Here is a 61,310-nt window from a genome sequence, read left to right as displayed (position 1 = left end):
TGGGAATTCCTTGTAATCATACGGGCACGCCATTGTAACCAGAAATTATTGAAATGAAAAGTGTTATACATTTTTGAACTGTCTTTCTGGCATTGTCGTTCTACTGGTAATACATCCGCAGGTTAGCAGAATTCCAGCTCCTTGGAATTTCTCGACCATCTAGGGCCTCCAACTGGTAGGAGCCAGGTCGGTTTACCCAGCGAACCCTATACGGGCCTTACCAATTTGGCGCTAGCTTCCCACCTTCCGCAGGTTGAGATGCTTTAGCTCGCCTTAGCACCAGATCTCCGATTCTGAAAAGCTTCGGTCGGACCTTGGAGTTGTAATATCGGGCCACCCTCCGCTGGTACATCGCCATCCGAACCTGCGCCATTTTCCTCGCTTCTTCCAAGAGATCCAGGTTCCCTCGGAGTTGCTCCGAATTGGCCTCGGGTCGGTGCGCGGCCACCCGAGGTGAGGGGAGTCCGAGCTCCACGGGGACAACGGCTTCCATGCCATAGGTTAGGCTGAAAGGCGTCTCCCCGGTAGGGGTCCGATGCGTGGTCCGATACGCCCAAAGGACATTCTCGAGTTCTTCGACCCAAGCTTGCCCCGTCCGACCGATTCGCGCTTTGATTCCTTGGAGGATTGTCCGATTTGTGACCTCGGCCTCGCCGTTGGTTTGGGGATGCGACACAGATGTGAACCGATGCTCGATCCCGAACTCCTCGCAGAAGTCACGGAAATGCTTGTTGTCGAACTGTCGACCATTATCCGAGATGAGGACCCGAGGTACCCCAAATCGGACAATGACGTTCTTCTTCACGAACTTCCGGACTTGCGCCTCCGTGATAGTGGCCAGCGGCTCTGCCTCCACCCACTTGGTGAAGTAGTCGATTGCAACAATCAAAAATTTCCGCTGAGCTGAAGCGACGGAGAATGGTCCGAGGATATCCATTCCCCACTGGGCGAAGGGCCAGGATGCAGTGATTGGTGCCAAGGGGACAGAAGGGACTCTCTGGACGTTGGCGTGGCGCTGGCAGGCGTCGCATTTCCGTACATGATCCTTTGAGTCCTCCAACAAGGTAGGCCAATAATAGCCTTGCCTCATGATCTTGTGCGCCAAGGACCTAGCCCCCAAGTGTGATCCGCAAACGCCTTCGTGGACTTCGCCGAGGACGTAGGCCGCTTCCGAGGGGCGGAGGCACTTTAAGAGGGGGGCGGTGAACGAGGTCCGATACAGCCTCCCTTCATAGAGTACGTAGTGGGCGGACTTCATAACAAGTCGCCGAGCTTGATCTTCGTCTTCAGGGAGGATCCCTTCGGCGAGGTAGGCGACAAGCGGGTCCATCCAAGACGGCTCCGGATCAATCGCCATCACCGTTCCAGCCTCGCCGATGCTCGGGGCATCCAGGGTCTCCAGGTAGATCGCCCTCGACAAGTTGTGCGCGTCTGCGCCCACTAAGCGGGACAACCTGTTGGCCCTGGCATTTTCACTTCTCGGAACCTGCTGGATGTCGACACTGCCGAGGTCGGGAATGAGTGCTTGCACCTTCCGGACGTAATTCTGCATGGTCGAGTTCCGGGCCTCGAACTCCCCACGGACCTGCCCGACCACCAGCTGGGAGTCGGTGAAGACCTTCAGGCGCCGGATGCCGAGCTCCTTGGTGAGTTTGAGTCCCGTGACTAGGGCCTCGTACTCCGCCTCGTTGTTGGTCACTGGAAATCCGAACCTCAAGGCATACTCGGCTATCACTCCATCAGGACTGGTAAGGACCAGCCCGGCCCCTCCGCCTTCGGGGTTCGACGACCCATCGATGTGAAGCGTCCAAATCGGGAGGTCGAGGCTGGGTGTTTCCGGCGACCTAGGTTCCGCCTCCTGCACCGTGCACTCAGCGAGGAAATCCGCGAGCACCTGGGCCTTGATGGCGGGTCGGGGCTGGTAGCGGATGTCGAACTCACCAAGTTCTACTGCCCACTTCACCAGCCGTCCCGCATTCTCAGGATTGCTGAGGATCTGCCGCAGCGGTTGATCGGTCAAGAGGGTGACAGAATGGGCCTGGAAATAGGGGCGAAGCCTCCTGGTCGCGGTCAGCAGCGCGAAGGCGATCTTTTCAGCCTTCGTATACCGCGTCTCGGCATCCCGTAGGACCCGGCTGATGTAGTACACAGGCTTCTGGAGCTTTGCCTCTTCCCGAACCAATACCGCACTGATTGCGGTTGGGGAGACCGCCAGATAGAGGTAGAGCATCTCCCCTTCTTGCGGCTTGGACAGCAGGGGAGGAGACGCCAAGTATTCCTTGAGCTGGTCGAATGCTGCTTGACATTCGGCCGTCCAGAGGAAGTCTTTCGGGCGTTTCAACACCTTGAAGAAAGGTTGGCAGCGTTTGGCCGATTTTGCCACAAATCGTCCGAGCGCGGCGACCCTCCCAGCGAGCTCCTGAACCTCCTTCACTTTGGTCGGAGGGGACATATCTTGGATGGCCTTGATTTTGTCCGGGTTGGCTTCGATCCCCCGCTGGTTGACAATGAAACCGAGGAATCTCCCGGCCGAAGCGCCAAAGGCGCACTTCGCTGGGTTCAGCTTCATGCAAAACTTCCGCAAGGTGGCGAAAGTCTCCTCCAGATCCGCGATGTGCTGGTCTGCATGGCGGCTCTTCACCAGCATATCGTCCACGTACACCTCCATGTTCCGGCCGATTTGCTCTTTGAAGATTTTGTTGACGAGGCGCTGGTAAGTGGCGCCAGCATTCTTCAGACCGAAGGGCATTACCTTGTAACAGTACAGCCCCCGGTCTGTTATAAAGGCAGTTTTCTCCTCGTCCTGCGGAGCCATCATTATCTGGTTGTAGCCGGAGAAGGCCTCCATGAAAGACAGCAGCTGATATCCGGAAGTCGCGTCGACCAGTTGGTCTATCCGCGGAAGCGGAAAGCTATCCTTGGGACACGCCTTGTTCAGGTCGGTGTAGTCGACGCACATCCTCCACTTCCCGCTCGCCTTCCGGACAAGTACGATATTTGCCAGCCACTCGGGGTAGCTCACTTCCCTTATGAATCCTGCCTCCAAGAGTTTGTCTACCTCCTGGTCGACCACCCGGATCCGATCCGGGGCACAGTGTCTCTTCTTCTGCTTTAATGGTCGGTGGGTTGGGTCGACGTTGAGGGCGTGAGAAATGACCCTCCGGGTCGATCCCAGGTACATCGGCCGCCGACCAGGCAAATACATCGGCGTTGGCTCGGAGGAATTCCACCAACCGAGCCCGAGCTCCCGGGTCGAGATTGGTGCCGACCCGGACCGTCCGGTCCGGGCGACCTTCCTCGAGGGGAACTTCGATCACACCTTCGGCCGGCTCCCCGTGCCGCAAGGCCACCTCGTCTCTGGCGTCGAGGGACTCGACGCTTAAGGCTTCTACGGGCTTCTTCCCTTTGAGAGTTGCTAGGAAACATTGCCTTGCGGTCGGTTGGTCACCTCGGACCTCTCCAATCCCGGCTGCCGTGGGGAACCGCATGAGCAAGTGGTACGTAGAGACCACCGCGCGAAGGGCGTTCAGTCCGGGTCGTCCGAGGATAGCGTTGTAGGCCGAGGGAACACGGACGACCAAGAACCCGAGCCGCACCGTGGCTTCTGCGGGTGCAACGCCCGCAGTCACAGGCAGCTCAACGATACCTTCGGCCGAGATAGCGTCACCAGTGAATCCTATGAGGGGGGTGGATGTTTTGTGCAACAATTGTCTGGACAAGCTCATCTTTTGGAAGGCCTCGTAAAACAAAATATCAGCTGAGCTTCCACTATCCACAAGAACACGCCTTACATCATAGTTTGCCATAGTGAGGGAGATCACCATGGCGTCATCGTGGGGGGTCTGAACCCCCTTTACATCTTCATCACAAAAAGTGATTACATTACCGACCCTCTGCCTCTTTGCGACGGCTGCCCCTGACGCTTCAGTCGAGCCCCCTGCGTTCCTCTCGGGCCGGGGGCAGCCCCCAGTGATAGTATGGATCACGCCCGCGACGGGTCGATTCTACTCCCGAGGCTTCGGAGGGGCCGGGTCGGCCGGACGCGAGTCTGCGGGGGGACGTCGGTCGTTCACATATCGACCGAGACGCCCTCGGCGGATGAGAGCCTCGATCTCGTCCCGAAGCTGGAAGCAGTCTTCGGTGTCGTGGCCGTGGTCCCGGTGGTACTCACAGTACGCCCGAGAGGGCCTCCTCCCAGGGATCTTCTTCATCTGTCTCGGGACCGGGAGGTCCTCCCGCCCCTTGATTTCCATGAGGATCTGGGCCCGGGGAGTCAGGAGAGGAGTGTACCGGTTGAAACGTCGGGGCGGAGAACGAGGGCGTAGGGCGCCGTGGTTCCTCGCCGGCGACAGGCTTCTGCGCCGACGTTGAGGCGTCGGGCTCCTCCTCTGGCGTGCCTCTTTTCGCCTTTTCTTCCCGAGCTTTGGAGGGATCTCGGCGGCCTCCTTGCTCCGGTGGGCGGCCGCCTCCTCGGCGTCCGCATACTGGTTCGCCCGGGACAACAGCTCCGGGAAGCTCCGCGGCAGGCATTTGTCCAGGGAGAAGGTGAGTCTGCCCTTTCGGAAGCCACGCTTCAGGGCTGAAAGAGCCACCTCCTGGCTCAGGTTCCGGACTTCCAGCGTAGCCTTGTTGAAGCGGGTAAGATAATCCCGCAAGCTTTCTCCCTCGTTTTGCCGGATATCGAAGAGGGAGTCGGAGACCAGTCGCCGCCGGCTACTGACGGCGAAATGGTTGATGAAGAGGCGAGTAAACTGGTCGAAGGACTGGATTGAGTTAGCCTCCAAGCCGGCGAACCACGCCCTTGCCGGGCCACGGAGGGTCGCCGGGAAGGCCTTGCAGAGGAGAGGATCTGATGCTCCGTGGAGGAGCATAAGGGTCCTGAAACTCTCGACGTGATCCCGCGGGTCCGCCGCCCCGTCATAGGGCTCGATCGCCGGCATTTTAAACCCCGGCGGATTCGGGGTCCGCAGGATCCTCGAGGCAAGCGCCGGCTGGGAGGAGATCTCCAAGTCGGCGAAGGGATCTTTGGAGTGGCCCTTCAGGACCTGGAGTTGTCGGTGGAGATCGTCCACCCGCCGGTCCAGGGAGCGCGACCGATGGGTGGGAGACAAGGAGCACCGAGAGGGGGACCGACTGGAGCGCGGGTTCCTTGAGGACTGGGGGGTCTGGGAACGCGCCCGGGCCCGCCTCTCGTACCCCGCGCAGCTCCGATGGGAAGGTCCCGGCAGAATGGACCGTGCTCGAGAATCTTCCTCGCGCCAGCGCTCCTCCCCATGGGAGAGGAAGGAGCGCAGGTTGAGGAGGACAGGTGAGCGCTCAGGGAGCAGCGGCTCCTGGGCCCGCTGCGGCGCCCGAGACATCACACCCTGCAGGTTCTGCACTGCCTCCGCGAGGGTGCGAACCTGCTGGGCTAACTGGTCGAACTGAGCGGCTTCGACCATCTGAATGGGAGGTGGAGCGGTGGAGTGTTGCTGAGAATGTGTTGGAGACGCAGCGGCCTCCCGGCCGGAGGCGCGAGAGGCCCCGCGACCGGAGGCATTGGAAGCTCCACGACCACCTCGCCGTGCCATTACGATCGCTCTGAGATTCGTCCCTTCCTCTAGCGCCAACTGTTGCTGGTGGTCCAAAACCGAGAACGATTGGCACAGCGGTGTGAACGGGATTCCGTCTGAGTTGCCTTGGTTGGTGTTGATTGCGCTCCACCTTCCACCGGGAAACCTGCAAGCAAGCCTCGCACCACCACTGGGGTAGTGGGGGCCCTCCGACGATCAAGTCAGAGGAGATTGGAGGAGAAGGAGAGATAATAGTAGCAAGTAGGAGAATGCTCTGGAAGTTCTTGCTTACCTCCCCCCTTCTCCCCCCAGCCGCATATATACCAGGCTGGGGGGTCCTTCTGGGGGGTTGGTCATCGTGTCGCACGATGGAGTTGCCACTGACATGGCCGTTACAGGGCGTCGTGGGGCAGCGCTGGGTACGGCCATGACAGGGCGTAGTGGAGCTCCGCTTTGTACGGCTGTTACAGGAGATCGTGGAGCAGCGCCGGATACGACCGTTGCAGGGAGTAGTGGAGCAGAGGGTCGCGGCGTGCTCCAGGGGAACAGCCTGTCGTTGTCGAGAGATTGCCGACTCGGGGTCGGATTGCTGGATCAAGGGGCAGCCGACTCGGGGTCGGGCTGCGAAGCCGAAGATATCCGACTCGGGGTCGGACTGCTGGATCAAGGGGCAGCTGACTCGGGGTCGGGCTGCGAGGCCGAAGATATCCGACTCGGGGTCGGGTTACTGGATCAAGGGGCAGCTGTAGTCTTCTAGGGCGCGCGTGCCGGTCACGTGGGGCATGGTGGCTGAGTTCCCCCGTAACACAATCTATAATTGCAAGTGCAGGTATCCAAGCAGTTGTTTTAGATGCTTGCAATTCAATTATAATATTTACCGCCACAATCTATTCAACTCGAAACAAATAGCTTCTAAAATCTATTAGATCTTACATTTGCACCGCATGCGATTAATTAAAAGCAAATACGAAGGTTGCGAGTCCATTATTCATTATTGTTGAAAACAAGTATGGCAAACAAGCATTTTATTTTAACTTTTTTAAATTTTTTTCAGAGAGTAGACATTGGGGTATATTTATTAGTAGAAAAGCCTATTTATTTCGGGAAAATAGAGATGTGGCAAGGAAAAGGCATTCAAGCTATCCATTTCTGTCACTTTAAGGTGGTAACATAGGTGTTAATTTTGTGCTTTCTAGTGTATTCTTAGCAACACAAGCCCAACCCACCCACTCACCCGGCAAAAATTTTAGAAATCCCCCCAGGCTCCAGCCCACTTTTACCAAGTTCATGAGGCTGTTATAAGCATTTGGTTATTTCAGCAGGTTTTATATGTATTAATTTTGTGTTATAACAATGTCTGGGCGCGCATAATAATTTGATCTAAAATATAAATATTTTTGTATTACTACATTTGATTATTTCAGCAGGTTTTATGTGAAATTATTTGGATGGTTACAAGAAACAATGAGCATTTTAGGTTGCGAAACTTTCGATTTAGGAGCCTCTAGTGAGGAATGTTCACATCAAAATAGAGGACAACAGTTAAATTAATGAGATAGTATTTCAAACAAATTTTCTATATATTCCATCATTCAACATTTTAGATGAAAATATATTTCAGTTGTAATTGGAATATACTTAAACTAAATCATTTCTAATTTCACACCTTTAACTAAGGAAAAAATGAAATTAAATTTTACACATCCAAGAAATTAGAGCAGTCTCAAAAGCAAAATAAAGGAGATGATAGGGCTATATTTAGGAGAAAATTGGAATGCGTCTAGTTGACCTGGTGAAGTCACTAGACTTGGATATTAGTGGTGAAGTATCTACCACCACAACATTGCAAGGACCGAGCTAAAACAGAATTAATTAAGAGTCTTTACATGCATTCACTAATTTCACTAATCCTAGACAATGAGGCTTGTCCAGATGAAGAAAGTTGCTGAAAACATGGACCCTTCACAAATCCGTGCAACTGAGCACAAGTTCATTCATATTATGAATTAAAAGTAACCATCATTTTTATAGCATCAAAGTGCACATCCAACCACATGCAAGTATGCAACCAACATCGACGGTAGGCAAGGAACTAATTAAGACTGCATAAAGTTAATGTTGACCTAGCATAAACCATCTATTTGGCTACCTATATCCATTTTATGGCTCATGTGGAATCATAACCTACTAAAGGTGCCATTTAGGTTGGGCTCAACATGAACTTGCCTATCAAATCCACTTATTAGATAGGGTACCAATTTCAATTGGGCTTGGGCTAAAAAAGCTCAATACAACCTTTATTTGGGCTACCCTTACTCAAGTTGGACCCAACCTAACCCAACTCAATATATAAATGAATAAATAATTTACATACATACATATACATATACATATACGTGTGCGCTATGATATGATATGGATAAATAGTTTATATACATCTACTAAAGTGAAAGTCAGAGTCAGTGACAATCTTACAAAAAGATAGGAAACCCCGGCAATATAAAACTTACAGACAACAGAAGCAGAGGATAGCTAAATTCTTCCAAGATCTTCAAATGCAGCTGGAAACCTGACATGCATCTAATGGGCAATACAGAGACAAATATTCCAACCAAGAACAGCAGTGTCAAAACAGAACAAGGTGCAGCCGGCTGAAGATGATATTGATCTTAATTTGCAGTTGCCCTTCTCAGAATCGGCCATGAGGATGAGCCCAAGCGAAGGAGGAACTGCATCTCCTGTGTCAAAAATAATATACGGCCAATAAGGCAATGTTAGCTAAGAAATCAGCTGCTCGGTTAATTCTCTGTAAACATGGGATGCTATGAAGAAGTGATAAGAAGCTTTCTAAGCCATAGGACTTTTGTGATGCCTGCAATGGGCTGGAGATGAAATCCTTTGGATAACCACCGCTGAATCTCCTTCCAAGCATAGCTGCTCAACTCCTAGACAGTAGCTTGCGTGATACAAACTCATAAGCTCACGCATCCTTTAAAGCAAGACTCCACTTGCACTAAAGCATTCATTTAATAGCTTTTTTATAAGGTTTTCTCCTAGGAGTGAACCTGCAAATGGAAAAGGGCTCTTAACCTTTCCAATTGCAGCAGGGTTATACATGACACCCTTCCACTCTAACGATGATGATTCCGCGGCAGCCGGCACTCAAAGCACCTCCATTTAATACCTCATTCCAAGGTCACTTCCAGCGGTAGTCCGGCAACCACAAGGTCCAAGTTTCCATGCAAGGAAATTAATTAATCAATCAATCAAAGAAAAGATAGATGGTGTAAGTAAGTATATAGAGGTGTTGGTGATGAAAGAAAATATGAACATAGGATTAACTTTTGCAGCCTCATTAAAATGTGCAAATCTGTACCTAACCTTCATTGGATTGAACACCGATAGATAAATCGGGTATTGGAATCAGAAAAAAAAAAATGCAACTTTACACTTTGATGTTTAAGTAAGTAGAAGTTTAATCCAATCCGAGCCACTGTTAGAGTAGGAATTTTATTTTTCCATGCTCAACTTCTTTGGAAAGAAAACCTAATAGTTTATCTAGTATATAGTGTAGTTCTTATCCTATTTTTAGCGAATGCTCGAAAAGGAATAAGTGGAAATTGAGGATTCCGAAAAGTGGCATTGGCTCCGGAATTAAACTCTGGTCTTGATCTATGCTTGATTTAACTTATAATTAAGCTAATATTTACTCGAGCTTCTAGCTAACACAATTTTTACATATAAGATGTGAAGGTTAAAACATATATGAGTCTAATTCTAACTAATATAATAGCATCACTAATAAACTTCTCATGGATGATATATACTTTGTCATGCAAAAAAAGAAAAATATTTGCAAATGTTCGCCCTTTTTAGCTCTTCCCGTTTAAGTATGTATAAAGTATTAAATACAAAACGGTTAAGATTTATCTGTATGATGATCCATGCATAATTTAAGCTAATTAAAATCGTGTCGGAATAGCAGCGCGCATGTCAGGAAAAGGTGGAGTGAGTTTATCGGGTCGCTTGCCAAAAATCTCTGTCGCATAAAAATAGCATCTGGTTACCGTTTACCTTCCGTTTCCCTTCCTATTTTTTTATGTAAGAAGCCCGCAAGATTCCTCCTTTCCAGTAAAATTCCAAGACCCAAACCCTAGAATCTCCCAGCATTCTCTTCCCCAAATCCGATCTCCTCCCTGTCTCCATCGGTCGGATCCTCCTCATTCCCGCCCCGATTCGAGCCCTAATCGCCCGTTCCGGCGGAATTCTAGGGTTTCTTGGGCGCCTGGGGCTGGGGATCGGGGGCCGGCGGGGAAAGATGGACTCGGAGGACGACATGCATGATGCGAATGATTTGGAGTCCCTGGACGACGATTTCTACAGCGGGGAGACCGCGATGGGCAGCGACGATGGCGACGCCGACTACGATTTTGTCGATAATGAGTCGGACGGCTCCGAGGACATCACCTCCCATCGCCAGCAGGTGAAGGGATAGGAAACAGTTGGCTTTTTTCTTCTGATCGCGCGTGCTTGCTTGCTTCGCTTCAGTGTCGTTTAGGTTTGGTGGTATCGATGTTAGAGCTGGATCTGAGATACTTATTGATGGATGAGCTAGCAGTAGGTGATATCTTGAATAAAAGAGAAGTTTGTGCTAATTTGTGTTGGAACTACGGCGTGATTGTTTCTGTCTCAATGTCTTGCTTCGTAAATTGTCTTAGACTGATAAATTTAAGATTTTGATGGTTTGGCACCTCACATTGCATTGTCATGTTAATAAAAGCAGGCAATCCTTTTTCCACATATTTCTTTTTCATCAATAAGTTGGTTTCTTGCCCCTCTTCATGGGTAATGTTTTCATGTTGTGGACCCGGTGGATAAAATTTACAGTCAGGGCATGCTCTTCAAGCCTTTCGAATGGTATCCTGCTTTTCAAAATCACATCTGCTTTCATATTTGCTTGTTTCTGAGTGGTAGCTGCTAATGCTCTGATATGGAAGACGAGCATAATAAATGTCACATGGATTTTGTTTCCTTCCTGTTATATTTCTAGCTTATTTATATTTTCTGTATCTTTTCTCTCACCTTGCTGATGCCATGCATAGTATGTCGAATGGTGAATGGGATTTTAGTCACCTGAGCAGCTTTAAATGTTTGCTTTAGCTTTGTGCATAGGATTTCATAAATTGTTGCTTAGCATCTTACTTTGCAAGTGCATCGACTGATGACCTTTGGTTTGTCTGAAGAAGGATTCGAGCATATCAGCATAGTGCATGTTTTGGTTCAATGGCTCTAGCATTTGACTCTATCTAGCCTTGCTATCTTAGACTGGACTTTCTTAATATCTTATGATAGTTACATCAGTAGCAGATATTACATTTGTGGTATAACAGCACAAAGTTAGAGTGGTTACAGTCATGTGAACAAAGAAGGGCTGGTTCTAGAGGATGATAGGAATTGAAGTATGTTACTAGCTTTTAAGGTAAAATATCACAGTGTGTTTTAGTTGCTACTAACATGTAAATTGATAATCGTGTTTTTAAATAATTTGATTCAGACATTCAGCATGCAAAAATTAATGAAGTGTTGAATGGCTAGTCCAAATGCTATATAGACAAGGCCAAAGATGGTCTGAAATAGGAATCTTGGCAAGCAATCTGGTCCTTTTTTTGAGTATATCTAGAGCAAGAAATCCTTTTTCCCCCCTTTTTTCTAGACCTTTTATTCAACTTATTAATTCATTGCTCAAGTTGTATTTTTTTTTTGTTCATTGGTTTAAACCCAAAAAGTATATAGTTCTCTATGGGATAATTTTTTTATCATGTACAAAGACATTTTTGTTCTACATCATATTGTATTCTTCTAAGATGATAGACACTAGCTAAAAACCTGCCTACACCATAGGCGCACCAGGAACCTAAACAATTGCAACCATATACATATGAAATGATAGCAATGGAGTATCAATCCTTGGTTTTGATTTGTAAAGTCTCTATTCCTCGGCAATCGAAGCCCAAAGATCTATGAACTAGCTCATGCTTGACTAACCAATCAGATAAACGATCTTGCGACATCTTCTTGATCTCTCCACCATTTATATTTGTATTGAGTATTTCACGTTCACTACATTTACAATGAAAATTTCAAAGATTAACCCACTGTTTCTTATTCTGCACAAATGAACCATGCTTGATGCACTAATTTGTGGGAACATGTCAAACTTTGGGTTTTGAAAAATGTTTTAGAAGGCATGATTTCTTAGGGTTGCTGAGGTCATAGTTCCACATTGACTAATAAATGGGGCGCTACACAGGTTTACTAGCCCGAGTCAGTCCTTCTCCCAACAACTTAAGCTTTTGGGCTGTGAGCCCATGACAGGTGGTATCAAAGCCAGGTCCATTGCGCGTCATAATCTTTATTAGTTATATGGGCTTCTCATTGGGGGATACCAAGGTTGAGGAGGACTCGGGCCATAGGTGGGCTCCCCCTCTCTCGAGTAGGAGCCAACCGTGATGAGGGCGTTATGAGGTTGAGTGGGGTGATTGTCGTAGTCCCACATTGACTAATAAAAATTGTACCATATTGGTTTATTAGCTTGGGCCGGTCCTCGTCCGACAACTTAAGCTTTTGGGCTGTGAGTCCGTGATATGAGGCTGTCAAGAAAGAACTTAGCAACAAAGATTTGTATGTTCACATTTGGTTACTAATTGCTCATTCAAAATCATATCTTATTATATTTATTTGGATCCATAAATTTGACTCCAAATACTTTGGACAAGGTTGGATGGTCATGGTTATGACACAGGTCCTTGGAAATAGTAATTATGGCATGGTCCTTAGAAATTCTTGAAGCATATATGAATAGGAGATAAATCTAGAATGATTCTCAGGTCTGCTAAGGCAGTGAAGATAGAACTGAGCGACAAAGATTTGTTATTGTTGCATTTGGTTACCTATTTCTTATTCAAAATCACATCTAATTATATTTATTTGAGTGTATTTCTTCATTTTGCACATGTACAAATAAAAGTATGCAAGTAATTATAACTTTTCTTGAAAGGTGTTTACTTAAGCAAATAAAAGTTTTTTGAGCATGATAAATTTACTGAGAATATGCTGTAATTTATGCTATATGTTCCATGTATGGTTCTTTTACATGTGCTATCATTATCTAGTTTGTTTAATTATCACCTTGCTGATTTATAATTTCAGCAAAATTATACTATTTTGAGCGAAGCTGGTATACGACAGCATCAAGAGGAAGACATAAATAGGGTGTCTACTGTACTTTCAATATCAAGATCTGCAGCATTCATTCTTTTGCGCTATTATAACTGGTAAGAGAGTTCAGTTTGTAGAAGTGGAATATCTTTTTGTATATTTTTACTGAGGTTTCTGATATAAACTCTTTCAGTTATGCAAGATTCTCTTAGGTGCTTGTGGTGGACACTTTCTTTGTATGCTCATATAGGATAGCAATAAAACATGGTTAATATTGTGAAAATATTCATTTTCTTTGTTTGGTTGTCCAACTTTTATGGGGGGACATTTCAGTCTAAATTTTGGATTCAAGTGGACTATTTTTAGGTTGAAACACTTTCATATCTTGTCAAATGTGCGAAAAGAGGAAATTGTAAAATTGTAAAATTGTTATAAAATAAGAACATATAAGAATCAAGTTGAAAAAAATTGACCTCATTTTACTATTATCTCTTTAAATTTATAATATATTTTCATTAAAAATCTATGAAGTTGTAATCGAGCCAATGCATTCCATTCACCTCTTTAAATCTAATTAGTTAATTTTTTTAAAGGAAAAAGGAAATAAAAGAGTGCCAATAGTGTCTTTTCATACTGCCTAACTTGACCTAAATGATTTGAGCCTTCCAATTCAAATATAGTCTTTTAGATGCAGAACAATGGCGTGCCTCAACCACCAATTTCAATCACGATCAAGAGAGCAGGAGAGCTCTGAGTTCAAGACCTAATTTCATTGAGAGACTACACATAACTGTCTTCTTTTATCTAGTAAGAATGTAAAATAAATTGTGTTCAACACTGTGACACTCACCTTCAGATCTTGCTGGTCTATAGTCTACTTGATGAATGGTCGTGGTATGTAGGATTTTGGAGAGTGGCAATTGGAGGCGCAGTTGCTTCCTCTTGGATAGTTAGTTTGCTGTGAGTGGTTGCTGTCTCTTACACTATGGGGCAGCTCTCCCTTCTCCCTTCTTCCTTCACCCTTCGCTTTTGGTCAAAGATCCAGACTATATATTTTTTTTCTCTCATAGTGGCAGACTAGAGTAGCATTAGTATCATCTCCTACTTGGCAGGGAGCAACAAGGTGAGCATAGGAAGGGATTCTTGGATGGGAGGGTGATCACATGCCACAATTGCATCATGGTCGTGGAACTGAACTGGCATGTTGGTGGGGGCAAATATGGACTCACGATCCTCGTGGGACCCAAGGCTTACACTATAGTTCACCGAGTGGGAACATGTGTTAGTAGCACTTGCCAATGCTGAATTTATCCGACACTGCTGGTCCCAAAATTCTAAATGTCCATTCTTTTGGTATCATCTTCTTCTCTTGGAAAAAGTGGAGACTTTGTGAGTCTACTCTCTCTTGATCCCTTTGAAAGAAAGAATAGCTTTTCTCTCTTCCCTTTTCCTTTCTGCCTTATGCTTCCCTTGAATCTTGTCAACTACCTTGCTGGGATGCTCGCATCCGCCACCCTCCTCCTTACCAGCTTTTTCAAATTTCCCTCCTCCTCCCCACTTCCACCTCTTCTGCTGCCTCCTCTGACCTCGTCACTGTCTCCACCACCGATTCCCTTGGCTTCCACCCCAAAGACCATTTCACCAATCTTGCTGTTGCGTTCACTCAGTGGGACTCCAGGATGAGGTATACATGATTCGAGGAAAGGCATGAAGGATAGATGACCACTGCATCATTATACAGGAGGCCATTTGTGGGGATTGTGTCACATTGAGGATGGATCATGTCAACATCTTGGCGGAGGAGTGGACTTGGATTGTGGACAATATATATAATCTGTACTGGTATTGATGCAAAATGACTTGTCTATGAACCAAGTCCCTTAAAAATATTGTTATAAAAATATTATAATCTGGCAATCATATAATTGACTTGAGGGTGATGTTTGTTGACTTGTTTCTCAGTTGACCAGGTGATGTGGGTTCTATTGCCTCAGTGTAGAGCACTTGACGATTTCTAGCACAAGTGGGATAGTCATAAGGGAACACAAGGATAAAAAGCGGACGAGCCCAAGTGGAAGTGCAATATATATGTATGTTTGTATGCATGTATATATGTATATTGGAACAAATGACACAGGGATAAGCCTCCATTGTGCATGGAATGCTTTGAAGGGAAGCAATTTGAAAGATGAACTGCACAGCAGGTCAGGCCTCCACAAAGGGGTTGCTTCATATGCATAATGACGATGTGTGCAAAAGAGGTTGACCTTCGCTCCCCTGGGATATGGTAGAGTAATTCAAATGTTGTAGTCTGAAGGGTGGTTCTAACCTCCACTCTGTATGGTTCGGCCGAATCTATTGACGTGCCTGCTTGTGCCATAATCCTTGCACAGAATTCCCTCCAATAGGAATGGAAAGGCATGCTCAGTTAACTAAAGTTCTTCAATGGAAGTCCTTCCATTGCCTGTGAAGTGAATACTTGTGTTGCTTCACTATGTGATCGGTTGCCACATCACCTTTTTTTTGGATATTTAGGAGTTGGAATGTCTGAAGTCTATGTTCTGATGGTCTTTAGCTTTATTTGTTTCAGATACCACTATATTCATTTAACATGCATGATAACCCCTGTCCCCTATATATAAAAAAAAAAACAAAGTCGCCTAAAACAAAAAAAAATCCCTCTTTGCATGTGCTGTAGCACATTAGATGCTGTCTGGCTCAGCCCGCATTCTGTGCCATGTGTTGTAGCAAGCACTGTGGCTAAATTTTGGGGTACACATAGTTGAAGTAGGATAGAGATGGAACAGCCTGTCTGGTTATCCATGCAATGGTATATTCAAGATCATGATCAACATATCATTTATCCAAGTGGGAGGGTGTGAAACCTTTAGGAAGAAATTGAGATGCCTTCTGTATCATGTATAAGCTTTTTTAGGATGAGGAGATAATAGTTTGATGTCAAAACTCTATAGGAGATAATAATGATGAGATTGTGAGAGACATGCAAATAGTTTTTCAGCTGTAGGTTGGATAAGCTATCTCCAGTTTAATTTAATTTAATCTATATGATTATAAATATGCATATATGTATGTCTGCATATGCATCACTAGAGTCCACTTATTTCTTTTTTCCTTTTTAACATATTGTGTGTTACCAAACTGAAGATAGTTGTTGCACCTTCTTTTTTTATCAGATGTGCTTTCTCAACTAGTATGTCTAATGATATACTTTTTGTAATAGTGTATTTCCAAACAGAAGACAGTTGTTGCACCTCTTTTTATTGGATGTGCTTTCTCAATTAGTGTGGCTAATGATGTAATTTTTGGAATGTCTTATGCTGCTTTAGATCACTATATTATGTATATGACTAGAATTTGTCTTCTTTTTTAATGAATATAAAAAATCATCCAAGATTTTCTATAATAACAATAAAAAACTTCTATACTGGTTTTGGTGAAAGGAATGCTGACAAAATAGGCTTAGTAAAAATGCTGTTACAATAGTGAGATTGTGCATCCCATAAACAAGTTAAAGTAACCTATATTACATGAACTCAGGTAAGCATTCAGTCCAGGGTGTATTTTAACTGCTGAATCCTTCCAATATGTAAGGTTTTCTTCTTACAGAGCTGCATTGAAGCATCAAACCATAGCCATATCTAAATGTTGGGTGCGGTTAATTACACGAAAACAAAGGGGTCCATGTATCATGGGAAATAATACAAAGTTGTGAATGCAAAATGCTATACATTTGTTTGTAACTTTTCTGTTTGATAATTGGAGGTTTATGTAATCTTATAAGACACATCATCTATTGTTATGATGTCTACTATCTTTCATCTTTGCATGAGAATGCATTTATTTTTAATATTCAACTTTAATTCTTTAGTCTGAAATACTTGTTTCTTGAGTATACAGGAGTGTCAGTAAGGTGCATGATGAATGGTTTGCAGATGAAGAAAATGTTCGGAAGGCCATTGGCTTGTTGGAGAATCCGGTGGAAATGCTGAATGCTAGGGAAGTAAGTCAGATTCATTGATTATCTAAGCTTTTACCTATGAGACAATTCAATTTATATATCTGAGACAGGATATTTTTAGTGTTGCATAAACTCTGTTTATTATTTAATTCATTTTTGTTGCTTCTTATGGACTGTTTACTTTTGTGGCAGCTGACTTGTGGCATTTGTTTTGAAAACTATCCCCGTAATAACATGAGTGCTGCTGCTTGTGGCCATCATTTTTGTGGCGCATGCTGGAGAGGTTTGTTTATCCAGAATCTGTTGGATGTTATTTGGTTGTATAGAGTTTTTGAAACGTATTGTTGGCTTCAGTTTTTGATATCACACGTACCCTGCCTTTTATCTTATCATGAATCAGCATGTAACAATGCATGTGGTGTTTGATAGGAGGGGGTTTGGTTCCATTGTGCAATGAGAAAACAATGGTGCGGTATGCATGTTCTTTCAGATTTGTGTTAATATTTTCATACAAATTCATCACTCATCTTAAAATCCACGTATTCATAACTAACGCCAATTGGCTGCTGCATAGAGTGCATGACCTGTATTCCATGTGAGAGTATGTGACTGCTCTGATATTCGAGTTGTGTTATCTATTAATTGTGATAGTCGAGCGGCTAGTACTAAATTCTTTGGTGTGCTGTACCCTATTTTGACTATTATTGCATGCTGATATATTAGTATGCTAACCTTGTTCTTAATCAGATCTTACAGATCATTATTTTGTATATTAGTGCTGAAGTGGTCATCTGCAGCTTCTACATTGTTAAGGCTATTTTTGTTGTCAACCTTAGTAAAGGAGGAGTTCCTAGAAGTCTCATGTAGTTTCAAAATTGTGATTTTTTTCTGCCCTATGCAGCATAAATGATTAGTCTGGACAAGATACGCGGTACCGACCATACCGACGTACCGGTGGGCATCGGTACCGAACCGAGCCGAATCGGTACCGAACCGATGGGGCTGGTTCGGCCGAGTTTCGACCCTGTCGTCGTTTTTTTTTTTGAAGAGTTCTCTCATTTTTGGATCTTTTTTTGATGTTTCTATGTTTATGTTTAAGGTTTAAACTAGATGATGTATCTTATTACTTCCAAATGATTCAAATAATGAGATGAAGAACATAAAATATCTTCAAATTAAGATACAATCAATTACATACATTTAAAGTACTCTCGAATATTTAAAATCGGGTCGAGTGGCGATGCGTCTCGTCGATATCTGGATCATCAGCATAATAAGGAGGCAGATCAACCCATCCCTCTACCAAGCGGCATTGTAGTCTTGTATGCTCAATCCTTGAGGAATGCGCGTCGGGTCATAAGAACTCTCGAATCTTTCATTAAAGTTCTGGCTCTGAGAGGTGTACTGTTGTTGATAATGGCTGTGGAGGGGCCCATCCGATATGCCGGCACCAAATCCGACCCATAAGACCCTCCGGGCTGCGCAGGGTAGTAGCTATCGGAAGATGACTTCGATGCACCATATCCATAAGCTGGCTAAGGCTGCGGATAATAGGAAGATTCAGAACTTGATATATTTATGGATCCTACTCTACATGCGAGGTCATCGCAGCTGCATCCTGTCCTCCTGAACGACCTCGAGGAATCCGTCTTCGATATGCAATGAAATTCGACCGAGGTCTATCAGACGACCTACCGTGGTTCGTATCTTGTGTAGCATGCGTAAATTAGGACTTACTGGTGTATCGAAGATCTGCCTCCGGCTGTGTCTCATAAGTAGTACTATACTGTCTTCCACTTTCTCTATGGCTAGCAAATCCATCACCACCAGAACCTTCATCGCTGCTGGTCCAGGTCTCCTCGACACTCTCCATTGGGGCTCTTTTCTTTTCTTTTCTCGTTTGCTGGGATTGACGCCCTCCTGACCGAGTTGACTGGGTACTAGAGCATCCTCGTCTGAGCATCTCTCGATCATCTCCCTGAGAGGGTGTGTCGTACCAGTCATGTGGTGACTGGCTTCCTTTTTAGCCACGTCCTATCAGCTATAGGACTGCGTAGAATGTTGCGCTCAATCCATTGCTCTGGATCGACCCTAGTCTTGCTGGCTATAAAGTCGGCTGGTCGTCGAGGTGATCCTGGCTAGTCAAGCTCGGGCTCCTGCTGTTGGCCCACAAGCCAGCCGAGCATAGGATCATTATCATCTGTGAAAGTCGTATAGATGAGATCTGCATACTTGAGCTCCACTTCCTCCTGAATGCATTTGAGCCTCAACCGCAGATTGTGGTGCACATAAATTAGGTCGTTGAGGCGCTTTTATGTCAAACGGTTTCTCTGTTTGCTATGGATGAGGGCGAAGGTAGACCAGTTGCGCTCACAGCCACCCGAGAAGACCGTTTGGGAGAGGATGCGGATAGCTATCCGCTTAAGATTTTTCGTGGATCCGCCAAAATGAATCCACCATTCAGCTGCAAAAATATTGAAAGATAATTACATATATGATGGCCTCATAGTTGAAGATAATTCAGCTGCAAAAATGTCTTGCAGATTTGTATTATACCTGGATTCATAGTTGTCTTGCTCACGACAGCTGATTGCTATCCAAAGCTGTAGCTGGCGTCTCTAAATAATTTGGTCTGTGAAAAAGAAGCGTGGTATACTATGTTAATAATAGAAGATTCGATATACTTACACATGCTACTAAATCATAGTTACCTCTTCTATACATGACGCGGCGACTTCTGGATCAAGCTACATCTTGTAAATAACATTATGCAGAGCATCCAGAAGTTCATCATCCATACCAATTCCATTCTCGTACTGGAACCGGGGATTCAGATAGTATGCTGCACATAGATGACACCGTCTTAGTATAATTATACAAATATATCCATTAGTATAATTATCAATGTTATTGCTTATCTGCTAGATGTAATTTTCTACCCATTTGGGCTCTCCACCACCGCTCAATGATATCGATGTACTTGTGGGCATGGGCTAGATCTGCCTTCATGATCTAAGCCTTTGCCTTCTCCATCATGTGATACAGAAAGTCCATCTGGAGGTACCTTTCGCTATCCACGGCCCGCAGCACTTGATATAATGGTTTGATAGCCTTGACTATCGCATTGGCCCGCTGCAAGAATGACTGCCTCATCACTAAGTCTTCCATCCTGCTTCCTTTAGTGCCGACCTGGGCATATCTACTTTTCTGCCACTCAGGACTGATAAACATCTGACGTAGGGCTCCTTTCTTCTCGATAAGGCTATCAAGTGCAATGTAGTTCGTAGCAAATCGTGTGACCCCTGGTCTCCGAATCTCTTCTTTAAAAAAGAATATAGGGAAAGAAATCTTACCTTATTTAGCTTTTGCTGGATCTTTCTTGAAGAAAAACGATGCTTTCTGATCCTCAATTTTTTTCACGCTTTTGTCTTTGCCTCTCTTCCTTTCCTCCTCTTTTGTCTTTACCTAGCTTTCAGTTTCTTTCAGCCCCTGCCTAATGCATCGTTCGGCTTTTATAGCTGAACCCACGCATTGTGGTAGCCACAGCGCGTGGCACTTTCGGCCACGCTGGGCGCTGCATTGTGGTAGCCACAGTGCGTGGCACTTTCGGCGATGCTGGGCGTCGTGGCACTTTCGAAAGTGCCACGGCGCGTGCCGCTTCCGGAAGTGCCACGGCGCGTGCCGCTTCCGGAAGTGCCACGGCGCGTGCCGCTTCCGGAAGTGCCACGGCGCGTGCCGCTTCCGGAAGTGCCACGGCGCGTGCCGCTTCCGGAAGTGCCACGGCGCGTGCCGCTTCCGGAAGTGCCACGGCGCGTGCCGCTTCCGGAAGTGCCACGGCGCGTACCGCTTTCGAAGTGCCATAGCGCATGCCGCTTTCGGCCAGTTAATGGCACTGTGGCACTTTCAGAAGTGCCACAACGCGTGGCACTTTCAAACCACGCTTGGCGCTGTGGCATTTTCAAAAATGCCACAGCGTGGGGACTTAACGCGTGGCTTTAGTCACGCGTTGTCTTGCATGAACTCACCCCGAATCGGTGTGTACCACTAGGTTCGCACGGTTCGCACCGGTACGGGTATGTACCGGTGTCGGTTCGCACCGGTACGGGTATGTACCGGTGTCGGTTCGCACCGGTACAGCCCATGAACCGATTGGGTCGGTTGGGTCGGAATCGATTTTCATAGCCGTACCCAAGGTCCGCTGTACCGGTACCGGTTGGCGTACTGGCGGCGGCCCGGACCGGTACGAACCGGTCCCTTACCGGGCCTATACCGGTACGAACCGGTCCCGTACCGGGCCTATACCGGTCCGAACCGGTTTCGTACCGGTCCTCCAACAATAAACTACCGGTACCGGATTCCACGCTAATCCGGTACCAATTCCAGGCCGGACCGGTACGTACCAGCCCGTACCGGCCGGTACGGACCGGTACGACAGACCATGGCCGTACTGGACTGGTACGCATCGGTTCGGGGTGAGTTCACGCAAGACAGCGCGTGGCTTTAGCCACGCGCTAAGTCCCCACACTGTGGAAAGTGCCACAGCGCCAAGCGTGGTTTGAAAGTGCCAGGCGCTGTGGCACTTTTGAAAGTGCCACAACGCCATTAACTGGCCGAAAGTGCCACGTGCTGTGGCGCTTTTGAAAGTGGCACGCGCTGTGGCGCTTTCCAAGTGCCACAGCGCCCAACGTGGCCGAAAGTGCCACGCACTGTGGTTGCCACAATGCGTGGGTTCGGCTATAAAAGCCGAACGATGCATCAAGCAGGGCCAGAAAGAAGCTGAAAGCAAAGACAGAGACAAAGAAGGAGGAAAGGAAGCGAAAGGCAAAGACAAAGGCGTGAACAAAATTGAGGAGGGTCAGAAAGCATCGTTTTTCTTCAAGAAAAATCCAGCAAAAGCTAAATAAGGTAAGATTTTTTTTCCCTATATATTTTTTTAGGAGAGATTTTAGACCAGAAGTCCCACGATTTGCTACGAACTATATTGCACTTGATAGCCTTATCGAGAAGAAAGGAGCCCTACGTCAGATGTTTGTCAATTTCGAGTGGCAGAAAAGTAGATATGCCCAGTTCGGCACTGAAGAAAGCAGGATGGAAGACTTGATGACGAGGCAGTCATTCTTGCAGCGGGCCAATGCGATAGTCAAGGCTATCAAACCATTATACCAAGTGCTGCGGGCTGTGGATAGCGAGAGGTACCCCCAGATGGGCTTTCTGTATCACATGATGGAGAAGGCAAAGATTCAGATCATGGAGGCAGATCTAGCTCCTGCCCACGAGTACATAGACATCATTGAGCGGCGGTGGGGAGCCTAAATGGGTAGAAAATTGTATCTCGCAGGTAAGCGATAACATTGATAATTATACTGATAGACATATTTGTTTAAGTATACTAAGACGGTGTCGCCTATGTGCAGCATACTATCTGAATCCTCGGTTTCAGTACGAGAGTGGAATTGGTATGGATGATGAACTTCTGGATGCTCTACGTAATGTTATTTACAAGTTGGAGCCTGATCCAGAAGTCGCCGTGTCATGTATAGAAGAAGTAACTATGATTTAGTAGCATGTGTAAGTATATCGAATCTTCTATTATTAACATTGTACAACACGTTTCTTTTTCATAGACCAAATTATTTAGGGAGGGCAGCTACAGCTTTGGACGACCAACTGTCGTGAGCAAGACAACTATGAATCTAGGTACACTACAAATTTGCAAGACATTTTTGCAGCTAAATTATCTTCAACTATGAGGCCATCATATATGTAATTATCTTTAATATTTTTGCAGCTGAATGGTGGATTCATTTTGGCGGATCCGTGAAAAATCTTAAGCGGATAGCTATCCGGATCCTCTCCCAAACGGTCTTCTTGAGTGGCTGTGAGCGCAATTGGTCCACTTTCGCCCTTATCCACAGCAAATAAAGGAATCGTTTGACACAAAAGTGCCTCAACGATCTAGTTTATGTGCACTACAATCTGCGGTTGAGGCCAAAATGCATTCAGAAGGAAGTGGAGCTCAAGTATGCAGATCCCTTCTGTAGGACTTTCACATATGATGACGATGATCCTATGCTCGGTTGGCTTGTGGGCCAGCAGCAGGAGCCCGAGCTTGACGAGTCAGGATCACCTCGACGACTAGTCGGCTTGATAGCCAGGGAGGCTAGGGCCAATCTAGAGTAATGGGCTGAGCGCAACATTCCACGCACTCCTATAGCTGATAGGACATGGCCAGAGGAGAGCCAGTCACCACATGATTGGTACGACATAACCTCTTAAAGAGATGATCGAGAGATGCTTAGATGAGGACGCTCTGGTACCCAGTCGACTCGGTCAGGAGGGCGTTAATCCTAGCAAACGAGAAAAGAAAAGGAAAGGGCCCCAATGGAGAGTGTCGAGGAGACTTGGACCAGCAGCGATGAAGGTTCTGGTGGTGATGGATCTGCTAGCCATAAAAGGAGTGGAGGACAGTATGGTACTACTTATGAGACACAGCCGGAGGTAGGTCTTCGATACACCGGTGAGTCCCAGTTTACACATGCTACACAAGATACGGACCACGGTAGGCCATCTGATAGATCTCGATCGGGTATCATTGCATATCGAAGACGGGTTCCTCGAGGTCGTTCAGGAGGACATGATGCAGCTACAGATGACCTCGCATGTGGAGTAGAATCTATAAATGTATCAAGTTTCGAGTCTTCCTATTATCCGCGGCCTTAGCTAGCCTATGGATATGGTGCATCGGAGTCATCTTCCGGTGGCTACTACCCTGTGCAGCCCGGAGGGTTTTACAGGTCGGATTTTGGTGCCGGTATAATCGGATGGGCTCCTCCATAGCCATATTATCAACAATAGGATATCTCTCAGAGCCAGAGTTTCAGCGAGAGATCCGAGAGTTCTTATGACCCGACGTGCATTCCTCGAGGATTGAGCATATAAGACTATAACGCCGCTTGGTTAGAGGGATGGGTTGATCTGTCTCCTTATTATATTGATGATCCAGATATCGACAAGAAGTATCGCCACTCGACCCGATTTTAGATATCCGAGAGTGCTTTAAATGTATGTAATTGATTGTATTTTAATTTGAAAATATTTTATGTTCTTCATCTCATTATTTGAATCATTTGAAAGTACTAAGATGCATTATCTAGTTTAAACTTTAAACCTAAACATAGAAATATCAAAAAAAGATTCGGAACTGATAGAACTCCCCCCCCCCCCCCCCCCCCAAAAAGAAATACTAAGGAGGTCACATATTCTGCTGCATGGTGGTAAGTGGATTGCCTTTTTGGCCAATTTGCAGTATGACTGCATATGGTAACTGCATGCAGGCGGCACAATGCAGTCAAGGGATGGCATTCATATATGTGGATGCATATGCGACAGTATCATTGCACTTCAAAACACTGTCGGCTACTATGTTGTGAAACTAGTCCCAAAATCCCTTATTCCAACAACTTATGCTTGAATAATGCAGACTTCTTTGGGAGAATGATTTTTCATTGTACTGCAATGATGGCACTGCACATAAACATAATAGAGACCAAAGCTATAATTTTTAGAATGGTAAATGTCATCCATGGCATAATATCAGAAATGCTGTTAGTGCATTTTTTATGACATGATACTGTATTTAGCTTTAGCAATTTGTGTTTTGATGCACCTGTAATGGAACTTTGGCCAGTTTATGATGTTTTTATCATAGTGATAAATGGTGATGATGTTTAAAAGTATCTTTGCAAATTCATTATACAGATTTATTTTTCAATGAATGAATTTTAACCTTATACTCTGCAACTAGTTGTCAAGCATTATGTTGTCCCCCCCATCGCAGTTAGATGTTGGATCAATTTAATGCTCTGCAAAATATTAATCACAAAGTGTAATCACCAGAAGCATCTGAATGCTAAGAGGTTATATAGGGGGCTCCATCATGTTTCATCTGTAAATAACCTCTGACAAGCTCTTTTTAACTAAATCATGGAAGGACTCGTTTAAAATCAAAAGAATGAATACATACTTCAATTCTTTTTCCTTCATTGATATCTATGTCTAGCAAACATGCATCCTTTCTAATCCTGATTATAGCAGTTGTCTTTTATGTTTCCTTGCAGAATCATCTTAGTGGTTTTTTATACAGACATTTCTGGGCTTTTTATGATTGTAACAATACCTGAAAACATCCTCTCTCTCTCTCTTTTTTCCTTGTAAATATTGAATTGACTCTGAATTAAAATCTAGATTGGCAAGACTAGGTTCATGACATAGACTTGCATCATATATTCCCTAGCAGTTCTTTCTCTTTTGTTTGGTCCAATGTTTTGTTTAAAGGTTTATCTTAAGTTTTTGTACCAAAAAAAGGTTCATCTTAAGTTTTCACCTGCAGGTTATATTAGTACATCAATAAGCGATGGCCCAGGATGCTTAATGTTGCGATGCCCTGATCCATCATGTGGTGCTGCTGCTGGTGAAGACATGATTAATGTATTAGCTACTGATGAAGATAAAAAGAAGTACTCACGTTATTTTCTTAGATCTTATATTGAAGATAACAGAAAGGTACATGTGGAGTCTGCAGAATACGCTTCTCTTCCATTTCTTCTCATCTTACTACTTCTATCTGAAACTAAAATAAAAAGAAATTATATTTATGTCCGTGCCATCTGCTAAAAGCTTTTATTATTATGAGTGATAATTGACGAAGTTAAAAAATCTGTTTTTTCTCTACATAGTCCACTGATTGGGCAGATTGTAGAAAATTATAGAAGAGAGTTGCCAGTAACATCTGGCAGATCAGACTCATTGTTATGTTAGATATATACTTGAGACAAATGAATAAAGTTCTGACTGTTGTTTCTTCTTTTCAACCTCATTATCAAAACTTTTTCCACTTTTTTTAAAGAAAAAACTGTTCGAGAAAATGTTTACTCTTGCTATATGCTAGTATTTGTTTTCAGCTTATTACATTGTGGTGAGGATAGTGATTTGAGAAATGTGGATGTGAATATTTCTTGTTGACCACCTTGAGAGAACCATTCACTCGTTAGATGATGTCACTGGCAGTCGGCAGACCCAATAATCATTTCAATTATTGTGCTTCACAATCTTTTTAAACATACAAATCAAGTTCATATGTGCTATTGAAATTTCGGATTTAGCCAAACCTTTTCTAGTACTCTGTCTGCCAGTTGCAAAGCATCTCCTATTGGAAAACAATTCTGCAAGTTGATTATTTATATTTCGACACTGATTTGCTATCTCCCAAATTGGCTTTCCAGAGTCATGTCTACGCATCAGACCAATGGCTGTTGTGTCATCATCTCCTCCTTATGGAGTCATCGGAATTCACATTTGCCCAAGCAGGCTTTTTTTGGAATACACCTTTTCCTCCCATTTATGATCATATATTTCTCTGCGAGAAAGATCATCTTACGAGCAATCTTCTTCCTCTGATTTCTTGTACCTTGGAGCACCAAGTTACCCTTGTCCTTCCAATGGCACAAACCCACAATAGCTTGTCTTCTTTCATCAGTTTCAATAAAAAGTGGCTTTGAAAAAATTCTAAGATAATCCTGCAAATATAGCTCCTAAGGCCCATCTTTGTTAATTTCTGTCCATGCTTCAGCTGCATTTGGGCATTTGAAAAAGAGATCCTGTAGATCTCCATCAGCCAACCAGCTCGTCATGCAACTTGCGTATGAAGGACGCTAATATAGGTGCACTTTTGCACAATTGTCAAGCCTTGAACCATTTTATGGATGCTATTTTGATATATATGCTAATCCCAATAAATGGGTGGGATAAGGCTTGTTGTTTATGGTATACTTATGTCAAAGAAAGAAGAATGGTCATTATCTTTACATGAAAATAAAGTTATAAATAAGGAGGTTACTAAAGTTGATTGTAACTCAGGAGTGCCTAATGATATGTTGAATATGTGTAATCAATTTAAAGAAAAAGGTTTGAAAGATTATTGCGCCCTCTCATTACCTATGCATTTTCCTCTAGTTTGTTTCAAAGAAAAAGAACAAGTGGAAGACAAATGGGAGTTAAAGGAGGGAAGAGAAGTAGATAGGATAGACAAAAAAGGTAGCTATGTTAGGTCAAATTCTATGGTTGGTTCCAAGAACAGTTTAAAGAAGAGACTGTTCCCCATATGCGAGGAGGGGGAGAGGGTTGATAGAAAGCAAAGGTAGGGGACTAGGAATATAATGTTTGTGATTTAGCCACTACGTTGTTGCCCATCTCTCATATTGCAACTCATCATCTATGTTCTCTTTTCTAGATTGCCGACCACATGAAGTGAAGAAGTTAAGCTCATTGATGGAAGGAGTAATCAGTGGTTTTTTTCAAGTACCAAATGCTCATAGGATACTGAGCTATAAATTAAACAATATGGTTGCTATTTAGGGCAACCACATGATATTTAGAGGACAAATATGCACCTAAGGTTGCTTTCAGTATCCTTGTTTTAAGACTAAAAGAATACTGGTACTCGACAATTTTGTGCTTTCAGGAGATGACTAGGACTTTTGGTATTACCAGAACAAAGTTATAATGCATAATTTTTTTAGGCGTAAAAAAGGCTCAACTTTTTCAGCTATATATTCAAATTCATGTTGCATAATGATTCCCCAGTAGAATTACGTCATCCTTAATGTGCATAGCTAACCACCTTATTGGGAATAAGAATGAAATTAAACTAAAAAAAGGAAAAAAAATACCGTGTCGAAATGATATTGAGCCATATATTGTGTCTTTGCTCCCTTGACCTACTTTTTACCTTATCTTTCCCAGATACCTTGCTTCTCACATTATGTCTCCACTTAATTTCAGCATTCTGAGACACCTTACATCTTCGAGTTATGGTTCTTCATACCGGCCTGAACTGGATAATACCATGCGTATCGTACCAGTTTGGTACTGGTACCCGATATGGGTGGCGTACCGATACTTGGTATATCGAAAAGACTCCATACTATACCGTACCGACACAGTGTTAGTGTGGCATCGGTACGGAGTTGGGTGCCGAGATGGCGAACCTTGCTCCAAGTACTATTTCCTTCATATTTTCTATCCTTTTTGCTAGGCTCTATAACACCAAACTAACACTCTAGGTTGACTTGTCAGATTGGGTGTGCTTGACTAACTTGTAGCCCAACCTAACCAGTCATGGTATCAAGTACTGGTTATGGTTGATAGCCCATATGACAAATCTTAACTGGAATTGGAGCTAGTCTAACTTGACTCGGTTGTGCGAGTGAATGGGATATATCTAGTTGTGCTAGATCTATAAAATTTAGTTGTACTTTGACATGATGTTCACAAAAAATTACATGTGAGGGATACCAGACCTTCTTCCTCACCATGTTTCCTTTTATTCAAGGGAGGGATGGAGGGAGGTCTAAGTCCCTTACTGCTGGTACGGCATTATTCTTCCCCCTTCTTCACCCTAAGTCCCACATGTATGTGGGCATACGCACATGCGCACATGCATACACACACACACACACACACAAAATCCAATTAGAGATAAGCTGCCCATGAGCATCATGGCATAGGTCAAAGGAAACGACCCATCTTTCTCTCTAGAGGGGCCCAAAAGATACAAATACACTCCTGAGGAGTCTTCCTGGGAAATTGACTCTTCCTTTCCAACCCACACACACACACACACAGAGAGAGAGAGAGAGAGATGATACCATTCCTAAAATCCCCACCTCTATGGCTTTCACCTCACCCTTTGCTCAATGCCTCCTTCACTTTTGGATAGCAATTTGCAAATGTGCCAAAATTGTGGTCTTCTTAGATTAAACTCAGTGCTGCACCAAAAGTTGAGAACTGGTACTTATACACACCGCTTTTACATATCTTGGAATGTGACATTCCTTATGAATTCATACATGCCTGAAATCAAATACACCTTGAGCAAAACCTGTTGTGTGCAGGTATACGAGAAATGTTTGTCTTTGAAGTGTAATATATCCTATTTCATTTTGGTATATGATTTCTGATCACTTTCCCCCTTTGTTACCTGATGTTTACTTGGGAACAGCACTGATAAAAGACAGAAAGATAAAATCTGATTCTGATCACTGTATATCATTCTTGCTCTATGCATTTTCTGTTTTTTTTTTTTCAAACTTATTCATGGTGTCGCATGTTTAGGTTCTCACTGGAAGTTATTCTCGTGGCTATTAAGTTGAAATTGTTTTTCCATGTGAATGCAGTTTATTGATAAGTTGTTATTTGTTTTTAGCCGTTAGAATTCTTTTCCTTCTTCTATTTATGTCAATTGTCAAATACTACTTGTGCTTTGTTGGTGTCTTCTGAAATCTTGATATGATATTCCTAGATAAACCTTCATCGAACTTGTCTATATTGCTTAGCAAGCTTTTGCTTTTTGTGATAGCCTGGAGAATTTACTTTTTCTTTTCTTCTCATCTTTTCCACTATATACCTTAAAGTTTTAATTTTTTGCATAGACAAAATGGTGTCCTGCTCCTGGTTGTGAGTTTGCAGTGGAATTTGTGATGGGTAGTGGAAGCTATGATGTTTGTTGCAATTGTTCATATAACTTTTGTTGGAATGTGAGTATATACTGACCAACAAAGTTTGCAGTATTGTTTCCATAATGTTGTCTATTCTATGCTACCGCTTAACATTTTGAGTTGCTCAAATAAAACATGCAGTGTACTGAGGAAGCTCATCGGCCTGTGGACTGTGGCACAGTAGCAAAGTGGATATTAAAGAATAGTGCAGAGTCTGAAAACATGAACTGGTAGGGTACATGAAGATCATCATAATCGTCATCGTTATCATCATCATCATCATCATCTTCTTCTTCTTCTTCTTCTTCTTCTTCTTCATACCGGCCAGAATATGTTGTAATGTGCTTTACTGAAATGTTATGTTACTTCAAAGTTCAAACCTAAACTTATACGTTACGTTGTGATTGAATTATGCAATACTGTTACTAAGCTCTTGTCCATTGTGCAAATTTTGTGTGTACTATTATACGTCTGCTGTTGCTCTTACCGACCAGCGTGCGCTGATCCAAATATGCTGTGATGTCTACTATTACTGACCATTGATCCAACTATGCTATGATGTCTCTGCAGAGGTTTTCTGTTAAAACACAAATATGTATCATTTGATTTTGATAAAATTTGATAATTTGGCTTGTAAGATCACTCCTTTGTGCTAACGTTTTAAATTCTCTAGCAAATTATGTTCCGGTTGCTCAAGTATGATTTCTGTCCTTGCTGGTTTCTGATGATATCTTTTCACCATAATTTTCTTTCTGTAATAAATTAACATTCAATAGTTTTGGCAACTCTCGAGGCTATGATATAATTCATCATTTCAATGCTAAATTGTGCATTTTATGTGACTTTTGACTCTCTCACTTTTTTTGTTGTTGTGACATTTAAGAGAGTTTTTTAACACATATACCATGTCTTATATGCTCACAAAGTGTATTGTGTTTATGATCATTTTTCATATGATCAATTGATGTACATTGGTCTCCATGAAACTTATGTTTACACTTACATTAGATTTTAAGCTTTCTCCTACTCTTTTATATCAACTGACAAGTATGAGGTTGTGAAACTGAGTGCATACACATGTTTCAAATTCTCACTTTTGAGGCTTTCACTTTCTTTATGGGTGAAGAGTCCCCTTTTAGTTCCGCTTGAGGTCTGATTTTGCATTTTGGATTCTTGAACAATACTTCTTGTTTGCAGTATTACCAAGTATCTGATATTATTTCCAACAAATTTGCTATAATGTTTCAAATTTTTGCCTTTTTTATTCATATGAAGTGCTGATTTTGTTTTTCAGGATATTAGCTAATTCCAAGCCCTGTCCAAAGTGCAAGCGTCCCATTGAGAAAAACCAGGGGTGCATGCATATTACATGTACACCTCCTTGTAAATTTGAGTTTTGCTGGTAAGATCTTCAAATTGGCAATTTCAATGGTTTAAATTTTTCTTAGTTTCACTCTTTTTATTTTTAACTCTTTTAAATGTGATTGCAGGTTATGTCTTGGTGCATGGTCAGAACATGGGGAGAGGACTGGTGGTTTCTATGCTTGCAATCGTTATGAAGCAGCCAAACAGGAGGGGGTGGTATGCTTATCAATCACCAGTTTTATTTTCTCATTGCATAATAAACTGCATTTCCAATTCTTAAGGATGCTAAATATCACATTTGCCACTTCATAAATGGTTTCAGTATGATGAATCTGAAAGGAGGAGAGAAATGGCTAAAAACTCTCTTGAGAGATACACACATTATTATGAGCGATGGGCCACGAATCAGTCAGTACGTAACTTTCCAGATATTCTATCTTTTCCTTGGGCTAGTTTTAACATTTCTTTTCTTTGTATCTGGCATATTTCGGTCATTGATATTAATAAGCTGAGATTTATTGCTTGTATGCTAATTTATATCATGGTTGAAACTAGACCTGAGCATTCATTGGGTTGGGGTCTGTGTCCAATAATAATACAAACAGCCAACCTAAACCTGGCCCAATCGAGACTCAGGCTTGAAAATTGCAGCTTGAATCTGGCTTAGTGGAAAAGGAAAGGGTCTGAGTTTGACCTGACTCGACTTGTGTAAGTGCGGGCAAATCATGCATGGCTTGATGGCATGACTAGACCTAGGTAAGTGTGGATAAATCATGCTTGGCTTGACCTACCTGGATGGGCCAAACCTAAGCCCGATGTTATCGCTCCTAGAATAGGGTTTGACTGTTCTACCTAGTCTCAACCATGAGAGAGAGATAGAGCTAGAGAGGGATAAAGGATGGTGAGAGGAGAGAGGAAGGAGGAACAGAGAGAGAATAGAGAGGAGAAAGGAGGAAAGAATAGAGAGATAATAGAGAGGAGAGAGAAGCTTGGGGTGGGGGGTGGGGGGTGGGGGGGGGGAGACGAGAGGAGCTCGGCAGTTGGGACACTTGGTAGGGAGAGGAGCAGTACCTAACGTTGGGTTCTGTTAATGGTTGCTACTGAGTGGTGCCAGTGGTTATTGCTGAGAGGAGAGGGGGGCATCATCCAAAAGAGAAGGGAGGGGGACTGCTCAAGATTGGGATTCAGGTTTTAGAATTAGAGATCTAGATTTTAAGAATTTTTAGATTATCAAATATATGAGTTATATATTAATTTATATTAGGCTAGGCTAGGTTAAAATTTATGGAGCTCGAGCAACATTCTAATTTTAAGTTGGGCCTAAATCCTTGGCTCAGTTTCGGCTTGTCAGGACAAGAACCTTAGCCCGAGCCTAATAAAAATTGGCTGGGGTAGGATTGGCAGCATAGAACCATGCTAGGCCGGGTCGAGTTTCTCTGTGGCCCGGGCTCGGGCTTGAATTTTTTTTTTTTTTGGGTCAGGCTAGGGCCTAGGCCAAGAATCTTTTCTAGGTTCGTCCCAAGCCCAAACACGAGCATGACCTGAAACCCAATTAGGCAGGTTTGATCTATGCCCGACCACACGAAGAGAGAGCACCTCTTGTCGGGAAAAAATGATAAAGGGGAGGGAAATTAAGAGTAGGTCTGTTAACGAGCCGAGCTGCTCGGGCTTGGCTCGGGCTCGGCCCGGTAAAAGCTCGGCTCGAGCTCGGCTCGTTAGTCAAACAAGCCCGAGCCCAAAATGACGTCCGTTTAAACCCTAGCCTGAGCAGTTCACGAGCCCAAACGGAGCTCGTGACTTAACACGACTAAATGAGGGGGCGGCTTTGGGATCCGACGGTCGAGATCGCGCCACCGACGAAATCGTGGGCGGTCAGATCTGGATATCGCTACTTGGAAACCCTGCATCCAACGATTCCAACCCAGGGGCCAAAACCCTCCCTCTCGTTCACGTCCATGGCTCGCCCCTCCATTCTTGTTATCATCTCTCTCGTCCTCTCTGTTCTCCTCGTCCCCTGCGAAGCCCGATCTCGATCCACCTCCAAAACCGGCGGCGGCCTTTCATTATTAGAAAAGGAGGAAGTCACTGTCGTAAAGGAAGAAGAGGCGCAGCGGCGGACGGAGTGCAAAGGGCGGTGGATCCACATCCACGACCTCCCGCCGTGGTTCAACACCGACCTCCAATCCTGCAACGCCTTCTCCCTCTACGACGACGGCAACTTCTGCCCCTATCCCTATATCGCCAACCACGGCCTTGGTACCCGCACCCACAACCGCTCCTGGAGCTGGTACCGCATCGGCCCCACATGCTCGAGCCCTTCTTCCACCGCCGCCTCCTCGAGTACCCCTGCCTCACCCCCGTACTATGCCGCCCTCGACGCCCTCCCTTTGCTCTACCATCCGCCCCTTTTCAACTATAGCGCCCTTCACGGCTGCAACCTCGCTGACTTCCTTTGCCGCGACCGCCCCGCCATCTGGGGTCGGCGCGGCGGCCACGACCACTTCCTTGTCCTTGCTCGCCCCGCCTGGGATTTCTCCCAGGACCCCGATGCCGACCCCCCCCCGCTCTGGGGTACCTCCTTCCTCCACCTTCCCAACTTCCTGACCTCACCGTCCTCTCCCTCTGGGGTACCGAGCTCTGTATTGGGCTTGGGCTCGGGCTCGGGCTTGAGCTTGTAATTGAAACGAGCTTTACGAGCTCAAGTTTGAGCCTTTGCTTTGCCAAGCAAGCCTGAGCTCAAGCCCAATATAGAGCTCGGTACCGAGCCCAGGCCCGAGCCCGAGCTTCTGTGAAACGAGCCAAGTCCAAGCCTCCCAGGCTCGGGCTCGGCTCGGCTTGGCTTGTTAACAGGCTTAATTAAGAGATTGAGAGAGAGAAGGGGGAGGCAAGAGATTGACAGATGAGAGACATTGAGAGATCATGGGGGAGAGAAGGGGTGCTAGGGAGGGAGAGAGGGGGAAGAAAGGAGTGAGTGAGAGAGAGAGAGGAGAGAGATTGTGAGAGATAGGGAGTGCAGGGGAGGGAGAGAGAGAGAGAGGGGGGGAGAAGGGATGGTGCTATGGAGTGGGATGGAAAGAGTAGAAAGGAATGAAGTAGGGGGTGCTCAGGTCGGGCTTAGGCTAGGCTTTGTTGGGTTGGGCTTCAGATTGAGCCGAAGCTAGACCTGAATTGGTCTGAAAATTTTTTCAAGTTTGAACTTCAGGGCCAAGCTCGACCTGATTCTCCTGGAGATAGGCCCAAAGCCCAATTTGAAGCCAGCATTCTGAAAGGGCCTCAGCCTATCAGGCCCATTTCCAGCACTGGACTGCCCAACCTGGGCTAGACTCCCCTTGTTTTTTTGCCCAAGTCTAATGAAAGCCAACCCCAACAATTTGGGACAAGGGTCGGTGGTTATGATCAGACATTGAATGCGACACTTTGAAGTTGGTGAATGATGCTGTTGTCACTATTCCTTTCATTAAAACTTGAAAACTCTTAACTTTCAACCTTCACAGTTCTAGAGTTGTTACCTATTGGTTTACCTGATACCATATATAAGGACCTCCCTTCTTATCCACCTGGTGAAATTTTCTTCTTAAAAATGAAAATGATAACACTACTTGTTCTGGTTACATAGCCAATGTTTTTTGGTTCATTTTTTCAGTTTAATGTCTTTTGCACTGCATAAAGCGATGTGTTATTTAGCAGTTTACAAGGAATTTTTCTTCTTTGTTTGGTTTTGCTTGCATATGAGCGATTTTCGTTGATTCTGTTTTATATTTAATGTTTACTTTTGGTTTAGCTTATTAAATGTACTGCTATATATTTATAAGATGCACAGATGCATGTTTCTACTTCTGTATTGCTTAATTCATCTAATCTTCTGTTATTCAATTGCACTTTTCTCTGATTTTAACATTTCTGTTATTGGCAGTCAAGACAGAAGGCACTTGCAGATCTACATAGTATGCAAACTGAAAAGGTACATAACCTTGTTGCAGTTTTTCTGCTTCAACTTTTATTTCGGCATAGTAATGGTTTTGAAAAATTATTTGCATTTCTTAGTCAAGACAATGTGTATTTGGGGCTTAAGCATATAATGGACTATGCTAAACTGTTTATCTATCTAAAGAAAAGACATTCTATTTGAAGGCGTTTGAGAATGCTATAGCTACTAGCATGATCATGTTTGATGTTCAAGTCATTTACAATTTCTTTAATTTAGAAGAATGGTTCTTGCTGATCTTATTGTAAGGATTGCACCTTGTGACAGTCTCATTTAAAATTTGGCAGCTTGAGAAGTTGAGTGACAGACAAAGCCAACCTGAGTCCCAGCTCAAGTTCATAATAGAAGCCTGGTTACAGGTAGGCTTTAAATTAGTAATAATTTTTGAAGGGTGGCATTTATCATTTTACTTTAACCTTTTTTCCAAGTTGGTATGACATTTTGCTGTGCAGATTGTGGAATGTAGACGAGTATTAAAGTGGACATATGCATATGGATTTTACCTGCCTGAGCATGAGCATGCCAAAAGGCAATTCTTTGAATATTTGCAAGGTTCATAATTCTTTCTTTTGATAATCAGAGTTGGTTATTGAGTGTGTCCTGTTCATTCAAAGAATTGCCTGCCTTTGATTCTTTAGGTGAGGCTGAGTCTGGGTTAGAGCGGCTCCACCAATGTGCAGAAAAGGAGCTCCAAGTCTACCTTGATGCAGAAACTCCCATGAAGGAGTTTAATGACTTCCGTACAAAGCTTGCTGGGCTAACCAGGTAATTGCATCCAACGTGTTAGACAATGAATGTGGCTTTACGGTTGGTGTCCATGGCTTATCAAGACTTAATTCGTTAGTGCAACAGGAAAAGAAAGGTCTAGTTGATGAGTAACTTTGGTTCTTTTGAAGATATTGCCTCTACGTTATATATTGGTAATATATGAACTTTTTGTTTATCAGGTTACCACTAATTTAGTGGGCTAGATAGAAGTGAGATTTGGAACATTGCATAGTAAAAATTTTAGGAAATCAAAAGGGCCCTAGTACATGAAATGAGCTCCATTGGAATGATTATATGGAGACTGAGAGTGGTAGAACGAGGGTGGTTTGAAAATGAGCATATTTAGAGGGGGTGCTGGAGCTGACCAGTTGATAAAGTGATGGGAAGGCTGGCTAAGATGCAAGGACATGTACAGCAAGTAAGAGGGTTATTTTATGTGGAGTACAAGGAATAATGGAAAGATTAAGAAATTGTGGATTAAAAATATGATGGAGTTTTAAATCTCTTGAGAGGTATGAATGGTGTAGAATCGAGAACCTGGTTAGAAGTTTTCAGAAATGATTTCTTATGAGATGTTCCTTGTGGATATAATTTGCATAGAATCAACAAAGCTGATTCTAGTATTGTGGTAAGGCTCATTGTTTGTGGTTATTGGGCCAATTGACTAGAAGTATTTGTACACTTTTTGACCTAATGCTATCTGTCTTCTCTATTATTTTGTCAAATATTATTTTTGATTGTAAAGGCAGCATATCCCTGACCAGGTTCTGTAGATTGCATACAGTGTAGGAGTAGCTTAGCACTATTTCTTAGTTATCTTGGCCTTTTCTGAAAATTGTCTCTCTTCCACTACTCTTTTTGTTAACAAATGTTGATTCATTCCATAGAATTCAAGCTTTACAGCTGAGTCTCAGTAGCGATTTCTGCATAAATGTGACTTATAATGAGAAGTCAATGCATTTCTCTGTCAGCAATATATATAAAAAAGAAGAGGGTAATCATCTGTCTCATAATCTGCTCTCCCTTGTTCTTTAAGAATTATGGTGGGGGAAGCACTTGGGAAAACACTTCCAAGCATACTAATGCTTTGATCTGTTTCGTGCTTATGGGATATTAAAATGTCAGGTCTTTTTTTGTCCGGCAAGAAAATGTCTGAGGTCTTTCAAGGGTGACATCTAAACCACTATTAATTATGGTACCATTCTTTCTCAAAAAATGATGCCACAATACTCGGTAACAGCATATCTGGAATTTGGCACAGTTGTCATCTGCTGTGCTGATTGGAAGTTGTTACAGTGAGTTGCTGTTCGTACTGAAACTGATTTGATGCAGTCTTAAATCTTGTTCCTTTCTCATCTGTGAACTATTGTCAGTTGTTGTGTGAATGCTCGAGTGGCTTGACCCTAATTAACTTATTATTGATTAGTTCCCTTCTCTATGCAAAGAAGGTTCACCATGAAAGTAGACAAGTGACCTGTGTTAAGAACGCTCGATGATGGTTTTTTTGATTTGGTGAATGCTCTCTTTTATTAAAAAAGTTCACGTTTGTATGATGAGACAATGGAATTTGAAAAATAAATAGAATATGTTATATGTTAATGCACTAAAAAGATTGATGTTTGCTCAATTTATGTAATATCTGTTTAACTTACAACTAGAATCCCAAAACATAAGTTATTAGGGAAGGGGTCATACACAGATGTATATACCCATATACACAGATATACACAGATATAATATCTGCCTCAACACCTCTCCGTACATGTGGCCTGGACCATGCATGCGAAGGCATGAACAGGTCACAAACAACTCAGGAAGAGTCAATGATGACTCAAGTTCGAACTGCGAATGAGTCGACAAGAAAAGACTGATGAAAATAAACAGGTAAAATTGGCCTGAATGGAAATTAGGCCCAAAATCTTTGGTTCTAATAGCATGTTAACTTACTGTTAGACCCCAAAAGCTTAAACTATTAGCAATCGGATCAATAATGTATATCAGGTCGATAGCGAAGGAATTCCTTCTCAAACTTCTAATGCAATTTTATTATTAGAATGTTTTATTTGTTATTCTGTGTTATAAGCAATACAATTACCCATGCTTTGACCTGTTGCTTGGATATCAGTCCTAGGTATGATTTATTTGCTTCTTCAACCTTTTTTTTTTTGTCCCCTTTTTCATCATTAGTTGGAATAAGTTGAAAAATCAGTGCAGCACAGAATCTCTAATGCTACTGTAGACACATCACTTGGTCAAGCATCATAGGCGAAACTTGGATAAGTGAAGCCCATCTTTGTGATACGGAAGTTTTTCACAGATGAACTCGTCATCTCTCTGACTTCAATGATGATCTAGGGAGGGACAAGGAAACTATTTGAAAAAAGAGGATTGTTTCTATTAGTGCAGGGTCTTTTATGAAAGGAAAGCTTTCTGTGCAGACCAATCCTCAAATCTTGTGTCGCGTGCTTGTCACTCGAGTCTGGATTGCACCTAGTACTTGCTGGATGTCCCCTCATTCATATTTCTGTATTTTTTTCTCATAATTTCTTTGGCATGAAATCTTACATTACCCTTGCCTTGTGGGACATTTCCTGACAGTGTAACTCGAAACTATTTTGAGAACCTTGTTCGAGCCCTGGAGACTGGCTTGAATGATGTAGGCTCTACAAATAGCCAGGCTACATGCAGCAAGACTTCGAGCTCCAAGACCCTGGGAGGCAAGAGTAAGAGCGGAAAGATAAAGGCAGCTGGGACCAGCTCTAGATCTGGCGGTCCTAATCGCAGCTTGGATGAAAGCAATCTCTGGTCCTGTGATCAGTGCACCTATGCCAACCCCAGGTCCACCAACACATGCCAGATGTGTGAGCATCGCCGGTAGGCCATGCAGAGCTATCTCCTGCATCCAGATGGCATTTTATCTGTAAAAATCCTCTTCCCTTAACCTGTTCCACTGGCCTGACTTCTTGGTAGAATCATGTTCCATGATGCCGGCAAGAATGTATTTTTAATCGCCTCCTACGTTGAGTGCTAGGGGAAGTGGAATAAAAAGGAAAGGGAAAACAACAGAAAGGAAGGAAGCAAGAAGTTGCCTCTTCATGTAGTGTTCTGTTGTTGATTAGAGGCAAGTGAAACATCAGCTCATTATCTGTATATATATTTGTCTCATTATGTGCTTCCCTTGCTTAATTTAATCGAAGTTCATCACAGCAGATTATGCCTCTAATTTCATCCATGATCTGAATCAATATATGAACCAGTATTTTAGTGGAACTTCAGGTAATTTTGGCTCTTATATGGATGCGGCATGGTTCAGGTAATGAGATGGTAATCTTTGTTGGCTGTTGTGCTGGGTCATGCATTTGAGAGGCCACCATCGATAACTTTCTTTTTGCATTTCCTGTGGTTGGTGGCTGCCTTCATCACCAACCATTTACTGATGTACTGGAAAGTGATATCTATCCTTCTACTCCATGCGTGCTTGCAGAGCAACTTTAGAGCTAGAATTGGAGCTGGATATGATTTTCTCGAGAGTTGTAATCCAAGAGGAAATTAAATGCGCGAAACAAAATGGTGACTGGTAGTAGTTAGTCGCAGGCGTTAGTTGATTCTGAAATTGTAACAGTAATGGGATGCAGAGATTTGTATCCATGCCAGAAGTTCTTGCTCTCTCCTCCCTAAAACCCTAACATAACCCTTAGAAATTCCTCGCACTCTTGGTTCTTGTCATTTGGAACACCTTCGCATGGAAGCTAACTTCTTTCAAGGAAAAAGCTTTGGAGGAATCAAGGAGCTGGATCTTCCTTGAGACAACTGGTCCAGGCGAATTCCAGAATTCCTCAGGTCTTTCAGCTCTTTGCAGTATCTAAATCTGTCATTCAATGATCTCAAAGGCGAAGTGCCAAAGGGTGGTGTCTTTGGGAATTCAAAGTGGAACTTTTGTCCAGGAGGTTTTATGGAGGTGATCGTAAGTTGCTACTACCACCATGCTCTGTACAGGCTTCCAAAAGGAATCTATTCAAGATAATAATAATACTTGCAAGTGCTGCAGCAATCATATCCTTGTGTTCTCTGGTAATTCTCTTGCAACCGAGAAATGAACGTGAAAACTCGCCGAAGGGGATGCATATAGAGCTATTGAATACTTCTGCTAGGAAAGAAGCCTACAAATGCCATGTTTAAAGATGTTCCAGTATAGACCTTAATAAGTTCGTCGAGATGGCTATCCAGAAAGAGGTATATAGAATTTGGATCCACAGATTCTGCAAGATGCAGTTGAAGAAGTTGATAGCAATATTGGAAATGAAAATTTTGCTAGGATGAGACTCGGGAATTGCATAATTTCATCGACTAAAATTGGTCTCCTGTGCTCAAACAAATCTCCACCAGCCCCTCCATCAGCATAATATAAGCTCAGGTACAGGAAACCTTGCGTCCGAACAAAAAACAAATGCACCATGGGAAGTTCAATGACTCGCCTCCAAAATGACGAACACTGAAATGCCAGCATTTTCAAATGCATATAACTAGAAACATACCATCAAGAAGTTCAGTTGATAACATATGATGACTTTATTTACATTGAGTTCTTATTCATTTAAAACAAGCCCTTTGCTGCTTCCCTTCGCTAAGGGGTGATCCCTCTGCAGCATTTGTGGCTTTCAGTCATCAAGAGGAAATTGAGAAAAACCACTCACATATTGCAGTATAATACCTTTAAACATGGACTATGGCCATATAAAGGGAAAAATGTCAGCATAACAATCCCACTGTACATAACAGGCCCAATTTATGCTGAATGTCAGATGCAACTCCAGCAAGAACCTAATGAACATGGTAACTTAACACTACGAGAAGTCGGAAGTGCTGTCCTCATTAAGCGGTGTGCCCATGTCATGCATCCTCTGATGAACCAAGGGATACTCTGTGCACTACCTTGGCTCCCCTTCCCTTCGCCATGTAAAGTCCTATGTGATGGAGCAGCTCCTGGAGACAAATTGAAAAATAAATTTAAAACTTCTATGGTATCCAAAATCGTTATGTGCATTTAAGTGTCAACCCAACTAAATTAATTTAACTTGCTGAATGCTAGATATCCCATTCCTATTCCAATACATTGAAGGCAAAAAGTGCACTTCTCTGGAAACATGAAGAGGATGGAGGAGGTCATGGAATCCAATGGACCTCTCTTACCCAGATAACTTTTATTTTAAAGGAAAATCTGAATAATTTTTTTGAGCATATCTTTCTCCAGATAGCTAAATAGTCATTTATTTATTAGGTAGAAGGATCAATTACGACATAACAGTAGGACTAGTGTCCCTTATCAGGGAACAGATATATCGAGAAGAAAACTCATTAGATTTAAAACACAAAGCTAGAATTCTCTTCCTGTACTTTACCAAGGATAAGCATTGATTGTTTTTTCTAATAACTAACTTATGAGATACTAATTTGTAGGTCAAAGGTTCATAATACCTGTGCTATACTGAGAATGAGTATGTATTATAATTTGTAGGTAAAGTGTCCATAATACACAGAAAGAAGGCACAGCTCATCAATTTACCCGAGTTATTTATCAGGACCATCAGGTGCACAAGTATAGATAATCAGTTAGCTTTTGCTACTGAATGGAATTTCTGTAGCAATTATGCAATTGATCATTGCCACAAAGCAGTCAGCTTTTTGCAATACATGCTAGACCAGCAGCATTCAAAGATCTGACAAAGGGTTCAATATTGTATTTCAGAGCATTTGTCCAGATAAAGTGTTGCACTTGAGGTAGGAAGCAATCATGGTGGTTAACAATGCAACACAAAATTAGCATGTGGCTTCGTACATCTCTTGTTGAGAAGGAAATTGCATGCTTCGTACAAGGCATGACAGTATCGGTGTAGATGATTGGTGTCAAGAACCTCTTATTTTTTGTTCCACAGTTTTCACTGTCTAAAATTTCTGAGAATATGACCATTGACAAGGGCAAATCATAGAAGTTGCAGCATTCCAAATATGCAAGTGGGGTAAAGACAAAAAAATATTGAAATTAGCACATAAAGAAGAAGCATTGGGACAATCCTTTCTTCCTTCAATATGTCAATAAAGTGGGTTGTATTTTCTTGGGCCTCATTTTACCTTCACCAAAAGCACACCTCACAGAAAAGGAAATGGTGGAGCCAGGTGAGGCATAATTAGGGAGGGCACATTTGTAGCAAATCCAAGACAATAAACAGCATATAGTTTAGCTCTGTATTTACATAATTGACCACCAAGAATTACAAATCCACATACATTAATTGGCATGGGTACATAAACACAGACTTATGAATCCATATATGCATGAATGTGCAGATATACATACTAGATATGAGCTTATCTTTTACTTTTTCACCTTTCCTCCATAGAAAAGGAAGGGAAAAGGAAAAAGCAAGTTCACATGGGTATAAATAAATTGTTCTTTGTTTCTATGGAATTACATGGTATCATTCGAAACGAAATAGAAGAACACTCCAATTTTTGTTCACAGTACCAAGGAAATTTTCCTTTCATGATCAATTCCAGCAAATAAGTATGCGACAAAAAAAAAAAAAATCCAACATTTCTTCCATTAGTTGTAATTGTAATCACTAGTTTCTCTTGGCAATTCTTACAATCAATGAAAATAAACATTGGATTAATCAGCTACCAATATGGAAAAGAAGCCTATCTACAGAAATTTTTAGTGGCTTTGAAAGCATAACACCTATTGCATATAATAGAGAAGCAAAAAGAACAGTCAGAAATTCAAACCTGTGGATGGGCTAAAGCTCCTTCGATATTTCTAGAGACACGAATAGGGAGGTCATATGTAGCACATCCACGTGAATACACTACAACATCTTCCAGTGGTGGCACCTGGCCAATATTTCTAGCACTCAATATGGAACAGACAAAGTCTAAAACACAAATATCAGTGCATATTCCTACAACCAAAACCTGCACCAAATAATAGCTAATTAGTAACAATATTACTATCTCCATTTACTCTCCAATGACGTAAAGTAAAAGAATGTATGTGAAAATGTCTAAACAGAGGACCTATCAAGTTCATTCAATAAGGAATGTATTAAGATCTTAACTCAAAATGAATTAGTTTCACTATCAGAAATAAGAATAACTTACAACTTTAATTTCATTCCTTTTCACCCAATCAGCAAATGTATTCGAGCCATCCTTCTCCATTGAACCAAGGTAACCATCTATGCAATTTTTGCATCTAATGGTCGCATTTGGATCATTCTCCAACCACTGTAAAGCTGCAGATCACGAAAACGCAGCATGATACGATCTCATAATTGTTACAGAAGCTTAAAAAAGTAGACTGCCAAATAATGAACAAAATTTCAAATTTTTGATCTAAAACATAGAACTAATAAGGGAAGGATGAATCCTAGCTTAACAACAGAAAAGTATGATAAAAGGGGGTAGGTGTTGTACCTGGAACCAATTTCTCTTCACCTGAACCAATTATACAATGAGGTGGGTATGGATGTTCAGGTTTATCAGGATAGTGGGTGTCCAGAAAAGCATAAACGGGCCAGTTTCTATCACAGAACACCTTGGCAAGCTTTGCAGCCTCCTCCACCATGGTGGCTATCTGCTTGTTAGGCTCAACTGGAGCCTGCGACCGCAAAATATATATTTAAATGGAAAAATAAAGAAAAATACATGGTCCAGGACATGCAGAAACTGCAGAATAGAGGGAACATGATATCCAACAAGAAAAAAAATTAGCTTCATTATGATTATAAAATCTATCTTCTTGAATAAAAAATTCTGGCTATATATGAACCCAGTTCAGCAGGATAATATTTGATGATCTAAAACAATCACAAAGTGAGGACAAAAAACTGCAAACAGGGGATCACTGAGAGATAAGAAGACTAACAAACTAAATGACTAGAGTATTACATCATGCTCATCAAGAGATGTCAAAGGACATCAAAAAAAAAAAATCTTTAATAAATTGGGTGGCTTTCGCCTCCCTTTGATCAAGAAAATAAAAAATATCAAACAGAGAGAGCGAGAGATAAGAAGACTAACATACATCTATTTCCTTGAAAATCCAAACACCAAACTCAGCAAAATTAACCAAGATCCAACACCAGAATCACAAAAGGATACAAACTTTATGACCAACAACACAAAAGCACTGAGAAAACATCAAACATCTTGCGGGTCCAAAGATTAGACTTTCTCAGAATTTGGCCTCAAACTATCAAAGGAAGACATAGACCAGAGCAAAATCACAACTTTCGATCAACAACGACTCAAAGCTCAATGGAAACCGATCAAAACCAGCAGCAGAATCAAAGAGAAAGCAGTACAAGAAGGGGAGCAATGGAGGCATACGAGATTGCCAGCGCCAACGGTGCAGAAGCCATTGACAATGTCGACGAGGACGAGGCCGACGGCCCTCCCAGAAGCGATCTCCGATGTGAGGACGAGATCTCCGTCGTCCTCCAAGGGTATCTCGGTCTTCAAGGCATCCAACGCCGTCGCCTCCGACCCCATGAGATCTCTCTCCTTCGCCGACCAAACCACCGACAGGTCCAATCTAAGGACTTGAATCAGATCCCAAATTAGATATCCCTCCCTCCCTCCTTCGCTGCCTGGTCTCCTCGCGGTTGTTTATGGGAGGCACGAGAGAGTTGGGATCCTGTCACCGCCGTGTGGGTCCTGACACCACCTTCCAAAAGAGTGCTCTATACCTATATAGCCAAGGAATTTTTATAAATCAGTAGCCTTTGATGTAACAAATTTTACCAAAAAATTATTCACCATTACAAGGATTATTATAGTTATTGTTTGTAGCAAGGCAGCTTCTCAGTGTTCCTTCTTTTTTTTTATATATATACTTTTTGAGATGATATGAGGAAGGCAATGCCTTGGTTAACAACTGCTACAAAGTTTTGAACTTTGGTGGAACCCTTTGGTAAGTCCTTAGAGAAGATGCCTGGGCCAAAAAAAAAAATATTTTAGTATTTTTCTGATAAAAAACTAGAATTCTAATGACATAATATGTCAAAAAATGAGATTGGCCTTTTCTTGTTTGGTATGTCTTTTGTTCTAGGGTTAAGAAGGATATTAATCTTTTTTTTTTTTTGTGCGCTTTCCCCTAGTGCATTTGGAATATTTTTTTGATTCAGCTTAGTTCTGGTTCTCTATGGAATGATCTAATTGTGTTCTAAACAACTCGGAATGACTCTTCTCAGAGAGAATTTCATTTCGGTTGGACAACTTTGTTAGTGTCTATCTGTTGATAATATTTCTGCTATTTGTTTTCATTTCTACTTGCTCTTTGGATTAACATTTTCATTTTTTTTACTTTTGACTTCTATCCTCTCTCAACTTTGAGTACGTACTCTCTTTTTACCCTTACATTTATCTAATGAAAGTGATTCGGCCTTGGCCTAATCCTTGTTTCAAAATAAAAGTTATTATTTATCTAGAATTACTTAGCTGAGATTAATTTGGATTAAAGTGGTGATAATTATAATGATTGCTATCATAAAAGACAATACTGATCAATGATATCAAAATAACAGTTGACATCACAATAATGCCCATTGCTGATAACAGTGAAATAATGATCTCTGTATATATTTGATATTAATATATAGTATTGCGGGTCCCTCCAAAATCATTGTTGCAATTGTTGTAACATTTTGTGAGAAGAACAGTCGTTATAACATTATCATAGTTATATTTCTAATGCATGGCATGGATAGCTATGATTCGTATCTCAGCATAATTTTATTATTTATCTTATTTGACAATGCATTCTGATTCTTATTTATCTGGTTCTCTATGCCGTGACTCATGCACTCAAATTTGCATGCTTACCGGATAATCAAAGAACTTCCCTTTTTTTGTATGCGTCAGGCGACATCATTTTTAATTGCGCAAGTGATTAAATCTTCTCGGCCTCCATTTGCTTGATGGATGCTCTGCTTGAGCTTGTCATTGATAATAGAGTATTTGGAGTTTTTGAAAATAAAGTTTTGAGAAATAAAATTTTTATACAAATTTTTTGCTCTTGGGCATCTAAATTTCTAATTTTTTTTGAAATTTTAAGGTAAGTTTTGGTAACCGATTTAAAAAAAATATTTTTAGTACACAAAAATAAAAAATATTATATAGTATTATATAGTAAAATATTATAAATATAGTATTATATATTATATTAAAATATTATTATATAGTAATATAATATAATATAATGTTATTATAATAGAGTATGATATAATGCTATTATAATAGAGTATAATATAATATTGTATACTGTAGGTTCCGAGATTATACTCACGGCGAATGGGCATATCCCGAATAGGATCCAACTATGGTGGGATTCGAAGTCAACAGAAAATGGGCCCTACGAATTGACAGTTGATGAAGATCAATGGATTCTGTCTTCGCGGATGAGCGTGAGATACCCACCTCTCTGGTCTCCGGCCTTCTGGCATCCAGAATCCATCACCAGGAAGGTGATGGGACGCAGAAGCATGGAAGTCGCTGTGGAGCCCACCTCCGTAGAAAATAAGAGTAATGAAGGGGTAAAGCACCCAAGGCTTGAAGATTCCAATTTTAGGGTCGCATTTTAAATAATAAGGGTAAAGGGAGACAACATGAGAATAATTCTACTTTTTACCAACCCATAAGAACTTAAAGACACCTATCCGTAACACATGGGTTCAATTCCCACTTTTCTTCATTCATGGCACGAACCTTCTTTATGTTTTCGAGAAGAATTCTATAGCTTTTCTCTTTGTCAATCCTTCTATCTTTATTGATATAAAGGAGTGCGTTTCATTGTTCGGAATGTTGAAAATCCACCAGCTAAGAGTTAGCATTCGTTTTTTTTTTTTTTTTGTGGGCCAGCAATGGAGTTAAATTTGAATTCTTGAAATAGTTTCGGGGAAGACAAAGCAGTACTCTCCTTTTATACATTCTCTCAGAAGGAGAACATAGCACCGTAGGTTATAAGTTTTGTTTATTTTCTGTTCCTTCTTGACAAGATTTTCATCTAGGCCACGATTTTGGTTTGTCTCAACATTGGGTACTTTCTAACACAAGTTATCGACATTTTGATGGGAATATTGGATCCCTTTGCTCTCGGAAGTCGCCGAACTGGGTAGATCACAGAAGAAGAAAAGAAAAGAAATAAACTTGAATGGAAATAAAGCAACAGGAGAAAAACACACAATATACGTGGTTCACCCATCCGGGCTACGTCCACGGAAGAACAGCGAGGAAAATGTTTCCATTAAGCAAAGATGAAGATACAAGTATTTTTATTGGGCAAACCAAAGAACCTCCCTTTCTCAAGAAAAGAAAACCCTAGTTCTTCTTATGGTTTACGCACACCTTAGGTCTCCTAAAAGAGGCCTATTTATAGGTTCTTTGCCCTCGATAAAAAACTCTTCCACGAAACTTACCCCAAAATCAACTTTCAGTCAAAAACCCGCCATCTAGAGTCGACTCGCACAGTCCTCGAGTCGACTCGCGCAATTTCTCGAGTCGACTCGCGCAGTTCTCGAGTCGACTCGAGCTGGCACCGAAAACAGCATGCTTCTGTCTTCATTGAGAGAGTCGGCTCTCTCAGTCTGGAGTCGACTCGTATCTTCCATGAGTCGACTCCCAGATCTTAGGAGTCGACTCTTCCATCTGGAACTAAGTTTCTTCACTGAAACATGAGCCAAACTCAACCAAATCAGAGCCAAGAGTTTCTCAGAAGTTTGTTATCACCTCCATACACAACAATCTCCACCTTGATGACAAACTCACATCCATCGCCATTCTCCAGACCAAATCATCACCTCGTCATGTCGCCTAGAGAAGCTAGAAACCATTCCAACTTCTCTACTTGCATAGGCTTTGTCAATATGTCTGCGAGATTGTCCTTGGTTCCAATCTTTATCACTCTTACCTTGTCATCCTCGATGACTTCACGTACATAGTGATATTGGACCCCAATGTGTTTGGTCCTCTTGTGATACACAGGATTCTTCGCCAAACAAATAGCACTCATGCTATCGCAAAACAACTCCATGGGCTGAGACTTCAGTCCAATCTCACTCATCAATCCCTGCAACCATACTACTTCTTTACAAGCTTCCATCAACGCCATATACTCCGCCTCAGTCGTAGATAAAGCAACTGTCGACTGTAGCTTCGACATCCAACTCACTGGGCCACCAGCATAACAAAATAGATATCCTGTCGTCGATCTCCTCTTATCAAGATCATCCGCAAAATTTGCATCAACATACCCATTCATCACTCTCGGTCCTCGGCCAAAAGTAATAGAGTAATCCATAATATTTCTCAGATAACGAAGCACCCACTTTGCCGCTTCCCAGTGTGTCTTTCTAGGATTTGCCATGTACCGACTGAGCACACCAACCGCATAGGCAATGTTCGGCCTAGTGCATATCATGGCAAACATTAGGCTTCCAACCAGACTAGCATAAGGAAACCGCTCCATTTGCTTCCGCTCTTCCTCTGATGTTGGACACTCTTCAGAAGACAACCTGAACTGTACCGCCAATGGAGACTTCACCGGCTTCGATTTGTCCATGCCAAATCTACAGAGCACTTTCTCCACAAAACCCTTCTGTGTGAGTGATAGAGTACCCTTTTTTCGGTCACGCCGAATTTCTATCCCGAGTATCTGACGTGCTGCCCCGAGATCTTTCATTTCGAAAGCCATGCTCAAGTGCCCTTTGAGCTCATCAATCTTTGCCTTGTCTTTTCCAACTAGAGGTGATCACGGGCCTTCTGGCCCGCCCGACCCGCCCAGCCCGGCCCGAAATTTTTCGGGCTTGGGCATTGAAAAAGAGCCCATTGGTCGGGCCTGGGCAGGAAAAATGGCCCGATCAAAACAATCGGGCCGGGCCTGGAAATTTTTAAAAATGGCCCGGTTCAGCCCGGCCCGACTATAAAACAGTAAAATATAATATATTAAAAAATATTAAAAAACAAAACTAAAGCCCTAATCCCTAAACCCCCCTCCCCCTTCCCTCGTTGAGACCCCCCCCCCTTTCCCTCACTGAGTGCCGCCGCCCCCCTTCCCTCGCCTGAGAGCACCCCTTCCCTCGCGGAGAACCACCGCCCCCTGTAGCCGGTTTCCGCCGGTTTCCCTGTAGCCGCCGCCTCCTCTCGGTTTTCGCCGGTGTCGTCGCCGCCGCCTCCTCTCGGTGTCCTTCTCCCCCGGACGGCAACCTCCGCGGCTCCGGTCACCGACTCACAGTCGCCGGTAAGATTTTTCTCCTCCTCCCCCCCCTTTCCCTCACTGAGTGCCGCCGCCCCCCTTCCCTCGCGGAGAACCACCGCCCCCTGTAGCCGGTTTCCGCCGGTTTCCCTGTAGCCGCCGCCTCCTCTCGGTTTCCGCCGGTGTCGTCGCCGCCGCCTCCTCTCGGTGTCCTTCTCCCCCGGACGGAGGTGGGACTCTGGAGCTTCCCCATCGGGCCGGTTTTTTAGGTTTCCGCCCTCGTCATTCGTCTCCTTCGAGATTTCTCCCGTTCCCTACGCTTTTAGGGTTTCCTCTGCCTCCCCCTTTCCATCCTACGCTTTTTCTCCCGTTCCCTACGCTTTTAGGGTTTCCTCTGCCGCACGTCTCGTCTTCTTGGAACGATCTATCAGACCCGTACGGACGCCGGCGGAGTTCGGCGTCGCTCCCACCTGCGGCGATCCCAGATCCCGAGATTTGGATCACTAGAAATTTCTGTTGCTGGCCGGGTTGTTCTTGATCGTCTCTGCTCGTATTGGGTTTGGTTTTGGCTGCGTTCCGTAAGTCTCGGCCCGCCGTTTCTTGGTTCGCTTTTGAATTTTCTTCGGCTCTGGGCTTTATTAGATTTATATTTGTCTGTTTTTTCTCGAGGAAATCTGCATTGGAGTTGAATCAAGAGTTGTCAGTTGGTCGCAGAACGTCAAAAAGTTTTAACTTTTGATGGTTATGTGTTCTGTGATATTTAATTTATTTATTTTGATGCGAGTTAGGGCGTTTGTTTCTTGTTTTTTCTATCTGCTGCGGAAAATCTTTGTTTGTGTAGGTTCTTGATGTTGGCATATATTTCCTTTCTAAGATTGATGGATTGAACTGGCTTTATTTTTATTATGATAAATGCTACTATCCCAACTTCCAAGTAATGAAGGGATGGTTTGTTCATTGTTGATAGGATAATTCTTATGAACTAAATTTTTTGTATAATTAGTTGTATAATTTTTTGATAGGCTTATGTCAATGGCAAGCGAAAGTTCACCTATTCCTGTGGCGGATAATGAGCATGAGGATTGTTATGTCAAGGATGGTAAAGCAAAATCAAAGGTATGGATGCACATGGTCAAGCTTCCAACTGAAGATAAGGACATATTGAAAGCACAATGCAAGTATTGCAAGGAGATTTTTTCAGCTGCTTCTAAGAATGGTACGTCTCATATATGGCGCCACTTAAAAAGATGTTCTAAACGTTTTCATCATGACATAAGGAATTATACTATTTCAACTGAAACCACAACTTCTGGAAGCACATCTTTGCATTTGAAAAATCCCAAGTTTGATCAGGAAGAAGTTCGTAGAGCTATTTGTATGTTTATTGTTGCTGGTGCACATCCTTTCAGAACTTGTGAGGAACCTGGTTTTAAATATATGGTATCTGTTATGTGTCCTCAATACAAAACCATGAGTAGGCATACTATTAGGAGAGATGCATTGAAATATTACATGGATGAAATGAAGGTTGTGAAGGAGGAGTTAGCACAAGCACCGGGGAGAATCTGTTTGACTTCTGATAATTGGAAAAATGATTACACACAAGATGAATATATTTGCATCACAGCACATTGGATTGACAATAGTTGGAAGTTGCAAAAAAGAATAATTAGATTTGCAGCCTTAACCCCCCCTTTTGATGGGCTTTCTATTGCTGATGAGGTCGCTTTATGCTTGGCTCAATGGAAAATTGATAGTAAGGTTTTTACCTTGACATTGGATAATGCATCTTATAATAATACCATGGCTACTTCTCTCAAGATTCGTCTTCTTGCAAATAAATCTCTCTTGCATGGTGGTGATTTTTTTCAAATTCGTTGTTGCTGCCATATTATAAATCTTATTGTGCAAGCTGGTCTGAATCTCATTGATGGTGTTGTTTGTAAAATTAGAAATGTGGCCAAGCATTTGAAAAATTCAGTTCCAAAGAAGAAGAAGTTTTATGAAATTGCTGAACAAAGTTTTCATTTGAATACCAGAAAAAGATTGCGTTCTGATTGTTGTGTTAGATGGAATTCTACTTTTATAATGCTGGACCGTGCTATTTATTTCAAGGCAGTTTTAGATCACTGGGGACATCGTGATAGAGAATTTGGAATCTTTGCACTTTCTGAAGAAGAGTGGGAAAAAATAACTATTCTTCATAAGTTTTTGAAAGTGTTTTATGATGTGACTAATCAGTTTTCTGCTAGTAAGCATCCAACAGCAAATATTTATTTTAGGGGGGTGTGGGAGATTCATAGAAAATTGATAGAGACTGCTAATGGCCCATATGATTTTATGGTTGATATGGTTAGAGAGATGCAAGTTAAATTTAACAAGTATTGGTCTGAGTATAGTTTGATCTTATCTTGTGCTACAGTTTTGGATCCCCGTTGCAAGTTAGAGTTAGTTGAATATTGTTATTCTAAACTTTATGGGGAGATTAGTGCAAGGGAGATGGTTCAGAATATTAAGAATACTTTGTATGATTTATTTGAGGAGTATATGCTGCGTTCAACTTCAGTCTTTTCTCCCAAGATTGGAACTTCTAGTGGCAGTGATGTTGGTAACCATGATGCACATAGTTTTGAAGATTATGAATTATTTTTGAGTAAAAAACAAAAGCATGATCATGGGAAGTCACAATTAGATCTTTACTTGGAGGAGCAAAATCTTGGGCTGCACATCGATTTGGATATTCTAGCATATTGGAGAGATGCCTCAGGTCGTTTTCCCGAGCTTGCATCGATGGCTCGTGATATTTTGGCCATTTCCATATCAACGGTCCCTTCAGAGTCTGCCTTCAGTATGGGTAAAAAGTTGATAAATCCTTGGCGAAACTCACTTTCACCAAAGACAATTCAAGCTATTACATGTTATGAGGATTGGTTGCGAGCAAAGGGCTTCTCATTAGGTAATTCTTTAAATCTTTGCTTGTTCTTCTATTTTTTTCTTTAATATATATTTGAATAAAAACTAATTTTCTATTGTTTCATATTTATTTGTTTTTACATTTTTTTAGGACAATCGGGTGTCTTGGGAGCTAACATGGAAGAATCTAGTGAGGATGAAGATGACGAGGAAGAGATGGAAGAGGGATTACATGGTTCGGTCATTTAGATATTCTATTAATAACTCTAATAATTATTCATGTTCAATCAACAATTGCTAATGTTTCAATTTTGTGTTTGTAGGTTTTGAGAGTTAGAAGATGCAAGGATGTTCTACAGTTTTCTATTATGGAAGTGGCTTCAAGAATTATGAACTTTTATGAACTTTTGAATGCACAAAGATGCATGTTTGTTATAATGTTAATGGGACAATGTAATTTGTATTTTGTCTAAGTTTGCAGTTTTTATTGTTAGGTTGTAATTTTCAGCTGGACAACACTATTGGCTTGAAGCTGCAAGTTTTTTCTTTTTTAATGTTTGTAGATATATCCAAATTCCAAAGTTTGAAACCACCACCAACACTATCTATTTAAAATAGGCTAGTTATATCCTTAACATTAACCAATTAACCAATTTAGAGAGCCCATTAAGCTGTTGGGCCATTTTTGCCCATTTCTAGATTCCAAAAAAAAAATTGGGCCTGTCGGGTCGGGCCTGTCGGGTCGGGTCGGGTCGGGCCGGTCGGGCCGGTCGGGTCGGGCCTGTCGGGTCGGGCCTGGGACCAGATTTATAAGGTTGGGTCGGGCCTGGACAAACATTTAAGCCCGACAGTCGGGCCGGGCCGGGTCTGGGCACAGCCATCGGGCCTAATTTCTGATGTAGAGCCCGGCCCGACCCGGGTTTTGATCACCTCTATTTCCAACTACAAGCATGTCATCAACATACAATGCTAAGATTAGATACGACCCATCACCGAAAAACTTCAAGTACACACAGTGATCATACTTGCTTCGGTGATACTCCAAATTCAACATGAAAGTGTCAAATTTTCTATACCACTGTCTCGACGCCTGCTTTAAACCATACAACGACTTCTTCAGCTTGCATACAAGGTCCTCTTTTCCTTTCTTCATAAACCAGGAGGTTGTTGCATGTATACCTCCTCTTCAAGGTCCCCATGTAAAAATGCAGTTTTTACATCTAACTGCTCAAGCTCCAAATCATGTGTAGCTACAAGACTGAGAATAAAATGAATGGAGACCAACATGACAACTGGTGCAAAAATTTCAAAGAAATCTGTACCTTCCTTCTGTGAGAAGCCTTTTGCAACTAATCTTGCACGATACCTCTCCACTTTACCATCGGTACTCTTTTTTATTTTGTACACCCACTTGCAGCCCACCGCTTTCCGGCCTTGAGGTAATGCTACCAAGTCCCATGTTTGATTCTTCCGAAGAGCATCCATCTCCTCTTGCATTGCCTTCCTCCAGTGTGAAGCATCCTCACACTCCACGGCCTCACAGTACAAACTTGGTTCTCCATCCTCTGATAATAGTGCCTGCATCATTGTTGGATCAATATAATCTTTTAAATGGACTGGCAGTACCTTCTCCCATCTCGGTCGACCCATCGCTTATGGTGTCAACCATGGCGCCCCTTGTACATGCTCTTGGCTGCCACTGACATCAGCGTCAGTGATTTGATCCACTGGGACATCCACTGGCATATCTAATTCCAGTTCTCTACCAGGAAGCTCCACCTGCTCGAGGACTTTCTCCTGCTCACTACCAGTCTGACATTCTCTGACAAGCATTCTTGACTCATCAAAATGCACATCCCTGCTGATGGCAATTCTCTTGGCAACCGGGTCCCAGAGCCGATACCCCTTTACACTTTCACTGTATCCCACAAAGATGCATCTTCTGGATTTTGGTTCTAATTTGTTCCTCTGACAACTTGGGATTAGCGCATATGCATCACATCCAAAAATTTTGAGATCTGAATAGTTACAAGAAGAACCAGACCATACCTCCTCTAGAGTTTTACCACTCAGTGTAACTGAAGGAGAACGGTTGACAAGGTAACAAGCCATGGCCACTGACTCGGCCCACAGCTCATCTTCCAACCCTGCATTGCTCCTCATACATCGAGCTCGCTCCACCAATGTACGGTTCATCCGCTGAGCCACACCATTCTGCTCCGGTGTGTAGACATTAGTGAAATGTCTCTTGATTCCTTTCTCCTTGCAAAAATACTCAAACTCATTTGAATTGTATTCAGTCCTATTGTCGGATCTTAGATACTTGATGCGCCTTCCAGTGAGATTCTCCACTTCTGCTCTGAAATACTTGAATGCCACAAACACATCCCCTTTTGTCTTTAGAAACTTCACCCAGACTTTTCTAGAGAAATCGTCGATGAAGGTCACAAAGTACCTCGCTCTGCCATAAGATGCGACAGGTGAACACCACACATCTGAATGAATGTAATCGAGCACTCCTTTGGTAGTATGAGTTCTAGCTTTGAAGCTTCTCTTTGCATGTTTTCCATAAACATAGTGCTTACAGAACTCCCTCTCGCTGAAATCTAACTTGGGAATTAATCCCTTTTTCACCAGAATTTCCATGCCTTTCATGCTCATGTGTCCCAGTCGATGATGCCACAGTCTCAATGAAAAATCATCTCCATTCTCCACCACTATGTCTACATCATCAACGATAGTGTTGCCGAGTAACTTGTATAAGTTTCCGATCCGAACACCCTTCATCACCACCAAAGCTCCCTTTGCAATCCGGATGACTCCACCTTAACCGGTCCATTTATATCCTTCCTCATCCAAAGCAGACAAGGACAGTAGACTCTTTTTCAATTCCGGCACATGACGTACTTCATGGAGTTCTCTAACCTCTCCATCAAACATTCTTACCCTGATAGAACCAACTCCAACCAACTTGCAGGTTGAGTTGTTCCCCATCAAAACAGAACCCCCATCTAATGGTTTGTATGCAGTAAACCATGATCGATGAGGACACATATGATGGGTGGCTCCACTATCCATGATCCAATTTTGATAGAAATTCTGGTTAGAGCGTACCACATACGCTTCGTCCTCAATAAAACCTGAGGTGGATTCCTCAGCCTGATTTGCTTCCTTGGCTTCAACATGATTCCTGTCTCTGTTGCCTCCACCTGAACTTGATCCTCTATCATAACTAGAGCTTGCTAACCGTGGACATGATTTCTTCATATGGCCCTTCTCACCGCACTCCCAGCACTTGCCCCTATATCGGCCCTTTGACTTGGAACGCCCTTTGCTCTTGCCTCTGAAAGATCCCTTCGATCCATCGCGATCTGTAGATCTGCCACAAGCCATGAGAGCTTCACTCCCAAACCCTCCCAAAACTCCAAGAGACGCCTTTCTCCTGATCTCATCGGCAAGCAAGGCACTGGTGACCGTATCCATGGTCAGAATATTGCTGGTACAACTCAAAGTCGTAACCAGATTGTCATATGACTCCGGCAATGTGCAAAGCAGTGTGACTGCAGAGTCCTCATCATCCATCTTCACCCCTATGCTCTTCAGTTGACAGACAATATCATTAAAAGTGTTTAGATGCTCAGAGATATTAGTACCTTCCTTCATCTTCAATGAATATAGCCTCCTCTTCAGAAAAATCCGATTTGTGATGGATTTGGTTTGATAAAGTGTCTCAAGCTTCATCCATAACTCCGAAGCCGTCTTCTCGCCAATGATGTTAAACAACACCTCATCCGCCAAGCACATGCGGATCGTTGCCAATGCCTTCGCATCCATCTTCTCCCAATCAGACTTCGTCATCGCCGCAGGCTTATTCTCCTCACCCAATAGTGCATCCTCGTATCCCTATTGAACCAAAAGATTATGGATCTTGACCTTCGATAACTCAAAGTTCTTCTTCCCATCGAACTTCTCCCTCTCAAATCGTGTCGTCGACATTAGAGGCACAGATCTACTCCAACCTAAACGGCTCTGGTATCACTTGATGGGAATATTGGATCCCTTTGCTCTCGGAAGTCGCCGAACCGGGTAGATCACAGAAGAAGAAAAGAAAAGAAATAAACTTGAACGGAAATAAAGCAACAGGAGAAAAACACACAATATACGTGGTTCACCCATCCGAGCTACGTCCACGGGAGAACAGCGAGGAAAATGTTTCCATTAAGCAAAGATGAAGATACAAGTATTTTTATTGGGCAAACCAAAGAACCTCCCTTTCTCAAGAAAAGAAAACCCTAGTTCTTCTTCTAGTTTACGCACACCTTAGGTCTCCTAAAAGAGGCCTATTTATAGGTTCTTTGCCCTCGATAAAAAACTCTTCCACGAAACTTACCCCAAAATCAAGTTTTAGTCAAAAACCCGCCATCTAGAGTCGACTCGCACAGTCCTCAAGTCGACTCGCGCAATTCCTCGAGTTGACTCGCGCAGTTCTCGAGTCGACTCGAGCTGGCACCGAAAACAGCATGTTTCTGTCTTCACTGAGAGAGTCGGCTCTCTCAGTCTGGAGTCGACTCATATCTTCCATGAGTCGACTCCTAGATCTTAGGGGTCGACTCTTCCATCTGGAACTAAGTTTCTTCATTGAAACATGAGCCAAACTCAACCAAATCAGAGCCAAGAGTTTCTCAAAAGTTTGTTATCACCTCCATACACAACACATTTTGGTCCAAAAAATCTTGGTCAATATAAAATAATAAAATCCACGATATCAACTGAGAAGGTATAAACATATCCGAAGCAAAAATATTATCCTTCATATAGATATTTCGATCAATATTTTCCTTCATCAGTTGATATGGTGAAGTATTATTTTTTTTAAATAGCTCCAAAATTGTATTTCTTGATATCTCGGCCGAGATGAAAAAATAGGTCATGTATTTATTTATATTGCAAACCATTTTTTAACATCAATATATGACAAAGTAATTCATAAACAATACTGTAATAACTATTTTGCACTAAAAAATTGATATGTCATGCATAATATATTTACAAAATAAAAGTTATGATATTTTAGTACTCTTCTCATCTTGAAAATTGAAAAATATTGAAAAATAGAAAATAATATCATAATGACAAACAAATAATATAAGAATTTATTTTGAAAAATTAATAAATGGTGTGATATTATGGATGACTAAAGGGGGGAATATCTGGTGCATAATCTTTATATAGAATAATTGGGAAATAGTTATTTCACATTAGTACATGAAACACTTGTATTTCTATAGAATTCATTTTATATTCTTCTATTGTTCTTTATATAGGGTTTGTCTAATCTATAGTGCAGAAAATGAAAATATCACCCTCCTCCCTTTCAGCCCGACATTCTCCTACCATACTTTATTACTTATGAACTCTCGTACCTCCATCTATATTATAGTCGGCTCCAAAAACTCTTCATTTATTTGCCCTTATCTACACTTCAATTCCTTCACTTTTATTTTTGAAATTTCTTAACATTAATAAATGGTGCATCAAATACATATTCCTTTAGAAGGCCCAAATTTTATTATTTTTTACCAATATCAATAATCCTGAGTTAGAATCATTTTATCTAGCAAAAATATTTATGCTCATTGTTTATTATCAAATATTAAAATTATAGTAACTTAGACGGTTTAAATTATAAAATGAATAAATTTTATGTATATGTATCTCGACAGATGTTATATTGTCCATCTTTATTTAACATTTAAATTTACAAGGATAATTATCCACCATTTAACTATTTATATAATCTATATAATAAAATATATTGGTATAATTTAGATTAATCATATTACTGTAATCATCTATTCAACATTATTATATAAAATTAATTATCAATTATTTAATTTTGTTTTATAATTATAATTAGTAATTTATAATACATTTAATTTATTTAATTAAATAATATTATATTTACTAAATAATTTAAATAATTATTTTTATAATTTTATATTATGTTGTAGTTATTAATTGTAATATCAACATAAAAAGTAATTTGTCAATCAAATTCCAATCTAGGCCCAGATAAGATATCTTGGCCAAGATATAATAGTTGAGATATCATGATATCTCAGTTATTTTAAAAAAAAAGCAGTCAAATTAGTTTCCCAATAGAATATCTTGGTCGAGATAAAAAGAGGTCTCGATTTTATCTCGATATCAGCCCCCTCGCAAGAAGATCATATATCAAGATCTAAAAACGTTGGTTCTTGGGGCTCAGCCATGATTGAAAGGACGAGGAATTAATTTGCCACTCTCCTGATTTTTGACTTCTTCTCACCGGAGGAGCTCGTTCGAATTATGTGTGCAAATCAGGAAGGAGAATGATGCAGGTTGTCTTACAAGCCAAATATCTCAACACCTTGCTGATCCCACAACTGAAGGATTTTGAGGCCCAACTCAGCTGGGTATTGGCTTCTTCATTTGTTTTTCCAGTCCCTTCTCTTGCACCATCTAGGCCGTGGGGTGGGTGGGCCTCTATTTTGAGGCCTCTGTCTTTTTCTTTACCTTCCCCCTTCTGCTCTCCTACTGTTCCACTAGCTCTTCTCTCTCTTCTTCCCCCTGCCCTTCCCATCTTCTTTATGCCAATTTCACATTCTTAGTGAAGAGTTAATAATTTGATGACGTAGTGGAATCACTACTAGACATTTTGGTTGGTTATAACCTATACATTTCATTGTAGAAGACTTGGTTAACTGAAGGTCACCGGTGCTATGATTCGTGAAAGAGAGTATTTCATTACAATATATGACCATGATCATGGAAAGGGGTGCTTAGTTATGATATATGACCTCCATGATCTAACTTGGTGATTTTCTTTTTATTTAAATATCTTGGTATAACATGGAATATGGTTGATCGAATTCACATCCATTGGGTCAGTTTTTTAATTTGTGAGATTAGAAAGTCTACTTGAAATGAAATGTTTTTCTCTTAAAACTTTAAAAGAAGAAATTTATAAGTGGTCATTAAAGATGAAATTGGAGAATATTAGAATTTATCCCTATAATATGGCCTAAATAACCACATGTTTATAATTATGTCCTATTTTAATAAAACCAATGACGTAGGATAGAAGAAAAAGAAGGAGAAGAGAGAAAAAGATGAGGGAAAAGTAGAGGAGAAGAAGGCAGAGGTGAGAGCAACTCAATATTTTGTATTTTTAAATCTCAATAATGCGAACTGTCTTCTCAATTAACATAGTAATGGATTTATATAGATAATCTAAAATCCTAATAAGAGTCTGTCTAATGAGCATTGCATGTGACTGCGCCTTTTAGTTTTTATGCATCTCAACCGGTGATCCAAGGGTCTACACTGCATCGAACCTAGTAAATTTTCTTTGCAAACAAGCACAAAATGAGATATTTAATAGGGAGATGAGCAAGACTTGCTGGCAACAAATCTGATATGTTGAGCACCGTGGTCGAAAGAAACATATAACCCCCATTTCCAGCCCTATAAATGAATAAAACAAGATGCATCTTTCAAGAGAAAAGTTACGTAATCATAGAGGTCTATCTTGAATGATATTTCCTCAAGAAATTATTCTCTACATTGCATGCACTACATGACCATGCATCCCACCAATCACATCCGCTCGTTTCTATAGGCTCCATTCATCAAGCATGAATTTTGATGCATCACTAGAGAAACGAACAGTTGTGATTGGTGGCATTCACTGTCATGTGGTGCATGCAATGTAGGAAATAATTTCTCTATTAGGCCTGGCCCAAAATTTCTCATGAGCTTCACCAACGGGTCTTTGGTCCCGCATCGGGTATGCGCTAGATAGATCTTTGGTACTTATATATCGCCTAGGAACCAAATTATATCTTTTGACTAGTTTTTTTGGATAAAGATATGCATCGTTACAAAAATATATATTATCGACTCTTGCTAAATCTTAGCTCTTATAAAGTATGTATTTTACATTTAGTTCATATTCATAGCTTAAGCCTGTTCTTTAATTACATGTAATTAGACTTATTCTGTATACATTTATGATTTATATATCCTTACATATATATTGTACATGCATGTAAATAACATCTATCGTTATATAGGGTTTGTTGTGACTTGTGAGGGATCTCGGCTCTTCTTGGACCAAATCAAGTTGCCGGAGCCATGCCTCCTTTACCATGGGCATTTTATGATAACAGACTTTGCTCCACTTTACGCTAAATAGATTCTTGCTGCACTGAACTGACTTTGGATGCTCAATTACGTACGGATAACGAAACAGACTAAATATAAAATCGGCAATCAATCCAGATGGCGGAGCTCGGCTGCATCTACCGGGTATTTGGACCTGTAATTACCTTTATTTGAAAACGAACACTCTAAATATCACAATATCGTTGATAGCATTCAACGATTCAAAAATTAAATAATCAACACTTTCATGGGAAGTACTGTACTCATATATAATCTGATAAATTATTTATTCAAATGCAGGTTATTACAAGGTTGTGGGCTTCCTTTTCATGGGAATGTTAAAATACGAGGACAGAAAGATGAAGACAATTGCGGTACTTCTTTGCGCCTTCGCGGAAATCTACGGTTTCTTGGCAGGGAAACCTCTTTTGCGTGGTGGGTCCGGCGGAATGGGGGTATCTGAACAGCAATTAGAGATTTCGAGAAGATTACGCCGCGTATATTCCGCTGCATAAGTCATGACGATGCATCAGATAACAAACTACTGCCGCCGCCGAATAAGATTTCTATTCAATTACAAAGGTTCCAATAATGCCTATCACTGTTTTTTTTTTAATTTCTTGCAGTAAATTTTTGCCCAGTTCAGCTTAGACTGGATTTGTTTGGAGCAAAACGATGGCTGTTGTTTCCATTGAGAAAATGATTGTTCTAATATTAGAAGTTAATAACTGTCACGTTACTGTTTATTGAAAAAAATTCAATAGAAAATATATTTTGTTAAGCAGATAGTGGAAGTGTTGTTATTCTTGTTCTAGAATGGCTCCTCCACCTCTCTCTCTCTCTCTACACATATATTTTATATATATAGAGGAGAGAGAGGCTGCACATTTTACATTAATTCCTTGAAAATAGAGTTAATAATTTTAAAAACAATGATAGGTCATCGAAATTGAAGACTTGGACCATTATTTAACATAATCTACACTACAACAAATATTTAATTAGAAATCAAAGTTTATTATATTTTGGTAGTCTTTTACCTATGTATTGAATTGATTAAAAGTAAACAATATTAATTGTATTGGTATGGTAAAGTACATGGCAGGGAATATACATTAAAAATTAACTTTATAGATCAAGGTATACATATTTTAAAATAAGGATATATATAAAGTCATTATATTTTGATCATTAGGTTATGCAAAGTATTGTATCACACTAATGAATTTGTCTGTTTTGGCAACTACTTGACAATTAAGCTAAAGAGATCCAAAATATATGAATTTTATGAATTTTTATAGTCTAGATCATGTACGATGACTTGATCTTGAACTTCAATAGTCCAGCATTAGTTTTGAATTATGAAAACACAAACATACACACACACACACACATATATATCTATATAAACATATATATATATATATATATATATATATATATATATATATATATGTATGTATGTATATATACATATATATCTATATATGTATATATACATATACACATACATGCATATATACAT

General features: G+C 41.8%; 2 protein-coding genes across 2 annotated transcripts; one reads left to right on the top strand and one right to left on the bottom strand.

Moving 5' to 3' along the window:
- The first annotated feature begins 9,628 nt into the window (after positions 1–9,628).
- Positions 9,629–38,668, top strand: LOC103724095 (probable E3 ubiquitin-protein ligase ARI8). The gene is made up of 16 exons (XM_026800365.2): positions 9,629–10,035; positions 12,762–12,886; positions 16,689–16,791; positions 16,942–17,032; positions 25,139–25,311; positions 29,238–29,342; positions 29,445–29,533; positions 30,598–30,705; positions 30,794–30,884; positions 30,991–31,080; positions 34,582–34,629; positions 34,941–35,012; positions 35,106–35,205; positions 35,292–35,418; positions 38,020–38,295; positions 38,392–38,668. Exons 1-16 carry the CDS (start codon positions 9,871–9,873, stop codon positions 38,450–38,452), a joined length of 1,824 nt encoding a protein of 607 aa, XP_026656166.2. The 5' UTR covers positions 9,629–9,870; the 3' UTR covers positions 38,453–38,668.
- Positions 38,669–39,945: 1,277 nt separating this feature from the next.
- On the bottom strand, positions 39,946–44,121 carry LOC103716121 (nicotinamidase 1-like). The gene is made up of 5 exons (XM_039133728.1): positions 43,807–44,121; positions 42,892–43,075; positions 42,577–42,710; positions 42,205–42,390; positions 39,946–40,404 (listed from the first exon to the last, which is right to left on the bottom strand). The coding sequence occupies exons 1-5, from the start codon at positions 43,966–43,968 to the stop codon at positions 40,312–40,314; spliced, it is 759 nt and encodes a 252-aa protein (XP_038989656.1). The 5' UTR covers positions 43,969–44,121; the 3' UTR covers positions 39,946–40,311.
- Positions 44,122–61,310: the final 17,189 nt, after the last annotated feature.

The sequence above is a fragment of the Phoenix dactylifera genome, chromosome 14 (assembly GCF_009389715.1).
Source record: "Phoenix dactylifera cultivar Barhee BC4 chromosome 14, palm_55x_up_171113_PBpolish2nd_filt_p, whole genome shotgun sequence".
NCBI classification, from domain to species: domain Eukaryota; kingdom Viridiplantae; phylum Streptophyta; class Magnoliopsida; order Arecales; family Arecaceae; genus Phoenix; species Phoenix dactylifera.
This window is presented reverse-complemented; position numbering and strand designations above follow the sequence as displayed.

Bases quoted from the DNA above. Each gene is read 5' to 3' on its own strand.
- LOC103716121 (XM_039133728.1), bottom strand. From the start codon at position 43,968: ATGGGGTCGGAGGCGACGGCGTTGGATGCCTTGAAGACCGAGATACCC. The intron at 43,076-43,806 runs GTATGCCTCCAT...TTGCGGTCGCAG, and splicing joins CCGTTGGCGCTGGCAATCTC to GCTCCAGTTGAGCCTAACAA. The intron at 40,405-42,204 runs GTTTGAATTTCT...ATTTGTCTCCAG, and splicing joins GAGCTTTAGCCCATCCACAG to GAGCTGCTCCATCACATAGG.
- LOC103724095 (XM_026800365.2), top strand. From the start codon at position 9,871: ATGGACTCGGAGGACGACATGCATGATGCGAATGATTTGGAGTCCCTG. The intron at 29,534-30,597 runs GTAGGGTACATG...TTTGTTTTTCAG, and splicing joins GAGTCTGAAAACATGAACTG to GATATTAGCTAATTCCAAGC. The intron at 30,706-30,793 runs GTAAGATCTTCA...ATGTGATTGCAG, and splicing joins TGTAAATTTGAGTTTTGCTG to GTTATGTCTTGGTGCATGGT.